The sequence below is a fragment of the Spodoptera frugiperda genome, chromosome 22 (assembly GCF_023101765.2).
Source record: "Spodoptera frugiperda isolate SF20-4 chromosome 22, AGI-APGP_CSIRO_Sfru_2.0, whole genome shotgun sequence".
Taxonomy (NCBI): domain Eukaryota; kingdom Metazoa; phylum Arthropoda; class Insecta; order Lepidoptera; family Noctuidae; genus Spodoptera; species Spodoptera frugiperda.
This window is the reverse complement of record NC_064233.1, coordinates 6273773-6325457: the sequence shown is the minus strand read 5'-3', so window position 1 is coordinate 6325457 and position 51685 is coordinate 6273773. Positions and strand designations below refer to the sequence as shown.

At 36.6% G+C, this 51685-nt stretch overlaps 2 protein-coding genes across 6 annotated transcripts; one reads left to right on the top strand and one right to left on the bottom strand.

Moving 5' to 3' along the window:
- Window positions 1-546: 546 nt before the first annotated feature.
- Window positions 547-36901, bottom strand: LOC118279530 (cyclin-T-like). 3 transcript variants are annotated; one of them, XM_050702326.1, is made up of 10 exons: window positions 36765-36901; window positions 36131-36627; window positions 25436-25553; window positions 23374-23481; window positions 21021-21129; window positions 18504-18640; window positions 17542-17692; window positions 16474-16590; window positions 14622-16165; window positions 547-7763 (listed from the first exon to the last, which is right to left on the bottom strand). In XM_050702326.1, the coding sequence occupies exons 2-10, from the start codon at window positions 36277-36279 to the stop codon at window positions 7722-7724; spliced, it is 2475 nt and encodes an 824-aa protein (XP_050558283.1). In that variant the 5' UTR covers window positions 36280-36627; window positions 36765-36901; the 3' UTR covers window positions 547-7721. The 3 variants fall into 3 exon arrangements, with proteins under 3 accessions (XP_050558283.1, XP_035455058.2, XP_050558284.1); XM_035599165.2 differs by lacking the exon at window positions 547-7763 and having other exon boundaries at window positions 13232-16165; XM_050702327.1 differs by lacking the exons at window positions 547-7763; window positions 25436-25553; window positions 36131-36627; window positions 36765-36901 and having other exon boundaries at window positions 13232-16165; window positions 20321-21129; window positions 23374-23413.
- Window positions 36497-51382, top strand: LOC118279798 (KAT8 regulatory NSL complex subunit 2). Of its 3 annotated transcripts, none has more exons than XM_035599578.2 (11): window positions 36497-36642; window positions 38151-38341; window positions 39074-39282; window positions 40680-40793; window positions 41838-41938; window positions 43494-43671; window positions 45152-45315; window positions 46152-46297; window positions 47358-47498; window positions 48620-48751; window positions 49509-51382. In XM_035599578.2, exons 2-11 carry the CDS (start codon window positions 38171-38173, stop codon window positions 49662-49664), a joined length of 1512 nt encoding a protein of 503 aa, XP_035455471.1. In that variant the 5' UTR covers window positions 36497-36642; window positions 38151-38170; the 3' UTR covers window positions 49665-51382. The 3 variants fall into 3 exon arrangements, 2 of the variants coding, with proteins under 2 accessions (XP_035455471.1, XP_035455470.1); XM_035599577.2 differs by lacking the exon at window positions 36497-36642 and adding an exon at window positions 37029-37233; XR_007706706.1 differs by lacking the exons at window positions 36497-36642; window positions 49509-51382 and adding an exon at window positions 37029-37233 and having other exon boundaries at window positions 47358-47607.
- The last annotated feature ends 303 nt before the right edge of the window (window positions 51383-51685 follow it).

The following is a 51685-nucleotide window of genomic DNA, read 5'->3' as shown; positions in this document are numbered from 1 at the left end:
TAAGTATTGTTTTCTTATACAAAATAAAAAATACGAAATCCAGTATCTTCTACCTATATCTTCCCCTCATTGTATTTGCTTCATGGTGAGATTACAATTGTCACCACCCTAGTCTTCTGGGCATCGTAATAGCATTCTAAAGGACATTTAACAGAGACCGGGCAGCAGCACTCTCTGATAAACCTGAACCTTTTAAACTGTGATCTTCCAACCTGCTTGCCACGCTTGTAAATTATGTCAAACCCTCTTATGTAGAGAAGATAGTCCAGCAGTAGTCTTTTTTACAGCTGATGGTTCGACGTTTGGTCGCTATCTCGCCTGATGGTAAGTGATGGAGCACGTCTGCCCATAAGCAACTTATTCACTCGGACTTTGAAGATACCTAGATTATACCCATCAGGAAACACAGACTCCGGCAAAGAGTTCCACTCCCTAGCAGTTCGCACAAGGAAGCTTGAAGCGAAGCGCTTCGTGCGAGTGGGTGGGATATCTACCATGAAGAGTGTCAAGGGGAACTTCGCACACACATAAATAAAACCAAAAAAATACAGAAAGAATGCTTTTATTTTCCATTAAAACTATATATACAACATCATGTACAGCACTCCTCCCTGCATTTTACTAAAAAAATAATCCAGAGCTTACATCTTTGGACGAAGAAACTAAACATTGATTAATAAAAATCATGGTTTAAATAATAAAAAAAAAAACACCACGGTCGAATGGACACACCGTTACATTTAAAAAAGAACTACGGACATCAGATTGTCTGATACCAAGGAAATATACTGCATCAAAGTCTCCGATATAATAGAATTATTAATCTCCAGTAGATACACATTTTACTAAATTTAATGCGAGTACAACTCTCGTAGCGTTTTTATTGCCAATTTTCTTATAAAGTTTCACTTAAAAACAGCTTAAGTTTAGCTTATTTTTATACGCAACAATTAAATATTATACGAATATCTATGAAAACAGTTAACTTCATACTAAGCGGCATTTTGACTGCACCCTTAGTACGAGTTTGCTTTACGTAAACGAAACGAGAGCGCGGTCGGCGCTCTGATTGGTTGGTTTATTAGAGCCGGCCAATCAGAGCGCCGAACGAAAGTACTAAGGATACTCTTAGTCAAATGCTAGCGTGATAAATATTGGGCAGTTGCATTTTAAATATGACGTAGTAACGATAAAAATGGTAATTAACAAGTGTATTGGTACAAAAACCACTCAAAACGTACCTTTGACATAAGGATTTGAGTAAATAATAAAGAAATAACGCGAATTTATGTATAATGACGGGTGAATAGAAGGCCAAAATTTAAATGGGACCCATCAATGATTATTTTTACATAATAGATATAATCACTACAGCGTGTATTATAATAAAAAGTTTTTGAGGTTTCAGAGCGTTAAAAATTTCGTTAAAGTTTTTTTGTTGCCGACGTATTCGCGCGCTTTTCGCTGACAGTGACAGTTAACTGTCAATGTCAAAAAAAACGCGGTCCATTACGAGGTAAGACATTTTTTTTTTTCTATTTTGAAATTAATCTGGGACATTTCGGAACATGCGTTAAATCAATTTATTTTTCAAAATATACTCTTGAACTAAATAGTCCGATAGGAAAACTAAGATAAAATACTAAAATCGATTCTAATGGAAGGTATGAAAGATAAAAAAGTCGATATTACACGACAGTCTAGTTTTAAAAAGGAAAAAGTAATCCGCTTGTGTGCCTATAAAAAGCAAATTAATTCATTAGTTACTTTACTTACATATTTAAAATATTATAAATACTAATTTCCCCGTAACTTTCAACGATTAATTTTATGCCTATCTACTTAAAATGCTTATTTTTATATTTATAGACAATTCGCTATTTTATGAGGATTGTAAAAATAATTTAAAATGGAGTAATTACCGTGTCAACGGTGGCATATATTTTGCAAAAACTGTTTTTTTTTTCTACAAAAACTAAAACACTAGCGACATTATTAATTTATCTATTTCTTTATTGATTATTGTGTATATTCATGTTATTTGCTATCTAATTTGTAGAATTATATCAGTATTATCCATAAGTACTTAGTGTTTCTGATAACTAGCTTCTACTAGGTATTGCAATGCGCAATAGTAAGGTAGATAAGTATCTAAATGCACTTAGGTATTTATTTCTCTCATATACTGCAAATAGGCACTATGTACAGCAGTTTTAGTATTTAACCCTGCGTGATTTGATTCCCCTATCTGATCGATGAAGAAAAAAAAGAAACTGAATTGGCGCCAATTTTGACGTTTGAGTAAAAAAAAAGATGGCCGATCGTAATGTAATAATATTGTGCATTTTTTTCGGTGAATATAAAATTGGTGTTAAAAACTCAAAAATTGGAGTCCAATAAAGAGAAATAAGTGTGTCTGAATAAATAAGTTATCAAAATTTAATGGTATGTGTTGCTCCTTACCTACACGAGGTTATTTTTTGTCACTTTTGTATGGTACAATTTTTGCTAACTACAACTAGTATAATTTATTAATTCACTATGTATTTAGTCTGAAATGGAAGCCTAGGATTATAATAGGTTTATTAAGGTACATTTCTCAGCTATTTACATTTTGTTTTTTATATAAAAAATACTGAAAGTTACGGGGAAAATGTAGTATTTTCGTACACTAACATTAGGAGGCAAATCTTAACTGTTTATTTATATTTATATCGGTTCATAAGGTGTATATGAGTTCCATCTTTTATTAGTAAAGGACTTTGGAAAGTGTGAATTATGTCAGTTGAAAAGTAATCAGCTATTTTACCAGAAATCGTCATTAACCCATCATGTGGCAAAACGTGGCTCCACGCGAGACACTGTGTATTTTCTATCATGTGACAAAATATTTAATCAAATTATTTGTTTGTGAATTGACTTTTGGATTATACAAAAAGCTATTGCTAGAATTTGGAATTAAAAGTTAATGAATAACGCAATTAATGTAAGTATAATATAAAAATTGATCGCCAAATGTGTTCGTTAATTCTTTTTCGTTCTGTTTAACATTGTTAGGTTCTTTATATAAAAAATTACAAATATGCGCAGACGAAACAAAGTCTGCGAGGCTCGCTAAATTATTTTGTTTCTATATCGACATACTTTTCATTCACACAATCCTAGTTTCTTTACTAAAAAAGTAGACACTCATATTTTAGAATATTACGTTTGATATTACCTATACGAAGAAAATAAAATCAGTAAGTATATATATAGATATATTTACAAAAACTGCTATTTAGAACTTGGGTGAACTCATTTCTACCATATCATAAAACTATGGCAGTTTCGACTCAAAATGGGGGGTGTAGGGAAGGCATTTAATAAGGTAGACACAAAACTTTGACGCGATACACTTTTATTTCAAATTAAATAGCATTCGCGTATATTTAGAAGACATATTTATTATCACATTTACAATACCATTCTTGACAAAATCCTTTCTTCTTTCACGTATTTTAACTTCTTGAGCCAATGTTCACAAGATACAAAGGGACGCTTTTATTAACATTTTTATTTTTATTCACACTTGAATTTCTTCGAAAACATGTTTATAATTATTTCTTCCTTCATAAATTCAAACTTTTAATTTAAAACAATCACTAAATATGTTGCATTATTATACTGAAACTTGTTTTTTGAGCTGAAAGATTTGGATAGAAATTCATTAGAAAAAAATACAAAAATCTAATTAAATTCAGACGTAAAAAAAATATTGTAATTCTCTATTAATTTCAGTTGTACGACTAACAAAAAGTATACAATTAAATTACTAGACCTGGTGTCAACATGGTTGCGCAACTTGTTGCCGGCGACCAAGTCGACCGACTTAATGAAACGGGGCTTTTATTCCAAGCCACGATCACGCACTGAAGGTATGATAAACATATTTAGTGATTATTTCAGAAGTGATTTTACATACAAGCTAAGTTCTGACGGCTTTTTAACAATGTATTATTATAATACATATTTTAATGTCCATGAGTTCACCCAAAATCCTTTACTAATCAACAACTGGTCGGTTTGAATCCAAACTCTTCTTGTCACGGCAAACCGTTGAGTATTGCATATTATATTATTTTGTATAAACACTATAGTGTAAGCTTGTACTGTAGTTTTTGTGAAATTAACCTTTTTATAACAAAATGTATTATATTAATTATTATGTTATCGACTTACTCACGTAACTGTTTGACGAGGAACTCGACTAGTTTCAAGCCGAGCTAGAGGCTCATATTCATGAGCAGCATTCCGTTAACTAGTCGAGTTCCTCGTCAAACAGTTACGTGAGTAAGTCGATAACATAATAATTAATTTAATATGTCTCACGAAAGTTATAATAAAATGTATTGGGTAGTTTCCGAGTAGTCAAAATCAATATTTAAAGTATTTTTAAATGAAAATATGAGTTATATCTGGCGTCATATTTTGTAGGGTAACTAGCATATTTGTTTTACTAGAAAAGATACGAAAATGAAAAATATTTTCAAGTCAATTTATGTAAAATCATTTGGACATATTTTTGACCAAGGAAACTCTCCAACTACATACGCGCGATATGAAAAATATTGGCCCTAGCTCGCCCTTTAGTTTTTCACACTGATATAATGTAAAATTTGAATACTATCTACATTGAATTAGTTTATGCTATAAGGTTTGGTCTTTTAACTGAAAATGAACATTATAACCCAGTATTTAAGGTTAATTTCACAAAAACTACAGAATTTAATGAACTATATTGTAGAAAGCTTGTCCTACCACAACGTTTCGTTTATGTTTTGATTTTAATCTGTTTTTAGTCCAGTTTATGAATCAATTTAATATGATTTTAATATGAAAAAAGGTTTATAAATTAATGTTAGATAAATATTGATAGAAAAGGCACTTTTGAACATCAAAACAACTTATTTTTGATCTTGTCTGTCGGGTAAAAACGATGAAAGGTGATGTAATACTTTGTCAAACGCTAGAATCAAGACAAAGATTTAGTTTTTCACTATTATATTCTTGATGGTATGATTGCTTAAATATTTTGTTGTCAAACTACATGTGGAAGTCATCGTGCAAGCTGCAGACGATTATGAATCCCTATCGTGTCTTGAAACTAAACGAGCATCCTTCTCGAAAAGCTTCGTGAGTAACCATTTTAGTTATTTTGTCGAAAAAACTGGACTAAAAACAGTTTAAATGAAAGGGTACCGTTATAAAATGAACTTACGTATAGATATATGTTTACAACCATTATATACCTGAATGAAAACATTTATATCACATTTTTCGCATAATTATATTAAGAAACTTGGCCGATCTTTTGCTATAATGTATTGTTATTATTAATTTTTTTTAACCATTTTATATATATTTATACAAAAATTACTTTTCCTTGTGTTTCCATAAATACAATTTGACTAAATTGGAGCGTGTTCAGACTGTGGGATTGTGGCGCGACTGTTGGGCAACTAATCGCCCAACTTTTACTAAGTATGTACTGAATTTGAAATTAAATCAGTACACAGAATATACGAACGCAGGTTACTTATAATTTACCACCCACTGAAGGTTAAAAAATCATTTAAAGACCCGTGATTAGATATAATTGTCTAGTTTACCCGTTTTATGAGTGGGAAAGAATGCGTAAATACGTTTTGCGAAGCTTAAAATAGTGGTAAAATAAAGCTTACCCATATAATCACTATATGGTCGATATAGGAGTCAAAAATCCCAGTTTTTCAAAATCTGAACACGCTCTTTGTTCGAACGGGCGGTACGTTATTTTGTGGTGTCACAACGTTCCAGGTGCGAAGGCTCTAGTCAACCTAGACACATCAAAATAATACGTTTTATTTACACTTACAAGACCTAGCCTTACGGGGAAAATAATAACAATTATTTCTCTATAACAAATCGCTAAACACTAAACATTAAAATAAAAAAGACGGGCTGTTGCCGTGTCGGGCGACTTTTTCGGCGATTTGTCGCGCGATTTTAAGGTTTGGTTACATGTTAGTACAATGGCAATGCAGTATATGTAAACGCTACGTTCTCTAACAAAACACACTTTAAATAAATGTTTAAATATAACTCGTTTATAGGTCTTAAATATCAGCCCAAAACTCGAAGCTCAAAGGCTTCAGTTACGAAAAATAAAGACAAAATTTTTAAATAGAAAAACCCAAACTAATTTCCTAATTAATCATTAAGCTCTGTTATAATAACGTCTTAAAATTACAATTAAAAGGGAACCAATTATAACTATGATATTTATTTTTTAATATTACTTGTACAAAATATTCTTACACTTTCTCAATTTTTACACTAAATGCGACACAACACAAACTTACTGACTATTCGTTGAATTTACAGTATTAGAAGGACGAGTCGCACGAAAAAGTCGCGGCCTTAGTCGCCGGTGTGCAACAACCCTAAAATGATACTAAATTAATTAAAATTTCACAATTGTCTACCTAACAAAATCTTAAGCTAATCTTTCTGATATCCTATACATCGCTTTTGCTTTTAATTTATTATTTTATTTCTCAATTCATTCTCCCAATCACACGTCGCTACGTCATCATGTTTTTGTTTTGTATTTTTCTTTTTTAATTTATATTTTTTTAACACCTAATCAGAATTATTCATAAGAATCGTCATATACATAAAGTAAGCATTCTATCGTAGAGTATCGACATATATAGTATAATAAATTTATCGATACTGCAACAATGTGGATCTTAGTGAAACCGGCATGTCAAGATGTCAAATTTTCGATTCGGGTATGATCGGTTTTTACGAACTTTGCCGATGTCACTGAGCCCGCATCGCACGATAAGTATGGGCCAGCCAGAAATAGGAAAAAAAATACTATAAGTGTCTAGACAGGCCCCAATTACCTACAAAATATACACTTACATATAAATTATTTAAAAAAAAATCTCACCATTTTACAAACAACAGTCAGTATCGACAGTCAACCGGAAAATTTACGTTTTTTTTTTGTCAGTTTTGTTTCCGATTTTTTTAGTTCGGCAATTTTCGGTTGGCTGTCGATTTTACGTCGAAAAGGGGAGTATATTAGTGTCAGATTAGGCGTGTGAAGTGTTAAATAGCACTTGAACTAGAAAAGTGGACTTTATCTCTCCAACATAAAGTCTAAATTAGAAGTCAGTGTTATTTAAGGTATGATTATTCTTTATTACATTGTTTTCGGTGACTGTATCTGCTAAACTGACACTCATACACGTTTAATATCAAGCCCATTCAATCCCAGTATGGTGGGAACGGCGTCAAAAGCCGTTTTATTAGTGTAGCTAGCAACCCCGCACCTAAATCCCGCCACGAACATCACGGTTTTGGCTCTAAAAAATCAGTCTATTACAAAACTACGACACAACCGCGCAGGTTTTATTTACAACGTTACCACGACGAACAAAACTACACACTGGCATCAAACACAGCTGTGACGTGTGACGAGGCGCCCGTGATTTGAATTTTATAAAAGGAATCACAAGCAGAGCCAAAACCGTGCGTCTAGAAACAAGAAGAGTAGAAAAAAAAAATAGTTAAACAGTGAAAAATAAAAACGTTAACCGTAGTTACACTACACTATTGAGGTCCGATAGTTGATGCTTGAGAAACGTCGACACACGAAGCTACCGTGGGCTTGGCTCTGTACTGTGACGTCACTTGCCCACGTGACCGTTGCCCAACGCCGGCTCGACGACCTGGAAACCGTACGACGAGTTGAGCGCACAGCCGTGTGTCGTCGTTCCTAATGAGGCTGCAAGGTTTACGCACAGCGATGGGCCGTTAAACTAAAAACTCAGTACAAAACTTGGTACTAATTAAGAGAAAAAAAACTACGGAAAATAGTGAAAAAATAAAACGTTTGAATCCCACCGCTGTGTGTTTTGTGTACACATCCACAGCTCAGTTTGTTATAGCAACGGGCGACAGACATCTGTAACATACTCTTAGAACGAACGAACCCATATATGCGAGTAAATTGTACTGAAGGACAATATTCGAAAAATGCGATTAAAGTACGATTTCAATGAGAGATGGTTAGTACCGACTTTTCTCGCAGTTCCGATATTGTCACAGTAAAATACTCATGTACATGGAACATAAATCTGAGAGTATGCACAGAGTCCGTGGCGTTGGTTCTAACAAATCCGAATTGTCATGTGCCTCCCGCCACCAGGGTATTTAGAAAGCGAGGGTACCCAGCAAATAATGTGCGTTTGCAACCCAACGTAGACTTTTTCAAAGTGTGCGTTAATTTTTTGAAAAAGTCCCGAGCCCCAGGAGGTCACGATATACACAGCTGCGCGCAAGCTATCATTTAGCTGTTACATTTAAACATCAAATCAGTTTCAAGCGTATTCGTTAAGTCGAAAAAAAAATGCACGAACAACTCGAGTGTCGCGCAACAGTTGCGCGACTGTTGCGCAACAATCGCGCAATCGGCAAACATTGACAGAAAGTTAATTAATGTTCACAAATACGCTAAAACTGTACAAAAAATGCCGTCAGACATTTGTCAAGTGTTGTTCAAGTCTTTCGGCTGAAAAAAAAGTCGACAACAAGTTAACATTGTCGGTAACAAAAAAAAAATAGAAAAAAAATACACAGAAAATACGTCAAAAAACATTTCCTATACACGACAGAGATGTATGTATACAAAAAAATATGAAAGTCTCCATTTCCGTACAATAGAAAAAAATAAATGTAAAAAAAATCAACAAATCAATGATAAAATGACTAATCACTGTCACATGACTAATCATTTTATCAATAAAAAGCGAAAATTAAACAGAAATCAGAGACAACTAGAAAAGAAAAACAAAAAAAATAAATAAAAAATAACAGTCAGCTAGAAAAAAAATATAACAGCTAAATAATAGTTTGAAAAAAAAGGTGCCATTTGACAGACCAGGTGTAATGATAAAAAACGTCAAAGCATATTCATGCATTAAAAACTAAATTATTACATTATTTTCGATTACAAAACTATTTAAAATTGGGTAGTTTCCTTAGTCAAAAACAAATTATATCGACTTTTAAATCATACTTTCATTAATCGATTCGATTTTAGATTTACTCTAATTTAAAAATAAAATGTACACCATAAGTGGGTATTTTAAAGAAAAAGACATTATAAAAGTATCTTTGTTGAGATTTCGATAAAATTATTGAATTTGACTAGTAGGAAACTACTTATCACAAAGCCACTCAAATAGTGTCAAAATTTCGAGAAAATAGTGTTAAAATTAATCTAGATTTAAATTTAACACTAGATACATTAATTCTTTCGAAAATTACTACTTTTTTATTAGTAGTTATTAGTAGCACTTATGTATTTTCATCATTTTAAATTATGATTTTTAATTTTAATTATTTTGACACAAGTTGAGTGGGTTATGCGATATTTTATCTAAGGCTTCTTGTATGCCTTTTTAATTATTATTTTTCCATTGAAATTGTAATGTAAAGGAGGTTTTGCAAGGCAGTGTGTATTTCTTTATGTAAATTTTTAAAATTTTTAAGATCTTTAATTATTTTCAATATTTTCTTAGACATAGAAAACAAATTAACTGTATTTTCTAAGCAAATTAGGTTAAATTAAATTTAAAACCTGCCTTTTTCGTAGCATATATTAGTGTTCTGGTTCATTTAAATTCAAATAAAATGCAAAACTCTTCAAATTACGAAATCATACCTTTTAATTAAATAAAAAATCGTTTTGAAAACAATAAATTCGATAGATTCAACTTACATTTATATGTATTTATTAATTATTAATTACTAATTTACAAACAATAACTATTTATGAAATTCTTTATGGTAATCTCAGTTTTTGTCAAGACATATATCGACACAACCATTTTAGAAAAATATATAACAAAAAAATAAAAATTGTTTTAATTTTTTATTCAAATGTCAACTTTACAGAGTATAACTAAATTATGTCAATATTTATTCTGTAAACCACAGTTTTTATATACATATAAACTTTAGCTTATATATATTATGTTTAATGATATTTAAGTACTTTTAAAGTGTCAAATAAGTGTCGATTTACGGCTTTAAACTTAAAGAAACTAAACTATGAACTTTACAAACACCATGTCACATTTTTGTCGACAAAACATTAAATATTCTTTCAAAAACTGATTTATTATTTTATAAATCAAAAACAATTTATACTATGTACTTAGAGTCTTACACACATAATTATTAAAGATTTCGAAAACGATTTTTGGAAGAAATTCACTGATTTATAATCAATAATGGAAAATATTATCTATTTGAGTCCATTATAATCATAATTATTTATAAAAAAATATAAAAAATGCTACTACTAAAGATAATTTTAGCCTCTAAGATCTTAAAATAACTATAAAAAATGAATGAGGTGATTTTGTTTCAAATTATAGAAATTATACATCTATACAATCACTGTATAATTTTCAGTGATTAGAACTATCATTATACTATTATCTTATATAATTATACAACATACTAAACTATACAACAAACTATATAACATACAAGTCTTGTCATTTATATAAATGAACAAGTTTTAAGTACTTCGCGTGGAAAATATATCAAAAATATAAGTTTTTTTTATTATATTTTATATAATTATTATAATAAAATTAACTCTACTATAGTAAAAAAAAATGGTAACAGCAATGGCACCATAATCAGATGTTTTCTTCATTTTTTATTTACAAAATTCACAATAATTATATAATAAAAAAAAATATGTACAACTGTTTTCGTAGATAGTTGTTGAAATAATAAAAAGTTTGAAAAAACCTGTGTCTTAGAATTAATTTGGAATTTTAAAGAATTTAAATACATTATTAGAAAAAAAAATTAATAGATATATATTTAATTTAAGTATATATATTTATATAAATCTATTGCTGTTCGTTAGTCTCGCTAAAAGTCAAGAACGGCTGGACCGGTTTGGCAAATTTTGGTCTTGAATTATTTGTGAAAGCCCTGGGAAGGTTTAAAAGGTGAGAAAAGGGCTCCGGCTCGAAAAGCAAGAATAGGAATGAGTTGGTTTTTTGTCAGTAAGACTTTAAGACCCCCTCTCGCCTCGTCCAATGCAGCCTTAATAAAAACCATTAACAACATAGTGTTAGAACACGGTGAAAATCTAAGTTTATATTATTTCTTTTCCATCTACGAAAACAATTGTAACAAAAATAACAACAATTCCGTAATACTTGCTTCAAACTAAAAGCTCAAGATTAAGGAACACTAAATATAAAACCCTGTCATAGTAGTTTTTTTTTAGTTTTTTGATCATGTTATGAGCAAGCGATTCTATGTACATTTTCTTCTAGCACTAAATAAGTTTTAGGAGTAACATGTCAACTAACTAAATAATTAAATTAAAGCTGAAATGGTATGTTTTCAGATATTATTCTAAAAATAATCAATAGTATGAAACAGGAGCTCTATTAGTTTATAATAAATAAAATAAAATTTTGCTATAATAAACTTTACTGTATAGGAAAACCTCTTATGATTTAATTTAAACCACATATTTGTTATCATCTTGGCTGACGTTATACACAATGCTCTTTTTGACTTAAGTACTGGGCCTATTTCGCTCATTTTTCGTATATTGTCAGCCAAGATGATAACAAATATGTGGTTTAAATTAAGTTATAAGAGGTTTCCCCATACGGTATAAATATAAAAACTATATAAACATTTCAATATGTCAATGGAATATATATTATAAGTCTGTTATGGAATGTTATATTATAGAAAATAACTATGTATAAATGTCATATAAATTACTGCTAGTCAACATTTATAAATATCACATACAATTGTGATTTAGAAAAATGTGTAAATATATTTTATATATTTTGTGATAAATATATAACAAACACTAGCTGTAAAGCGATTTGGAAATAGCAAAAAGCTATAAACTATTTATAGTAAACTTTTATTTACAAAATAGAAATATAATATACTTTAGCAAACGTGAATACTCTTTAACACTTGATAAATATATTTTTTATAATTTTACTATCTATTATACTTGTAAGTATAAAGCCTTGTCCCCAATAGGCACATTTGTCAAGCGACATGTGTCACCAAAGACATCGGACGACATCGCCGCAACATTGTTGACTGTACGACAAACAGTTTCAATAATGTCGCGGCAATTTCAACAATGTGGGTACACATGTCGCTCAACAAATGTTCCTAATAGGGACGAGGCTTTAAGAGATCTGATATTATATAGTTTATATAATATAAAAATGTATAACATATATAAAATACGCGTATATATCGGCCCTGTAAATATGTTGTGTAGTCCTTTACTTTTTGTACGTGAGTTATATTCAGAAGCTCTAATTATAATTATACGATGATTTTAAGCACGTTTTTGTAAGAATTTCGAAGCGCTCCATTTATTTCTATTAAGTACTGATTGGATTATAATATTTGTGATCATGAAAATCCTTTACCACTTTTGGTTACTACGGTCGTATTAAGGTCTTTCATAACACAAAACAAGCTGCCAGTGTGCTTACGGCGCGCCGACCGCGAGCCGCAAGCGCGCGACACATCAAATTTCACTTGCACACACACAAATTTAAATGATAAGTTAATTGCTGGGTTGGAGCGGTGCTAGTTAAGTGTGGTCTATCTGTTAAACAAGTTGAGACAGAACGAATAGAAAAAGCATATGAAAACGTAAAGGATTAAGAAATATTATTGATATAGAATAAGTATTTGACTATAGGACCCATCATCAGAAAATAAACTAAAGAAAATTATTAAACTACTTTTACGAACAATTCTGACCTTAAATTATTAATGTGCAAGCGAAATTCAACCTTAGTGGTAAAGTAATTTCACGATCAATCTATTATTTTTAACGATTACATACATAATATACAATAAAGACTATATTTCTGTGATAAAAATCTGTGTAAATAGTTGCCTATGATATTTTAGTAAAGCTAATTTGGCAACTTAGTTTATTTGTCGGTTTGGTTGCCATGGTTACAGTTGGTTCAGAAAATATATTGAAAAAAGAGATAGAAAACTATCTAAAAGGAGTGAATATTTGTATTATAGACAGAAAATATGAGATTTCTTGAGAGAAACTAGAACATAAGTCGTTCTCTATAATATATGAAAGGATTGAGACGGTAACAACTAACAATTTGTTTTGTGAAATATGCAACAATTTTAATGAGTCATCAATAATATGTATGCAATCCCCGAAGGGGTAGGCAGAGGTGCACATTACGGCACGTTATGCCGCTATACAATGTACACCCACTTTTCACCATTTGTGTTTTAAGTCCCATGTAATAGGGGGTGAGCCTATTGCCATATACTGGGCACGATTCCAGCCTCCGTGCTACTACTGAGAAATTTAACTGACTTACTTAATCCAATCCAATAGCAATTGTTTTCGAAACAAAATCGTTACTAAGAAATAGTATAAGTAATCATTAAAATAAATGTCTCTGATTGCGACAGTCAATCACAAAAACCTATAGAATTGTTCTAAAGATTATATAAAAAACAGGATTACTCCAACTATAACCACAACACTTTCACCTAAGTCTCATCGATAGCACGCATTGAACACAAATAATCAACATCTTCAATTAAATTCAATATCTAAATATTTACAAATCAACTTACTATAAAGAATAAGTCTTTATTTTGACACAAAATTTTCTATACCTAACCAATTCCCATATAAAAATTGCATGTCTCATAGCATTTCAGTTGTATTAAAACTTGATTGGTTTAAAGCTGTAGCCTTAGAACGAGTTTGCTTTACGTACGAAAACGAAACGATCTGATTGGTTGGTTCATTCGCGTCGGCCAATCAGAGTTCCGAACGCGCTATTTGTTTTCGTTCAACGTAAAGCAAACTCGTACTAAGGGTACTGGTCATTTTTACGCTAACGCGACCAACACGTTACCCCGTTTAGCTTTGTGATTGGATGGTAAACTTGGAGTAGCCAGTCAGAGCGCTGAACGTTATATATGCGTTGATCGCGTTAACGTAAAACAAACTCGCATTAGGCACTCGGATTTGTGATTGAGAAAAGCTTGTATAATCAGCTGAAAAGTTCACCGTCAGATAAGTTCAGTCTTTTATTTTTTTTAATTCGTTTATAAGAAAAGGTAATGTTTAAATGCAGATCAAAATTGCTAGGGTATTTTGGGTCGATATAGTGTTTACAAAACATAATTAGTCACACCTGACGATAAACAAAACAGCTTAAAAAGAGACAACAAAATGAACTAGCGATTAAAACTACTTATATCTAGTTTGTGAGTTTGTGACACTACTCTGGAGGGGGAGGGGGTACGGGGGGCGGTGGCATCGCGGGTAAGGGGGGCTGTGGAGGCTGCGGGGGCGCGGCGCGGGGCGGGGGCGCGGAGTACATGCCGTAGTAGTAGCTGTCGAGCGGCATGCCGTAGTAGAGCGGCGGCGGCGGCTGCACCATGTAGTATGGCAGCGGCGGCCGGAACGCGCCTGTGGGGACACGGACATTCCACGAGGGGCCTACCTTGTGCGGCGCTCCGTTGTGGCGAGCCATCTTGTGCGGCGGCCCGGCCGGGGGCCCGGCGACCGGCGGGGGGCCCCGCTTGCGGGACGCGTCCAGCACGTCGCGCGAGATCTTGATCTTGAGGCTCGACGACTGCGCCGGCGGCGGGGGCGGCGCCGCCAGCCGCTCCTTCGGGATCTTGATCTTGAGCCCCGGGCTCGTCGACAACTTCTCCTTGGGTATAGTTATCCTCAGCGCTCCGTCCTGCTGCGTCTCCGCCGGCGGCGGCGGCGGACTCTCTTTCCGCTTATCCTTATCCTTTTTATGTTTCTTCCTCTCCTCTTTAGATTTGTCCCGGTCTTTGTGTTTGTGTTTGTCCTTTTTCTTTTTCTCTTTCTTATGTCTGTGTTCCGGGAGTTCTTCTGCGGGTTGAGGGGGAGGTTCTATGACGACAGGCGGTGGGGGCGCGGGGGCCGGGGCGGGGGCAGGTGGCGGCTCAGGCGGGGGCTCGCGCTTCACTTCTGGGGACTTGCGCTCCGTCGCCACTGTGATGGGCGCAGGCTTGGCAAGGCTTTCCTTCAGTAAGTTGGACACTAGCGTGGGATCAGTTTCGATACCGTTCACTGGCCTGCCCGGCACCTCGGGTTTACGCTCTGGAGCCCTATTTTTGACCGCCGAGATGGCCGTCCCTCTCTGCGAGTCCCGTATAACATTCTCATACCCGGGCGTCTCGTCAATTTTCTTAACGACTGGCACGAGCTCTGGCTCCGAAGAGCTAGACTGTTGTCTTTGCCTCGGCTGCTTAGGTGGCTCTTTAGAGGGGGGTGAGGAGAAGGGTGAGAGTATAGCAGGGGGCTGCATTTCTCTGATAGCTGTGGTAGGGTCTGGCCTTTTCCTATGCGGGGAGGGCGGCCTCTGTTCTTGTGTTTGCATGGGGGGTTGAGGGACGGGGGGTGCAGGAGGTGGCGTAGGCCGCACTTCGGGTTTGGGTCGATGTGCAGGCGGTGCCTGGGGTTGGGGTTGAGGTTGTGGCTGGGGCCGACGCGGGGCAGCCGCGGCAGCCGCGGTGGGAGTGGTCGCATTCTCAGGTGAGAATAATGAAGGAGGACGCGTTCTTTGAGGGACCACTTCTGGTTGTGAGGGGGGAGGGTGTGAGGACGCCGTAGTGGCTGTGGCAGTGACTGTGGAAGTAGAAGGCCCTGGTATAGGAGGCCGATGGTGCCTGGTGTGGTCGTGAGTAGGTTTCTGATGATGAGGTTTGTGGGGGGGCCAGGGATGATGTTGTTTATGATGGTGTTGGCTGGACGGTCGGTGGTGGGGAGGGGGTTGTTGAGCATTGGGTCTGGGCTGTGGCGCTCCAGGCCTGGCCTGTTGTTGTTGTTGCTGTTGTTGCAAGGCTTGTTGCCTTCTCTCTCTTTCCTCCCGCCTCTCCCGCTCTTCCCTCTCCCTCTTCTCCCTGTACAGGTTATAGTCTATTCTCTGTGGTTGTGGCTGTGGTGGCGCTGCTGTTGTTGCAGGTACGTAGCCACCGGGGACCGGTTGACGTCTTCTTTCTCTTTCATATTCTGTTGACAAAAGTTTTTATGAAACACCCAACCAAATATAGCCTCGAAAGTGAGTGTAAAAACCTATAGTAATTAAAGAAAGACATTTATGGACCAGAAGGAGTTAATAGTAGTTATTAGTATCAACAAATAGACAGCATAAAATGAGTCTTTTAGTAAATTCTCTCACTTTTAAGTGTAGTTTCCTATGAAGAAGAACGAGCATCTCCAAAATTCCTTTATAATAACCCATTTTGAGATCTACACAGAAACCAAACAAAAACAACTCTTAACTACAACAGAATAAAGTTGAAATCACCAAAACGTACCTTTGTCAAAGGATTTATCAATATCATCGGCGCCGGACGGATGCTTCTTGTCAAACGGTGAATTCGCTACGCCCGAGCCGGACGCGTTTGGCAACGAGTGAGGCGAACTGCCGTCTGCTGTAAAATATTAAGAATATAGTTATTATTATTACATTACTAGCTCTGCCAGCGCGGTTTCACCCGCTCTGCTCGACTCCTTTTGGTCATAGCGTGATGTTTTATAGCCTACGGCCTTCCTTGCTAAATGCACTGTCCAACACAAAAAGAATTATTCAATTCGGACCAGTAATTCTGGAGATTAGCGCGTTCAAACAAACAAACAATCAAACAAACAAACTCTTTAGCTTTATAATATTAGTATAGATTACTAGCTCTGCCAGCGGTTTCCTCCCCGTTTCTGTGAGATAAAAGTATCCTATCACCTTCATACCCCGTCTCTATATAAATTTGTGGTTATTGAAGGTTTGGAAGATACGGTCTTTATGGAAGGTACAGAAGCGTAGTACCGTACCGAAGTTACACATTTAATAGGAAAGTAACGCTATCTGATAAACCTGAAAATTTAAACAAGACTGCCAAGCTCTCTAAATAAACAACAATCACACATTATTGAAATTTTCGTATAACTCTCAGTATTACCACAGAATGTAGAATTATGTCCTGTATAATATGGCAAATGACACATTATATGTGGGATGGGACTCCCAACATAACTGGTGAAAAATGGGTGTACACACAGCTTAACATCAAACTATGCAAAACCAGTATAAACATAAAATGACCTTCGAATGTGCGTTTTTTTTTTGAGTGGGGAAAATCATCCAATGACATCTCCCGCCTTGGACGTGGCGAGAGGGAGTGTCAGACTCTTACTGACTAAAAACCACCCCGTTCCATCTCCTGCTTTGAGCCGGAGCCCCGGTAACAAACTGGAATGTACAACCAGTATAAACTGACCGTCAAATGTGCGGAAAGATCATACAAACCGAGACTATGATAAACAGGTTTTGTATAGCTCCATGTTTGGTACTATGTACAAATAAAAAAGACATCTTTTAAACTACTTACCAGCCTTAACATTCATCATCTTCCTCTTAAGTCTCGATGGACATTTCTCGAAGATAAGTAGGAACTCAGCAGTCAGTTTCTCCAAGAGGTCCGTGGTCACTGACCGGTCTACGTAGGAGAACCAGTGGCGACCCTCGTTTGACTGTGGTATCTGTTCGTACCGGGTATATTTAGAATATAAAGACCATAAAATTTTCTTTTTATAGGGACAAACTAACTGTAGGATTACCGACCAATGGGGGGGATCACCTTCACCTAATGAATGAAGAGGGACGGATATATACAACCTACATAGCTCCGTCCCTCTCGCACTGCTCAGTGATCGACCTTTCTGACACAATTGTAATAGCAGACTAAGGCCCCTGATGGTAAGCAATTGTTGCCGCATGAACATTGTCAATATAGGGTGACTGGTAATTAGTGAACGATATTCAAACACGTGTTTGTACTCATGATTACAAACAATTTTCCCAAAGAAACAATTTTTGTATACTCATTAGTTTTCTTTTTATCACTGAGATTTAATATCACTCTGTGTACTGGGTAAAGTCCGCCACAACCTCCCAAAAAGGTTTAAACTCCTGTAAGCCAGGATCTACAGTAGATACAACTGTGAAAACACCGGAACACTGAAGTCCGGCTCCTCCCGGAGACATAATAGTTGTCTTAGATTCCGCAACCCCATAAAAAACAGGGCTTAGTACGAGTTTATTTTACGTTGAACGCAATCGAAATCGTTCAACACTGTGATTGGTTGGTTCATACCGGTCAATCAGAGCACCGAACGCGCTTTAGTTTCGTTTTCGTTCAATTTAAACGCAAACTCGCACTAAGGGTACTGAAGCTTCTTTGACTAACTCTATATATAGTACTAACTAACATTCAGACAATAAATTCTGATTTACATTTAATACGCAAAACTGAAAACAAAAAAAAAAACTTAATAAAAATAAGGAACTCACCGCCCAATTGCTCCATTTAGATGCTAAATGTATACAAAAACACGCGACGACTGTCGGTTTGTACTGTAGGCACATTGTAGTCAAATGCAGACTGTTTGACGCCATAAAGTATGATGTCTGCGCTAGATCCTTCGGCGCTGTGGATGAAGATACGAGGTAATGAATAATTATGGTCAATTTCTGATGTGAGATGCGAATTTGAACGTTATTTCTTGTTGGTTTTAGGTTTAAATTGTGGTAACTACAAAAATCGTCGTAGAACGAACTTGAAATATGCATTAAATACTTTCTACTTTGATAGTGTTATACCCAAAACCAACAGAAAATACCTGTATAAGAATTTTTTTTTTATATAATGTACAATTATTTTGATGGAATAAGCAAAATATTTTAACAAGCACACATATGGTCTAAAACTAGGTATAGTTTTATTTTCAGTCAATGAAAATAATTTCAATAGGCAATGTACAGTCGACAAGTGTGATTTATGACCGTGTGAGCGCGTTCGGCGCTGTGATTGGTTACTTCATTGGAGCCCTCCAATCACAGCGCCGAACCCGGTCTCGTTTCGATTACTTCAAACGTAAAACAAACGCGTATTAAGGGACGAAGGTACTCAAGATAAGCATAGCAACTTCTAGATAATTATATACCCGGTAATGCCCTTAATAATAAATAATAGTAACTAATCTCACTTGTAGCTTGTACAGTTGTCAATTCACTAAAAATAAGAACAGCATTAATGTTTCGAGGTATGTATATAAAGTTTTTTTATGACTGTGAGTGTTTCTTCTAAGCTTTGGAAAGCGGAGGAAATAGCTTTACTAGAAGAGTGACTGACAGACATATATTTTTTTATACTATAATATTTGCTTTAATGTCCAAAGTATCTTCCCAGTCTATATGAAACAAATAATTTTGACTTTGACCAAAAAGTATGATTTAAGTTCAACGTTCTGTCTGTCTCACAAATTCTAGTAGTGATAGATAATAATACTGTTCTTATTATGTCAATTTATTACAATTTCTTACTAAGCATCGTCACTCATTTGTCATATAACTAACACTACAGCACTGAAGTATATTAATATTCAATTGGTTATGTTACATATCTATACCTATTACTTAACTATTACCTAGCGTTATTAGAGATAATAAAACAGTTGTTTTTGTGTATGAGAGCTTTTCTTTTTTATTTTTATTCACAAAATGGCGCTGTAGTCTTAGCAACTATTATTCTAATCAACATAGCTATTGCAAATTAAAGGACTAAAAACTTGATGTTAACAAATATTCTATTGGTGAATAGACCTTGAAGAAACAACGCATCTAGTGACGCTTACATGTTCATACCAAAATAACCAATAATCTGTATACATAAAACTAAACTGACTGACTGACAGACAACGCACAGCCAAAACTACTGGACCTAGAAAGCTGAAACTTGGTACTCATAGTAAATTTAACCATATTTGATCAAAGCCCTACGACACGTCATCTGACGAATGCATGCAACCTACAAATGACGATAGGCGAGTGATGCAACGACGCCGCTTCGTGGACAGTTTTTGTTCTTTCTAATCAAGATGCAAGTATTTCGTCATTTGTAACTTGCATTCATTCGTCAATTGACGATTCGTAGACAATAAGCTTAAGGCTGGGGCTAAACTGACAAATGAGTGTCGACCATATTTCTTAAGCACTAAAACACAGGAAAGTGAAATTTAAGACTAGGGTGATGCGTGATTATACTATATATTATGGATGTGATTAGGAGGATGGCACACAAACAAACAACTCCTAGCTTATTCACATACCTGTGGAACATTTTCTATGTGTGTGTGTATAAATTGTCTTGGTACGCGGCATATTTTTTTGCCTCCGCACACGTTCGGGGCGGCTAACGGATACCGAGTCGGTTTCGTCTCAATTTTAGAAGAACGTGTGGCTTCCATAGTTTGTATGGGAGAAACTTTGTGCTTTTAAGCATGAGAAAAAGAAAATATGAGAAAGTGAACCCTTAATTCATAGGGTAATATTTTTGAGAATATGACCATGTCTTGGTCAAAGGATATTTTCTAAAAACAAGGAGTAAAATTCAATAATTATAGTAACTTATCTTTGAAACAAATATTTTTATTTTCACTAAAAAACAATTTACAATTCATTTCTTCTTTGTCATAGAAAAAAAAAACAACAAAAAATGGAAGTCAAACGTTTGATTGATATCACAAAATAAATCAGAACAATTACACCACATGTAACGAATGAAGTCTCCAAAAAAAATCCGAACCCTACCTAGACAAGAGAAATTTCGCCGATAGTACTTTTAGCAAAAAAACACATGTATAGTGGCATAATTGGTTAACCTCAAAAAATTAATACACGAACCGGCTCGCACCGTACATATAGCCGCTTAAAATGCCCGAACGAGTGGACACGTATAAAATCGCGCAAGCCGCCAATACCGCCGCGTGACGTCATCAGGACACATTATCGTTAGGACGCTTGCCTCACCTTTTACAAGGTGACACGTCCGTACAACGTGCGTGTGCGGGTGGTCGATGGCCACATCGAAACCTAAGGTCTGTAGGAGTACATTCTCGTTGAATACCAGGTCCTGCGCCTGAAACAATTAACAAAATATGCTTTAAAACCAGAAAAAAAAATGCTAGGAAAGTACAATCGGATAACTTAAATGGTATAAAGCTAGAACAATAAAGATTGATTCAGTACAGATAGAGACAATTCACAACAAGCGAGCACCAAAGATGGGGCCAAGAACGGCTGATACCCGATTCGAAGCCGCGGAAGATCTGGCTCGAAGAGCAAGACTAGGAACGGGGCTTTTTAATCCATATGAGTCTTACTGTGTCAGACTCTTACTGAGGCAAGAGTTGGTCTTCTCGCCTCGCCCAAGGCGGGAGAAACATTGGAAAATTTGCCCCTTGATGAGTTAAGCTGGACTTAGAACTTCCTCTACATAAGAGTTTTTAGCTATAATATTAAAGCTTGACTAAAAGACTTATCGCCGCACTCAGAGACATTTAATGGTTACTAAATTCAGTCCAAAGCAATCGTTTTCAATACAAAATCGTTATTAAGGAATAGTTTAAGTAATTATTAAATATCTCTGAGCTCAGCGGTTAGTTAGTTAGTTTAGACGACTTTAGCGAGTTTGATAAGTGTTACACTTATCAAACTCGGTCTCAGGAAATACAAGTTACATTAAAACAATTTAGTAATATTCCATATAAAATGGTGAATATCTAGACTCCGAACAGTAGGCATTAATATAGGCAACAGTCAAAAGCGATAAAATAATTCGCATTATTTTGCCTGCCTAAGATAAGTTATCCGACAATTGTGATAAATATTATTATAAAAATGGTGTGACCGATGTTTCCTTGTATTATAAAATACTATAAATAGAGTAAGGTTACTGGAGGCCCAGTTACGCCCTTCCCAATCTTCCCAATCCCCGAGTCTCCCTTAGTGAATATGTAATCAGGGGCCACAATGGTAACATTTAGTATAGAACGCAATAACTGAATTTAAAGTTGTATCTAGACTTAAAATAAATAAAATTGGTGTCTATTTGTAATATTGATATAACCGCTTTTTACTACAACCATATGAATATACATACACTTTTTATAATTATTGTCTGTCTGTCTATTTGTTACGGGACTTTTATTGGTAGGTAGCTGATGTACAAAGGGGTAACTATGGCTTATAACATAATTAGTAAAGGGGTATTAGATTGTCTAGAGTATGTCAACACGTTCAGAGATTGAGGGGCGTGACAAATGACCCAAATAATATAACTTAAGCAATAACCTTTTTTTAGGGGGAAAAATCATCCAATGACTTCTCCCGCCTTGGGTGAGGCGGGAGGTAGTGTCAGACTCTTACTGACTAAAAACCACCCCGTTCCTACTCCTGCTTTGAGCCGAAGCCCCGGTAACCTTTTACGTTGTCCGCAGCTCCGGTTAAGCAATAACCTATCAGATCGAAATAGGATCAAATGACGTCACAGCCATGCGTGCTAATCCACAGTAAAGCGAGCAACGCAACGGACGATTACCAGCCAAACACGAGGCGACACGCGAGGTATTGAATAACACAGGCGTGCCATATGACTAGAACATATTTTTTATATCTCTTATAATCTGAGAGTCACGCCATTCGATTTTAAATCGTTCAACACGAGGATTTTCTCCTGTGTCGTGGGTGAGTTTGGGAACAATTGCTGTTCTTGGCCCAAGTGTCAAATAAAGAATTGTTCCATGTACATTGCACAACCATTGACGCCATCAAAGGATTATCAGCAACAGATTTTGTAAGGTTAAACGAGCAGACATATCACCTGATGGTAAGTAATCGAGGCTTCTCATTGACACGAATGGTCGTGCCATGACAGCCGTATCATATTTGGAGTGTGTTTTAGGTGTGGTCCCGGGTATAATTCCAGAGTCTAATGAGGTGAGAAAATCATCAAATCACTTCTTCCGCCTTGGATGAAGCGAGAGGGGGAGAGTCAGACTCTGACTGACTAAAAGAAAATCATGCTGTTTCTACTCTTGCTAAGAGCCATTTCAGCACATTTCTGAGGCGCACGGTTTATCTATTTCTAAGAACACCGGCTGATTAGGGATCACGTGGGCTTCATAACAAGACTTGTGAACACCCATTCTATCATTAATGCCCGAATACTCAAACGCTACTCAATTTTAAGACGCTCTCAAATGTAGTTTTGTCACTATCAATTCTTTATAAAATGACAGAGATAGCACGATATTTAAGTACAACTTAAAATTGAGTAGCATTTGAGTATTCGGGCGTAAAAGTAGTAAAGTTTTAACATTACCTGTTCTTGATACTGTTCAGGCGTCAGGGCCGTGAGGCTCTCACCTCGGTGGAGGCATACGTGTGCCACCTTTATAACATATTCTAGTTTTCTTGGCTGTTCCTCCACCTGGAAATAAAATACACAAATTAATTACATATCTTTATATATATAATTCTTCTGTAAGTGTGTATGTCACTGAACTTCTCTTAAACGACTGGACCGATTTTGATGAAATTTTTTGTGTGTTCAAGGGGATCTGAGAATGGTTTAGATTCACAATTTTGTCCGCTGGACACTGTTTTTTTAATTAATTTTTAATTTATTAGTAGTTGTTGATTTTGGAATGTTTTACATTGGATCCGACAAATTTTCGAATTAAAGACGTGTAGACAGGACATCTGTCGGGTCCGCTAGATACATATAACTATATTATACTGTAATAAATTAAAACGTTAACAACTAAATAAACATGACGTAGTTTGTTAGTAATACCAGGTGCTTATTAACGGGTAAATGACCTGTTATAAGTATAAACTTTATTTAAGAACTGTCTTTAACTCGATAGCAGCGCCGCCTATGATGCGAATTCTGTCACATTTGGCAAAAATTACTACAATTTTCATGCAATTAATTAGCGTGAAATTTTATAGAACGCGGTCTGAAATGTTAATCGACCATAAAACACGGTAATGGACTTGCCTCCATAAAAGGTAATCCCGCCGTATTTTTTTTTCCAAGTTAAGTAATATCCCTAAAACCTTCCAAGTCATGAAATACTATGCTGAAAGCCGTATCAAATTCGGTTCAGCTAAACGCAAGATAATCGTGCACAAACATACATATAGTTCAAACTGAGAACCTGCTTATTTGAAGTTGATTAAAAAGCAAGGAAACCGTCTGTTTTTATGGAATAGGGGCAAATGAGCAGACGGGTCACCTGATGGTAAACGATCAGCAAGGTGCGTTGCCGACCTTTTAAAAATGCATACGCTCTTTACGTACGACAACTATACTTAAAAAAATCGTTACATTGACCTTGAATATCCACAAATATAATGTAAGTCTAGTTACCGTCTAGTAAATCAAGGTTGTCTGCGTCTATTTGATATATTCATAAACAATGTGGGCGTTTCGACTGTAGTATTTTTTATAATGATAATATAGTCGTAGTATAGTCGCCAGAGAGACAATCTTTCAAGTTTAAGTGCGGGAGAGCCATGCTTCGGCACGAATGGGCTGGCTCGACCGGAGTGATACCACGGCCTCACAGAAAAAAGACGTGAAACAACGCTTGCGTTGTGAGAGTGAGGTTACCGGAGGCCCAATTACCCCTTCCAAATGCCTGATTCCTCAAAACCCTTAAATTCCTAACCTCTAAAAAGCCGGAAACGCACTTGTTGTCCGGCGGCGATTGCTTACCACCAGGTGATCCGTCTGCTCGTTTACGGGCCTCCTGTAACCTCACTTATACAACGTAACACAACGCAAGCATTGTTTCCCGTCTGTTTTTTGTGAAGCCCTGACATCACTCCGGTCGTTTCGTTTTAAGACAAAACCAGCTATCAGAGGAAGTAAAAGAGACGTCTGTTTTAATACATTCGTGCCCTACATACAAAAGAATTCGTCTGAGAAAACCCCAAGCAAAAATTGGGACGCAGTATTAAAATAAATCGCAAAGATTTCCGGTGTCTAAACTAAGAATCTCATCAGCCCTGTATTAGGGCTCTCACATTATAATGCCGTCTTAAAAAAACTATAAAGAATATTATTTAGTTAAGAATAACTACCATAAGAAACTGCATCATTGACAAGCGCTGCTTTCGAGTCGGAATAGAGTCCGACCAGTGATCTTCGTGTTTTAAGTTGATCGAAAAAAATAATTTTTGAATTATCGAAATTCTCGTTACCTACTCCAACCACACTACATTCGTACAATATCAGCATCTCGGACCGAATTGAGGCGCCATTTTTAAGGTGTAGTGGATATTATAATGATAAATAATTAAAGATATCCGAAAATTAGTCCCATTTTGGGGGTGTTCTAGATAATAAAAGTAAAAAAATAAATAGTAAAACATACCTTTGCGGCGAGAAACAATGCGGCTGCAGCTATTGCGTTCCTGTGGAACTGTGTGAAGGAATGGAACGCATAGAAGCGATGCATATACACTATCGCCGTGTTGATACATAGTTGAGAGCTGTTGGGGGACTGGTTAAGGAACTATTTCTTTTGATAAAACACATTGAAATACACATTAAAAAACAGAGAGTCATGTGCTTCAGTGATATCGCGAATTTTGGTGAAAAAAATCTGCAAAAATAAGTGCATAAATGTGTGTAAGTGGTTTTCTTTTCGTCATTACAAATGCAATGCAGTTTTCAGGCTCGTTTTCTACCTTTTCCAAAAGCATACATCATCATCCAAAATGCTAAATCTAGTCTTAACTACAGACTTGTTCAGTCATCAATTCTTTCGTCCATTTTACGTTTTTAGTAGGTCATTTAGTTACTATCTTTCATACATTCTATTACACAATAAACCTTCACACAATTTGCAGTGTAGCATTTATTTTTAGTGCATTAAAAATCGAGTTAAGTGACTCATGTACGAACAGGAAACCAAAATGAGTCCAAATAAGACCTTTCTTAAACACTTAAGTTAAAATGCATTACGGACATACAGGAAAAAATTTCAAGAAACTGCCGCGACTTCGATTTCGCCAACCCATTAACGAATCCTTGGAATTTGGGCTCGTTAATCGTAAAAAGCCCGTAACACCTGGCCGGCTTGATTAAAGTTTCACGTACGATCGAATAAAAGGTTCCCATTGGTCAGAATTTATAGGGCTACATCACACGGCTATCAATCAACCAATGATATCGCATGTATTGATTGACGTGACACATTAGTTCCCATTTATACGGATAGATGTCGCTAGTAGTAGTACAATAGTTTATGTGACTTTAAAATCGTAGTTCTATTATTCTTGTATACGGAATGTTTGTAATTTAGCATTAAATTGAAGGTCGTCGATTGTTAATAACATTCGTGCTATTTCTTACTTCATTGATAACTGATAACCGCATAGTACACGATTGCTTACACATACCTTTTAACTTTTATTACTACGAAGTCGGAACGTGAAGGAAGGATTATTGTTAATTCGATTTGAATTGGAGGCCATTTTTGTTGAAACTTGGGTATACAATGGAAAATTAGGTAATTTTCGACAATAGAGTTTTTTAGCTATTAATTTACATGATTAGTGACCGGCATTTTCCTGGACATGGTACATACATAGTAACTCACTTAAGAGTTTGGTATATAAAGACAAAATAAAAATAACCAAATTGAAATAATCAGTTGGACTTTGGCAACAATAAAGTTACTAACTAGCGATTAATCAAAAAGTCAATAACATCCGTTAAACATAATTTAAGACTAGGTATTTTAAACAAGTTTATTGGGCACAAGAATGAATTATTTGCTCGTCAAACAATATTATCGAAGACTGCAGACTACGGAATCAATGTCAAGGCAGTGACGCCAACCTCTTTAGAATAAGACGATGACCTTATTTCCATATTCGAAAAAAAAAGGCGGGAAATGAATAAAAAATGGCGTTGAATATGCATAGTTTTTTGTGTAGATTTTTTACATAATGAATTCTTTTAGATTAATACCTAGTTGAGACAAATCCATTCTACATTTTTAAAGGATACTACAATTAAGCTCCGAACGAACTGAAGATAATGTAGCTGTACTTTTTAAGCTCCACGCACAATATCATGCGTTAAGTGAACGGATGCTTGCAAAAAAAGTCAGCCATCTTTTTTTTTCATATGACCCAGTTGTACCACCTTTTCGAGTAAGGTGGGGGTAAATCTTCGCTATAAATTGCTCACCGACATGAGAATCTGTGTTTTTGTTCAGAAAATCACTTTATAAATTATATTAGAGGTTATAAAGGTGTAAAAATGTATAGTTACAAGGTTCTAGAATGATTATTTAAACTAGAATATAAGGCCTTGACCCTGTCGAAACGGTAGCCTCTGTTACACCGTGTACGCACAAACCGGCGTCAACTGATGATTTAAAAATAACGAGATCTTTGCCCCGCGTCCCAACACGTGTGGTACCACGGAAATTGCCAGAATTCCTAAGCTAATTTCGGCAATAAAGGAAAATTTTGCCGTCAAAATTGTCACAGTTATCGAGTAAACTATCAAATTGGTTTACTTATTAGTAAGTAAGTGTTGTTTTAATGTCCTTATACCTACTGTGCCTCAACCATGAGTTTGAAGCAATAGTATTTGTCGATAATCGCTAGCGACGACGTAAAGTTTTTGTATGGCAAATTTTTGTTCCACAGGTGACCGGCAAAGGCGTTGTAAAATTTGACATGCATCGACAAATACTATTACTTCAAAACTCATGGTAAAGGTACTGAACATAGATAGCACGCGGATCTAAAATAAGTTTTTGTATTCCCTAAATCTTTTGGGGACTTCCCGCGCCAAATGCGCTCAAAGCGGGTAAATGCGCGCGTCCGCAAATGCGCGCTCAAGGAAGAATGACGTCAAGGCCATAAAACAATAAAAAAACGTACAAGGAACATTCTAGAACATATACAATTGTAAGTTTAACTGATGGAAGATAACTTTCACTTAGTGAAAGTTAGACCAAACTATGAACGGACTTTCTAAAATGGGGGCAACTGTTAGGCATTTTGTTATGGGGTGCCCGTCTACCTGTAGTTATAATTACCATTTAAATAACAAGCCTTTGAAAAACAATAAAGCAGTAATTTTTAAAATGGTTCATTTTTTGTGTTAGATGCGGTTGCCATTTTTATTCTGGTCTTTGCAATAGAAACTATTTGCAACTATCTTTAGTTCAATGAAAACCCTGCATTGTTGCAACCATAAACTACCCCAGCCTCATGGTATTTACCTGCGTATTTCATACCATTGGTTATAAAAAAAAAGCATCCCTCGGGCATTGAATACAAAAAACATATTTGTATTGAAAAATTACCTGTTCTACCAACTATAGTTCAGTTACTCATAACAATAACGTTTTGCAAAACGGTTGAGAGACGCCATTTATGATTCACGATTATAACCACCTGTATTTGCTCGCCCTCTATTACATTTTAGATACAAACGTCAGTTTTTCAATAGATTCAACCTTACGGTATTGTTATAGGGTCGACAATCTATTAAATGATTGGAGCAAGATGACTCGGTGGTACATAAAAGTGTCAACAGCAGGTCAACCTACTCTTTTTATTCCTTTATTAGAATTCCACCTTTATCAATTTGATTATAAAGTCGTAAATTCAATGAAAAGGTTTAGATACCAACTGTACTACGTACTTATTCGCATAGATACTTCGGTAAATACGAGTAACGGTTTTGTATGTAAGCGTACTCAAATAACCGATTCGTTTGTCTAGTGATCACATATACTATTCATAATTGTTTCTCAAGGACTGAAATAGGACCGACCATACAAAAAGCAACTGTATGGTGACAAGTGACAATAAAATACTCCTTCAGGAGCTATAGACAACGTAACAGGTTACCGGGACTCCGGCTCAAAGCAGGAGAAGGAACAGGGTGATTTTTAAGCATTCTGAACACTGAAAAGTCTGACACTTCCTCCTCAACATGACTTCTCGAGCCTTGGGCGAGATGAAATCCCTCTCGCCTCGCCAAAGGCGGTAGAGTCATTGCTAGAGTCAGCTTGTCAATTTGCCATAAAAAATCAGTACTAAAGAGCCCTATAAACATAATAAACGGCAATTAGTGCATCGGTTTACAATTTCCTAGAAAACCGAGAAGGAAAACCACTGTAGATATTATGTACTAACATAGTAAAGTCAACAATTATAATCTAACCAAGTTCTTTACCTTATGTATAAAATTAATATACATAAATATGGTATAAAACAAGGAAATCCTTGCAATGGCAGACATAATAATACATAGTCATTGCACAATATAGCTGCCTGAGCATAAAATGCACTCATATTGTATGACTCACTATATTTCTTTCTAAATGTTTGTCGCAAAATAATACATATAGTAGCATAAATACCTAAAACGAATTTATCTTGATGACTCGATGAATCATACATGTTTGTATGCAAAGTAGGACTTCATATTCGATTGTAAAAACATACAATTATTTACAGTTCATATTTTAATGTACAGTTTTACCGTTTTTGGTACTATTGAGGTGTACCTAGTAGATTTAAGGACATGTTTAGTGAATCGATTTAGTGTTAGGTAATGTATTATTGAGTTTTTGATAAGTAATAGCATGGAGTCTGAATGGTATTATGCTTATAGCATGGCAATAAGTATGGTAACTAGACATGCTCTCTGTAAAAGAGTCTCTTAAAGGCAAAAAGTGGTTTTTCCATTTAATTTACATACTACACTTCTGATGAAGAAGATGTGTTGGTGTTTTTTTATTTAAGTTTTATATATAATCATATATAAGGTGGACTTAATTGCTCAATGCCATTGCCAGTGGATGCAGGTGGCGGCTTGTCGTTCTACGTGGAGGACCAAGGGGAGGCCTTTGTTCAGCAGTGGACGTCTCTCGGCTGATGATGATGATGATGATGATTGCCCTCTACTGAAAGACCCCTATATTCTAAAAGTAACTAATAGATGTTTGTTTCTAAAACCTAATATGTAGTAGATAGTAACAAATAGGAACCCTATCTTGTGTTTATGTATTTAAGTCTCATGCACATACATGAGACGTCAGTCAATATACGAGACACAAGTCTGATAATATCAATACCAAACACAGTAAGTGCGTCAGTATTTTTGTTTGAAATAGTCGTTGATAAGATTACTTTTAGTATTAACAAGTTATAAATGATTAGCTATAATAGAGTAGCTATGTATTAAAAGTCTGACTATGTAGCAACTAGAAAGGTCAAATTTCAGTGTAAGTAGCACTATAAAATGATGAAGCTACATAAGGCTCTTTTCCTTTAATGTAGTGATATGTGTATGTATGTAGTTAAGGATGCTTTTCCACCAGAGATGTGCTATGTTACGTTGCTGTGGATGCGTTTGGCTTCCAATAATCATATTCATTGGTACACATAGCTTAGCACTGGTGGAAACAGACCCAAAGTCTTAAATCTAAGGATATTTGTTATCATTCTCATGAAACAAATTCAAATGACCCCAAAAAATACACTTATTTTAGACATAAGTACTGGTGCAAACTAAGTATTATTGAACAAAAGAAATACCTAAAACCTTGAGAACGAAACTCCGCACTTAGCAAAAACCCTCTTCACACAACTTAACAAAACTTTCACAATGATTAACAAAAATTGCGTAATAAGTGCGAAATTAATTTAACTCGGCTACCATAAATACTTGAGAATATTATTTGAAAAACGCTGCATTTTATGTAACTAGGTCTCGCCTCGGTTTCACATGTTTCGTTTTGAAGATTTATGGCACACAAATAAGCCTATAACCTTCATCAATAATATGTATACCTATTAATTTTATGGTTAAAACCTGTTTTCAAAATAACATCACAGCTCGAGGTAGCTTGGGTGTCCGTCCGTCTGTCTGTGAGAGAAGCTAGGAACTCGCCTAAATGTTGTCGTCGTATGATGTTGTAAACCGCCTACAACTCTAAAATCTCATGATAGAACTGTAAATTTTGAGAATATAGATGCCACGAGGAGAATCTCCGATAACTAGCGAGGATAGCGAGACCAATGATACAGAAACTCTGTTTTCATGGGATAGCAAACAGGTTCGCATGGACACGCGCAAAATCAAAGGAGTTACAAGTGCGTTGCCGACTTTTTTGTTACACTTGGTTTATTTAAATTAATTACCTATTTTGGTTTCAAAATTTAAATAAACTATTGTTTAGCTATCAGTCCACATGACCAGTTCAAGATAGGAGGGGTCAGGGGCAATTAGCATTCCAAAATAGTTGGAATTCCCGAAACGTTTAGCCGCAAACAATGTTTAGTTTAATAATAACTATTAAATCATCGTTAAAATAGCATTATCAAACCATTTGTTAATTTATTAAATAGATAAGTAATATTTTTAGTAAATTATCTACATCATTATTTTAAAATTTAAGTATTTTACCATAATCAGTTGGTAAATTAAGTCAAGGATCTTGAAATGGACAATAACTCAAAAATTCATCTACATAATTATGCTCTTAACCAGAGTAAATATGAAAATTAATACATACTAAGTAAATAGTATATTCATATATATAAATAAACAAATAATATTGAGTATGAAATGCGTCAATGACTGCTGTTATGTAAAATGCAATAGAACAGTCATAGGTCACTGACCTTTTAATATATTATCATGAGATGACAACAACTTGTAATCACATGTATTTTTTAAACAAACAAGTATTAAAGATGTTTGTTTAATTTTAGCAACACTCATGTTTCCATATTTGATATAAGTATTGTGAACTCTATTGATTCCCTTTTTATTTTATTCTAGCGACCCGCCCCACCTTCGCATGGGTGCAATGGTGATATATTATGCATGTATTATACATATAAACATTCCTCTTGAATAACTCTATCTATTAAAAAACCGTATCAAAATCCGTTGCGTAGTTTTAAAGATTTAAGCATACAAAGGGACATAGGGACAGAGAAAGCGACTTTGTTTTATACTATGTAGTCATAAATAATGGCAGACTTTTTAATGGAATAGGAGATATGAGCAGACAGATTGTCTGATAAAAAAAATCAGCTTCAAAGTCAAAATCATTAATTCAATTAGACCTGCGCTCTTACTCTTGAAACTTCTCAATGTCAATACAATTTCAATCCAATACAATCTCAATAATAATTCAATGTCAAAACTATACAACCCCAATTGTAACTGTTATAATAGCATTCTGAGTATGGAATATAAAGCCAAAATATGTGAAATTACAAATTATCTTTGTACCTATGACATAGTTGAAAAGGGTTATTAAATTTAAAAATTACAAGTACTAATCTATCAATTTATAACAGGAAAATATTGAATTTAATGCATTCAAGATATGCATTTTGGCTTTGGTAAATCATATTATTGTGTGTTGCACAACAATTGATATTCAATGCACTTAAAGACTATCTATCAAGCGAGATAAGAGGTTGTCTACAATAATAAATTGATTGTTTGTATGTCTGCTTGAATATGTTAATCTATTGAATGGTCAGTATCAAATACATTTGCGAGACTTGATTAGACGATTTTAATGTGGCAAAACTTAACCCTCCTTTTTGCCCCCACCTAAGTCAGGTAAAAGAGTATTGTAACAATGTTAAGCTCTTTAAAACCATCTCCTTTAACTCAAAAGTAACTTAGAAACAAATTAAAACTTTAGTCCACTGGTAATATGAGCCTTTCTCCATTAAAAAGTAAATCTCTGTAAAAATACCATAGAATGGCAAGACAGTCACAGACAGAAGGCCATAAAAAAAGGTAAACCTTCCCAGAAATGTGGTATTATTTTTGTCAAAGGGACATAACAATGGACTACAAAAGATTTTGAGTTAAGGAAACCCACTGACCATTTTAGCATGGTGATTTTTTATATGTTAAAGCACATGTTTGCTTATGGGCAATAAAATGCAAAATCTTTGGACAGAGGTAGATTTTTAGTTATGAATGGCATTATTGGGATCAGTTTCAATAATAATTCAATGTAACATTACATTTGAGCCTGGTTGTTTCATGGAAACTTAATGATATGATTACATTTATAAAAGAACAGAGACATTAAATTTATAAGTATGAGATGAGATCTGACAAGGGAGATTAGAAGAAGGCATACAATGCTGACTTTGAGTAATTTGATATAATTATACCTTGGATCAGAGTAAAGAATAAAATAAAAAATATGTGTGCCATACTTTGTCAAAAATACCATTGTCAAACACAAAAATTTGGCAAACAGGTGTAAATATAATCATATCATTATAACTACCTAAATAAATTAAAATATTGATAATCTTTAAAATTAAATAAATATCAACACATTCTGCTGATCATTACAAACTTTGTTGTGTTGAAATCAACATTTTATCAAACTAGATCATCTTTTAGATAAAATACAGTGGAGGCTATTTCATTGGAGGGAATTTATCTTTCTACATTTTAATCTAGAATATTCTAAACCTAAATGAATCACTGTCTAAGTTTTCAATGACTTTTTAAATGGGTGAAGGGCTAATCAAGGATAATACTAGTTTCATATCGACAGATCCTACATTATACAAATTGCTAATCACAAAATTTCATGTATAGGTCATTTTGCGAGTTACATTAGTATACATAGGACCTGTAGATATGATCAGAGCATGCCATAATCTCTATACTTGACTGGCAAGTTGAAGATTGTAGTTTAAAAGGTATCGTTTATCAAACTGCTGCCTTGCTTCTGCCAAATGTGTCTCATATGAGGCTATAAGAGTCAGTTTATGTCAAAAGTCCAGTATTCTACTATATTATTTCATAAATAAAAATTGAAGCTTTGGTTTGTCAGTAAACCCTTATCTCTGTAACTACTAGTCAGATTATGAGGAAAATTTTTGGTATTTGTTTAGTCTTTTTTTAAGTACGTTAGTTACATAACAACAACATTTAGATACTTTCAGACAGCCACAATAATGTATCTGTCAGATGTAACTGAAGGGAGATAGAATTGTCACATTTCGTATGGAGTTATTGTCAAAAATGTGTTTTGAATTGAATTTAGTCAATAGATCGATTATAGACACTCCATACTAGAGTGGAAAAGCAGAAATATTCAATTATGTACTTGTAATTCATCAATATATTTGAAAATTATAAGCAAATAGAGATGAATATAACACAATCTTCATCAAAAAGTGGTCCCACAAGCCCTTATCATTGGGAAATCCAGTACAAAATCAAATAAAAACCTTAAAATTTCATTGTATAATGGAGAAGGTCGGTTATTTAAGCAGTGGAGGTCAAGGATTCCACCTTGGCATTCACAATGCAAGGTTGAAATTACAAAATGTACCGTTAATAACGTGATTTTGTAACAAAACTAGTATTTCATTGAAAGTATGAATGCTTCAGTTCAAATATTGTTAAAATAGTTTTTAATTATATCTATATATATGTATAAAAATCTATTCCGGTTCGTTAGGCTTGCTAAAACTCTGAAAAGGCTGGATGGATTTCCCTAATTTTGGTTTTGAATTATTTCTAAAAGTCTAGGAAAGGTTTAAAAGGTGAGAAAAGGCTGTATGAAGCATCGGTATGAAGTTTGCAGAGTCAGCTAGTTACTAATAGAAAATAAAAGTGGGTATGTTCATCAATCATTTAAAGTTTCAAAAATAAACATGTTTAGAGCTATAATTGACTAATGATGGCTTTTAATGAGTTTTCATAAACTAACAACTATATGGCCTGTGTCATGTTTCCTTCGAGGGGCACACAGAAGTGTATTTAGTACATTTAGTACAAGGAAAAGAAACATACTATATTTTACTCATCCACAAAATAAATGTTATTGAATAATATGGACATTTGAATTAGTTTGAGAGTAATTTAGACCTTAACTACATTTGAATTGATAACAAAATAGATTGTTTACTACAAAAATCCTATGCCGCCTTCATTTTTATACTGAGATAAGTATAAATTATTACAATGAACAATACAGAGACCGATTTTCATGGAAATATGTTATCTACCCTTCATACCGAGGAGGCTAGCATATTCCTGGTAAGACCTTTGATAAGGGAACACTACAGCGGATTGAATATAATGCTAAAGTTACCGAGTAGTCCTATTAATACTGATTTACCTCTAATCATGTCCATCTACACATAAAATAGATTTATTATACTAAATAGTATTGTTGTTTAGACAAATAACAGTAAAACAGATACATTTTACAGTGGACTTTGTTGTAACAGGAAAAATAACAAAATAACCTCACTACATATTTGTTTGCGACATATTATTGTAAAATTACATTTATACAGCCGATTTTCCTCAAGAAACGCTGTTGAAATGCATTGTATTAGCGAATTGAGCTACAAATTGGCGCCTACGACGTACATAACTGTATTTTGATCTGAAGATAGTACACGCGTCGATTTTAAGTCTGTACGTTAGAAAATTTGCACGTTATCTGTGTTTATGACTTTCATGTACCAGGAAAATATGATAAGGTGAAGATCACGAACGAATTACGTAGAAATACACGCCACGCGCGTGTACAATGTAAAAATCGTTTGTATCGAGTAAATTTAGCTCGGCAGGTCGATCACTCGCGGGCCCTACGTCACCCGCGCAAGCGTCCCGTCGACTCAGCTGTAAGAGCAGTGACCTCGAGGAAAAACCACGCTATCATGCGTGACCCTAACCTAAATACAAACATTTCACACTTTTCAGACCCTTTCATACATACTATAGCTTACTTACCTGTAGAAAACGAGCCGTTACTCACTGTCACGCGGGAAATCCCACACTACAAAGCGAAAGTGGCCACAGTGACGCCGCGGGCCACAATCGAAGTTTCATCATCTTTTTCCACTGTATTTCACCGACACAACACACTTTATACACTTATTTGGCTAATGAAACGCGTGCTAACTCCAATTACACTAGGAAAAACACTTTTAGTTAGCATGTTTTACGCACTTTAAGCACATGACTCGACAAAAACATTGAGCTGAAAACACCACACTTTGAAAAAGGATACACTTGAAGCCTCTGGCCCATGTCCTGTATTAAATTCGCGGCCTGCTGCCGATATGCCAATTCTTTATCTGCATCTAAACCGCATTTTCTGCTTGGAGAACTCAGTAATTGTTCTTTGTTGAAATACCATTTTTCCTGCCCACCAGCCATTGAGCGGATATTCCGACTGCTTGCGAGAAAGCACGACGGAGAGCAGAGCTCCGTCTAAGTGCGTGAGTGGGAAAGGGATAGCGCTATGACAGCGGCGACCGGACGTAGACCACGTTAACATTTGAGAGATTTAAAACTTGTAATTTAACATTTTGAATGTACAACACTGTTATTAATCACTAATTAACAACTAAAAATAAACTTGGTTTTTTTAAAAGTCCAAATCAATTATATAACTCTTGAAAAAAAAATCGTCACAACACAAATTCTTGATAGGTATTCTTAAACGGACGCCATTGTAAAACTTGGTGGTTAACGCAGTAAGGTCTCCGGTGACAGAATGCGGATCTGCAACAATCACAGGTACGTTTCACGTTATCACTATGCTTTATTCTATTGTTTAAACATTTCTCTTTCTTTTGTGTATATTTTTGAGACTATTCATTAAGTTTTGAATGATAATTTTCAAGTTTAATTTTACGGACCTAAATTCTCTGTCACACCGTGCAAATGGCCGACCCACCACTGTTTACAATACACTGCTTTATTTCTTTAGTGAAAATCATATCTTTATAAGTGAGATAATAACTAATGATGGCATAATTAATTAAATATTTTTTTAGTAATTGTAGTGATTATAGATTTCTTAAAATAAGTGTTATTAATTAATGAGAATGAATATTGACAATGTACCATTGACTCGATGAGTGAAATTTTGCGCGGCTACGTGGATTATAAACGATAGCGACGAAAACAGAAAAATAGTATTTTCTAGTACCCATATTACGTAATAATTTAGTAATTTTACCTTCTTAGAAACATTGTTACATGTTTCGGTGTTGATTTTAGTTATTTAAATTTGTGTTATTGTTGTTAATTATCTTAAAAAAATGTATTCGTTTAGAAGTGAAAATTCTAACCAGCTGAACGCTCATAACATTAGGATTACTGAACGTAAGTCCAAATTAATGTTTTTATTTAATTTTAAACCAAATTAGGTTATAAAAACATGTTAACTAATAGTTAGTAATTACTAATTATCGTTAAGTAGTTATTATTAATTTAGTATATGTATTAAAATTTCTAAAAGTTCATATTCAACTCTAAATGCGTAGGAAGGAAGGAACGTATGTACCTAATACCTACTTCTTTGGGTATTATAATTCAAGGTTACTCACAAATGTGATGTTTACGCCAGTTACTGAACGTAATAAACGCATTAAATAAACAATTATTGACTACACACTATTAAACTTTACACCAAAAACTAAACTATTAGGTATTATCATTCAAAACAAAAAAGTTAATTAGCAAGAGAAATGTTAACCATACTTACATATTTAGAAATAGGAGTAAGTACTTACCCACAATTAAAATGTTGATGTTTATAAATAAAGCGAAGCCGAAGATTAACACCAGAATCGTATTTATATTCAAAAATTTTAACCGACACAAGTATGGTAGAGCTGCTTAGACACGAATGGGCCGGCGCGACCGTAATAATATCACGGCCCGGCTCGACCGGAATAATACCACGGCCTCACAAAAACCGACGTGAAACAACGCTTGCGTGGTATTTTGTTGCGTGAGTGAGGTTACCGAAGGCCCCTCACCCCCTTGCCAATCCCCGATTCCCCAATAACCCTATTCCTAACCCCCAAAAGACCGGCTATTACTTACTTTCTGCTGCTGTGATATATTATGCATGTATTGACATATAAACCTTTGTTTTAAAGTCCTTAGTTTTAAAGATTTCAGCGTACAGAGGGACATAGGGACAGAGAAAGCGACTTTGTTTTATACCATGTGTAGTGATACTTATTAGGTACCTAGTAAGACCTAACTAACGAACATTTTCTCACCATTTCCAGTTAATCCGTCGACTTCAGCCATGTCACAGCCTCAGACACCAGGAAAAGTGATCCACCTTCCAAAAGTCAGGATGCTCAGTCGTGGTGGCAGGGTGGCGTCGTCTGGAGTGCGCATCACCAACGTGAAGTCTATCAAACCACCAGACCCTGAGGTGGTGAAGAAACAGGAGGAGGAGAAGCTTAGAGCTCAGGTATTATGGTTTTTAAGTCTTTGACTGCCAATAGAAAACTGTTGAAGGCAAATCCTCCGCTAACGTCGGTCACCGGTGATCCCCGTGGCGTTTAAAGTGTTAATTAGTGTTTTAGAAAGAAGGTTAGTTGCTTTTTGTTTAAGAGGAAAATCATCTAATGACCATCTCCTTCGATGCGAGAGGGAATGTCAAACTCTTACTGACTTAGAACTAGCTCGTTCCTACTCTCAATAGATTTTTTTGCATTAATTTGTTGAATTGGTGTTTCTGTAAAAACCAAGGTCGATCCAGAGATTTAGAGTTTCGATGCTTTTAGCTAGAGCCACGGTAACCTGCATAGTCATCTTCAAGAAAACGATTTTACAGAACCGCCCAGTGTCTCAAGCCTCAAAGAGAGGACTTACCAATGCTGTAACAGAACCCATATTTAGGTTACCCTTACGACGTCGTTAAGTTACCTAAAGTTGTTGCCAACTTTTGAACGCATGTTTTACGCGAAAAAAGAAGGAATTGATTTTTTGGACTTATGTAATTTCTGAAATGGAATAAAAAATTGGAAATTTTTATTTTTTGCATACCTATACACGTTGGGCGCCCCGTGTAATTGATACGACAGATACGGCGCTAGCTACGCCCTTGGACTAACCCACTGTGCTGTGGAAACGACTACCAAAAGTTCCACTACCTTCTAGAATACTTTAAAACAGCACCACCCATTTTCTTTATTTCCAGCTCCAAAAAGAGATCGTCTCCCGTTCCCGACTATGTGCCAACAAAAGCTACGAATGTCTCCTGCCAGTGGTGACCGGACGGCAGTACTGCTACAGGCATATCTTGAGAGACCCCACCGCGCCGTACAGGCAATGTAACCATACCTTCGGCAATGGGGAGCGGTGTAACATGCCCGCTCCTATAGACTCCAGGGATCATCGGGATCCAGGGTGAGTCAAAAACTTTAATAAACTTCATAATTTTATACTAGACATAGGATTAAGGGTGTTTTTCCTCCGGAGCTGCGGATAACGTAGCAGATTACCGGAGCTCCAGCTCAAAGCAGGAGAAGGAACGGGGGTGGTTTTTAGTCAGTAAAAGTCTGATATTGATCATTGGACCATTTTCCTTTAAAAACCTGCTTTTTCCACCAGATATGTGTTATGCTACGTTGTTGTGGATGCGTTTGGCTTCCACCAATCATATTCATTGGAACACAAAACGTTTTTAAAAAAGAAAGATAGGTATATTTGATCTGTGTCGGGCTTTTGGAAATTCTATAACATCTCGTGAACACGAATCGCGTTATTTTTGTAATAACTATCGTGAGACATACTAAATTAACCAAAAATCACGATGTAGTCCTAGAAAAGTAGGCTGTGCGACGTCGCCGCGTCTGCGCATGCTGCTCATGATGAAGAGTCCCTCTGTGATCCGAAACTAGTAGAGCTTTTCTCCTCTATATTACCGTGATTTTTAGTTAATGAATAGCGTTTTTTACAGTTCTCTTTTAAATATCCTACATTTAAGAATTCATTTGCGCTTTCTACGCTTTATAAATATTCTCAAAATATTAATAATATACCACGTCCAAGAAGGCTCGTCTTTAAAAATACCACGTTCTAGTTAAAAATCTACCATTAGCCATTAAAATACAGTAGAAAATGGACACTTTCAAATGTGTTAATTTAAGATCTTAACGTATAGTATTGGGATTACAAAACCTAATTACTTAATTCTTTAAAATTAGTTTATCACGTGTTTAGGTGAGTAGTAAATTTAAAAGGCTTTTAAGATATGCAGCGTAATGTTTCGACAATAAGTACATACATTCATAGCTAGTTTTAGTCGGAATAAATACCACAATACATACTTTTAACATATTGGACAATATAGTAGATGCCTAACTTTCATTTTAATGTCTATCTTGTAGATTATTTTTAAATATTAGACAAGTATTTTTTTTTCTTACGAAAACAAATACTTTCGAAGATATATTGATTTGAAATTGCGTGATGTCACTTCTAGGTACGTTTTATACGTAGAAATGACGTAGTTACTCCTAAACTTCATTAATTTTATCTAATTATTGTTTTGTTATACATATGATGGAATAAAAAAAATCGTGTGTACTGTCTAGTATTTTTTCATTACCTAACTGTCCTACCAACCTAAAAATCTATTTAGTCCGTACTAAATAGATTTTTAAGTTTTATAATCCCTATAAATAAAAAAGGTAGGTACATATTAGGTAATTTATTATTTTAATTTGTGTCATTACTACCTAATACTTCAAGGGATATGCCATGATATTAAAATAATACATATTTCTTAATATAATTCCCAGGTTATGTTTCGAGCACGCCCGCGCAGCGTTGTACGCGCGGCAACGCAGCGCGGCCGCCCCGCCGCCCGTCGTTACCACCGAGACTCTTCTCAACCAGCTACAGCATTATGTTAAGTATGTATCGATAGAATACTTCTTATTTATATTACAACCGGAAGACGCAACGTAGGCAGACCTCCCACTAGGTGGACCGACGACATCGTCAGAGTGGCGGGGAGCCAGTGGATGCAGGTGGCGGCTTGTCGTTCTACGTGGAGGACTAAGGGGGAGGCCTTTGTTCAGCAGTGGACGTCTCTCGGCTGATGATGATGATGATGATGATATTACAACGATTGTGTAATAAAGATATAGCGATATTTTGTACTACCTACATTTAGAAGCAAAGAAACGGAGCATTTTACCTTTTTAATTTCTTTATAAATATTTTCTGATACAAGTATTTTATTTATTGGTAACTTATGTCGTATAAAAGGTCATTTAATTACCTTTATACTGAGAGTATTTTCTTGTAAAACGTTTAGACGACTTTGTTTAAAGTTTAGACGGTTCTTAAAAATATTATACTGGCTCCGTTTTTTTTTTTTGCTCCCAAGTGTATTTATCTGTTTTATAAATTGGTTGGTCTTGGTTGAAATCTGTTTGTAAATACAACCACGACAAAGGAGAAATAAGCATATCGCCATTGATTCCTAGAATGTGATGCGCCCAGATTTGATCCTCGATTTGGGCAAATTATGACTGTGAACTTCTTAATGATAAAAACATAGAAAATGGACAAGAAACTCGTCTATAAGCGATTGAAATAGGTTTTAGTTGAAACAATAACATAACTGGCGATATGTCGCATGTATAATTAGTTAGCTTCTGCCAGCGGCTTTGCCCACATTCCGATGGGATAAACGTTCCATATATGTTATTGCAGACCATAAGCTACCTCTGTTCCAACTTTCATTCCGACGTCTTCAGCCGTTTTGACGTGATTAAGTTACAAACATACACACAAACACACATTTGTCTTTTATAATATTGGTAAGATTAACTTAGATGATAATGTTTTATTTTAAGCCTATTTTCTCTATCTCTTCGCTTGAGCTCGAAATTGTACAGTCGACCTCGTAACTTGTAGGAACCCATACTAATATGCTGACAATCTTTCAGGCCGGAACGTCCGCGCACGACATCCTGTGCATCATCAGTGTCTGTTGTCAGCGATCCGGCTGAACAGGAACAAGCTGAACCGCAGGTCGTTGATCCATTCAGTGAGTACCTTTTGCATTTCTATTCACATATATCCTTTTATATCCGTGGTGCTTGGCGACTGGGCTTCTCCCAGTTGTGCAGTCTCTTTTGTGCCTTAAGGCTTAAGTCATCCTGTCTCCTGCATTAAATTCACCGAGGGAAGTGGAAACTATCGTTTTATTTTCTTCTCCTCTAATAACATCTTCTGATTTGTTTCGTTGCGGGATCCAAGACAGTCATTCATTTCCCTGGGACGCGCCGGACTTCAGTGTTCCGGTGTTTTCATGTTTGTATCTACTGTAGATCCTGGCTTACAGGAGTTGCAGAGGTATGGGAGGTTGTCCCATTAAAAAAAATATCCGTTTATACGTCCGGGAGTCCGGCGGGTTTGTCCCATAAAAAATAAATATATCCTATTAGCTACTCCCACGCAATTTCATCCGTTGCTCGGTTCCATTTGATTGCAGCGTGATGTTAGTTGTAGCCGTGTGAGGAAGATGCGCAGCTATGCGATGTATCGATAGTAGGGAAGCCATCCATAGCACACATCCGTAGCTTGTATCCATAGCACGCATATGCTATGCTATATGAAAGAAAAGAAAAGAACCAATGAATATGATTGGTGGAAACAAACGCATTCATAGCTCCGTACTCACATTCGGTATTACTCGATAGTTTTACTCGAAGTCAAGTAAAATCAACGTGTAGACCGCAAAACTCATTGCTATGAGACTACTCGAAGCACCGTCATCCTTTGGCGAATACTGAACCGGTGGACCTCATTCGATAGATCAATGCTGAATGTGTGGACAAAAGCTCAATCCATGGGCTTTAAGCACTTGTCTCACCGGCAACGATTAACGAGTAACGAGTTAAGCTAGAACTAGAAACGAGTTAGCGAGTTAGGGAGCGAGTGCGTAGTTCCGATATTTAATATTTATTTCCGATGTTTAACTAGTGAAGCGAGTGCTCGCCGGCGTATGAACAGTCAGCGATCAACTGTTTGTATATGCATCTCTTTTGTTCACACGGAAACTATATCTATTGTACGTTTCTTGAGCGAGAAAATAGCCGATAGTTAGTCGTTTTCTCGCCGTTGGTAGGACAACTGCCTTACTCGACAGCTTAGCTTCATCGAGTAATACTGTGCTTACGAGTAACTATTTAACCCGCCACTGGTGACGTGTATTTGTCTTACATAGTCAGTGACCGTGGTCTCCTGCACCGTGATTTTGTGGTTTATGTATTATTTTTTTATTATTATTAGATTTTTTAGATAGATATTTTGAATTAGAAACGATATAAAATAGGACATTAACATTGGAAGGACACAAAATGACATAAATATACAAATAGATAATAAAAGAGATAAAATGGCATAGAAAGGACATAAAAATAAAACGCCCGTATTGCTGTTGCGGGGTGGACTAATGGTAGAGGGCGTGCAATAAGGCAACTACTCGAAATCGCAACGTAGGTAATTCGATAAACAGTGTAAAAAATATTCGTAGTTTTTAAATTACCCGGTCTCATAGACATATAGGATACCAATGGCGGGTTAATTTAATATTGCAGAGCAACTAGACGCGACATCGATAAACGCGGCGCACGCGACGTCGATGATGGAGTGCGCGAGCTGCAGCGACAGCGACGGCGAGAGCGTGGCGCTCGGCCCCGCCGGGGACTGCCGCGCCGGGGACCACGAGGACCTCTCCGACACGGAGGACGCGCCCTGCGAGGAACTGCCTCTCTGGTAACTGTCAACAGCCTAGAAGCTCATTTGCAGGATCCTAAACTGTCCAATACTGTATTGTAATAATAATCAACAGCTTATAAACCTATTTACAGGATCCTATACTGTCCAATACTGTATTGTAATAATAATCAACAGCCTATAAGCCCATTTGAAGGATCCTATACTGTCCAATACTGTATTGTAATAATAATCAACAGCCTATAAGCCCATTTGAAGGATCCTATACTGTCCAATACTGTATTGTAATAATAATCAACAGCCTATAAGCCCATTTGAAGGATCCTATACTGTCCAATACTGTATTGTAATAATAATCAACAGCCTATAAGCCCATTTGAAGGATCCTATACTGTCCAATACTGTATTGTAATAATAATCAACAGCCTAGAAGCTCATTTGCAGGATCCTAAACTGTCCAATACTGTATTGTAATAATAATCAACAGCTTATAAACCTATTTACAGGATCCTATACTGTCCAATACAGTGTAGTTATTCATGTACCTAGGACTCACCGGTCTTCAATGTTTCGATATTTTTATGGTTGTATCTTCTGTAGATCCTGGTGCACAGGAGAGTAATATCCTATATCTATATCCCATGTGTTATTCCAGACCATAATATACCCCTTTTTTTGTGGGGGAAAATCATCCAATGCCTTCTCCCGCCTTGGGCGAGGCGAGAGGGAGTGTCAGACTCTTACTGACTAAAAACCACCCCGTTCCTTCTCCTGCTTTTCGAGCCGGAGCCCTGGTAAACCAGCTAGGTAGTCCACAGCTCCGGATCAGGCTAACTATTTTTAGCTAGTATTTTACTGGGCTTCTCCCAGTTGTACGGTCTCTTTTGTGACTTTAGGCTTAAGTCATTCTGTCTCCTGCTTTAAATTCACCGAGGGAAGTGTAAACTATCGTTTTCTTTTTCTTCTCCTCTAATAACATCTTCTGATTTGTTTCGTTGCGGGATCCAAGACAGTCATTCATTTCCCTGGGACGCGCCGGACTTCAGTGTTCCAGTGTTTTCATGTTTGTATCTACTGTAGATCCTGGCTTACAGGAGTTGCAGCGGTATGGGAGGTTGTGGCGGGATTGTCCCTTTAAAAAAAAAGTGTTATTTCAGACTATAACCTACCTGTGGTCCAAATTTCATCTCGATCCCTTTAGCTATTTTGACGAGATTGAGTAACCACCATACACACAACAAACATTCGAATTTATAATACTTTTTTATGGGTGTTGGGAAATCGGGGATTGAGAAAGGGAACTCACATAACGATACACAACGCAAGCGTTGTTTCACGTCGGTTTTCTGCGAGGCCGTGGTATCACTCCGGTCGAGCCGGCCCATTAGTGCCGAAGCATGACTCTTCCACACTTTTAGGAAGATTGTAATTTTATAATTGTGCAAAACCTTTACCTATCAGAGATTAAAATTCTAACAATATAATTGTTTATTTCTATATATTACCTTTTTGATTCCAGGAAAGCCGGAGTGTACACGGCTGAGGAAGCGGTCTCCGTGGCCAAGACGTGCCTGAAGCTGCTACAGTCTGCCTATATAAAGCAAATGTCGAGGCTACGAGTGTTGTTGCAGAGCGCTCGACTCAATTATTTGAGGGATATGAAGGCAGAGAAGGAACAGTATTGTGAGTTACTTTATTATAATAAATAATAAAATAAAAACTGCCTCGCTGGTCGAGTGGTCGCAAGTGCGACTTCCGTAGAAGGGGTCTCGTGTTCGATTCCCGGGTCGGGCAAAGTATAACTGGGCTTTTTTCAAATTTTCGAAAATTTCTCTGTAGTAGCACGGAGTCTGGAATTGTGTCCAGTATATGGCAATAGGATCACCCCCTATTACATGGGACTTATAACAGAAATGGTGAAAAGTGGGTGTACATTGTATAGCGGCATTACTTGCTGTAATGTGCACCTCTGCCTACCCCTTCGAGGATAAAAGGCGTGACGTTGTGTGTGTGTGTGTGTGTGTGTGTGTGTGTGTGTGTGTGTGTGTGTGTGTGTGTGTGTGTGTGTGTGTGTGTGTGTGTGTGTGTGTAATAAAATAAAATCATTTATTAAAAACAAAAACTTAAACAAAAACAAAAACTTCCAAGGGGATGAGAGGGATCACCTGCTGGTAAGCAATCGCTGATGCCTATGGGCACTCTAAACACGCTGGCCTTGTGTGAGTTGGGTTACCGGAGGCCCAATTACCCCTCTTCCCTATCTTCCTAATCCCCGATTCCCCAATAACCCTTAAATTCCTAATCCCCAAAATGCCGGCAACGCACTTGTAACGCCTCTGGTGTTTCGGGTGTCCATGGGCGGCGACGATTGCTTACCATCAGGTGAACCGTCAGCTCGTTTACCAACTTATTCTATAAAAATATGTTGAAATTAATAAACCGATACCTACCGATATATCTTTAAACTTTATATATCATTTAATACATAATAATACACTAACAATTTAGATAATTCACAGGTAGTATAAACTCCCAATCCCGTAGCGGTCCGCTGACGGTCCGCGAGCGGCGACAGCTGCGCAAGTTGAAGGCGTTCGCCAGTTACCACAGAAAGCACGGACAGGACGCCGTGCTAGCTAGGAAGCTGCATCGGAAGAGAGATAAGGTAAGACACATCTTCATTATCAAACAGCCCGTGACAGTTTATTATTGGACTATAGGTCTAGTTTGCGCCTTTGGGGCCCGGTAGGGCTGATGCTTGATCCGGAGCTGCGGACAACGTCAAAGGTTACCGGGGCTCCGGCTCAAAGCAGGAGAAGGAACGGGGTGGTTTTTAGTCAGTAAGAGTCTGACACTCTGAGAAGTCATTGGATGATTTTCTCCCTCAAAAAAAAAAAAAAAAAGGTGCTTTTCCACCAGAGATATGCTATGCTACGTTGCTGTGAATGCGTTTGGCTTCCACCAATCATTGGTACACATAGCTTAGCACTGGTGGAAATGGTCTCAGCTATCTTTTTTATATGGAAATGGACGCGTGCTTTGTATGTGTGCTACGAATGGCTTCCCTACTATCGATATATCGCGTACTCGAGCTGCCCATTTTCTTCACAGCTACATTGCACATTTTTGGTGGAAAAGCACCCTAAATATCCATGTTTAGAGATCACAGTTTCAAAGGTTCAGGTTGATAAGAGAAAACCGGTGTCTAATTAATCTGAATATGTAGTCCCTTAGAGATTTTTAATTGAAATCGGCAAATTTTGGCCGTTGGAGCAAATGTAATGTGATTACTTATACATTTTCTTGTTAATCATTTTTTTTATACAGGGTTATTTGTAAAACACCGGTAACCTCTCAGGACTACGTTACTAACATCATAATCAACAACTTTCGTTCTATGACTTTTAAAAATTCATCATATTTTAATTCATCAGATTAACACACAAAAATAAAAATATTTAAATTCAACCCTCTAAATGTTACGAAGTCTATGCGAAGCAAAAGAAGACAATAGCGAGGGGAGCGGGGTAAGGGCGGCAGGGGCGCATGAACTGTATGTAGGTACAGCAAAATACAGAGTTGAAATGTGTTAGATAGGACAACGAAATATTGAAGAACAAAAGTTGCTGTCTATGATGCCAGTAATATAGTCCTGAGAGGCCACCGGTGTTTTACAAATAGCCATGTATATACAAACACTACTCTAACACCTTGTTTCCTTGCAGCTGAGCAGTGCGTGGACAGCGCCGCGTCCGCTGCCGTCGCAGGCGCGCTGCACGTTCTCCGAGGGCGGCGTGCGCTGCCCCGCGCCCGGACTGCCCGCGGCACGGCACTGTCTGCGGCACATACTGCATGACTCGCAGCAGGTATATATCTCTCTGTAGTCTTATGTCCGAGGGCGGCGTGCGCTGCCCCGCGCCCGGACTGCCCGCGGCACGGCACTGTCTGCGGCACATACTGCATGACTCGCAGCAGGTATATATCTCTCTGTAGTCTTATGTCCGAGGGCGGCGTGCGCTGCCCCGCGCCCGGACTGCCCGCGGCACGGCACTGTCTGCGGCACATACTGCATGACTCGCAGCAGGTATATATCTCTCTGTAGTCATAAGTTCAAAGTCAAAATCATAATCATTTATTTCAAATAGACCAGGAAGGCACTTTTGAACGTCAAAGCAAATACAATAATATTAATAACGTCTGTCTGTCGGTCAGTCCTCTAGTGAAGCTATTTGCTCGTTCCAAAGTGTAGATTCCTATGGAGAAGAACGAGCAAGAAACTCCATAGTAGACTCTTTTTCAATAAGATTCACAATACAATTCTTGGTTATTAAAGTTCATCCTTTAGCCCCTGTTTTAAGGGAACAGGTGGAATTCATGGTGTTGCGTCTGCCTCGCGTAAACGTTATGCACATTAGAATGAACGAGATTAATTTCAATTAACTAACCCCTCTCCAATCTTCCCAATCCCCGATTCTCCAAAAACCCTTAAATTCCTAACCGACAAAAGGCCGGAAAAACACTTGTGACGCCTTTTGTGTTTCGGGTGTCCGGGCGGCACCGATTACCGTCAGGTGATCTGTCTGCTCGTTTACTGACTTGTACCATAAAAAAATATCAGTCACAAGACGCTTTGTCTCACATAGGGCTTTCTCAATGACTTCTAGATCGGTTATCCGGCGGTTCTTCTTTTCCATCCATCCATCCGTCTATCTGTTATCTATACTAATACTATACTAATATTATAAAGCTGAAGAGTTTGTTTGTTTGTTTGAACGCGCTAATCTCCGAAACTACTGGTCCGATTTGAATAATTCTTTTTGTGTTGCATAGTGCATTTATCGGGGAAGGCTATAGGTTATAAAACATCACGCTATGACCAATAGGAGCCGAGCAGAGCGAGTGAAATCGCGCGGAAGTAGTTGTTAGATAATTTAACACACAGATTTTTTTTTTGAAGAAAATTAAGAAACAATTTATCTAATTCCAGGTACTATTCGCGCCCTGCGGCGACACACGAGGAGTAGCGTCGTGTCGGGAGCCCGTCGCGAAGCTCCCTCTGCCATCGTCAGCTTGTCGCTACCACACCGACCCGCCTGTCTACACTGTTTTCAATTTGAAGGTAAGATCTTTTATTTTGAGCTGCGGACTACCTAGCGGGTTTACTGGGGCTCCGGCTCGAAAAGCAGGAGTAGGAACGGGGTGGTTTTTAGTCAGTAAGAGTCTGACACTCCCTCTCGCCTCGCCCAAGGCGGGAGAAGTCATTGGATGATTTTCCCCTATCAAAAAAAAAGATCATTTATTTACGATATGAATAATTTTGACCTCGTGAATTAGCCATATTACTGTTGAAACATGCCACATTAATCTTGGTTTTTTTATTCATGTTATAAGTCGGTAAACGAACAGGCGCATCACCCGATGGTAAGTAATCGCCGCCGCCCATGGGCACCCGAAACGCCAGAGGCGTAAGAGTGCGTTGCCGACCTTTAGGGGTTAGGAATTTAAGGGTTGTTGGGTAATCGGTGATTGGAAATATTGGGAAAGGGTGTAATTAGGCCTCTGTTAACCTCACATAACGCAAGCATTGTTTCACGTCGGTTTTCTATATAGAATTAGTTGAAAATAAATACGACTGTACGGTTGGCGTTGTGACTAGGCAACTGGCTGCCGTGCAATGAGTAGCGGGTTCGATTCCCGTACTGAGCAACTCTTTGTGTGATCCACAAATTGTTTCGGGTCTGGTTATGTGAAATTGTATATTTGTAAACGCACCCGCGACACAGGAGAAAATCCTAGTGTGGGGCAACGTATAAAAAAGAAAGTACCGCAAGTTTTAATTATCAACAAACATTAAACACAATCTTTTCACTCCACAGAAAGACGGATCCGACACAGAATCGGAGCCCCAGTCAACATCAGACGAATCTCATGTGGAAGAAGCTGATGCTTCAACGGACGACCGGGTGGGAGTCCAGGAGCTTGAAGAAGTGGAGATGACTTCCTTCATACCGCAGGAACTAACGGACGAATGACGAATAGCTGAACTGGTCTACCAAATGTACGAAGACTTTGGACAGTGATAACTAGTCTACCAAATGTACGAAGACTTTGGACAGTGATAACTAGTGTTTATAATATTATAAACTTTCGTGAGACATGCTAAATTAATTATTATGTTATCGGCTTACTCACGTAATGATAAATGTGTGGCGACACATTGACAAGTAACAAGTGACAGATGACAGAAGTCGCACATAGACTATCGACGAGCAAATCAACGGATGACGTCACAAATATCCTGCATCGCACATATGAAGTTTACATGCGAAATAACACGGATAGAAAATCCCAACGAACAACAGTTGGGCAGAAAGCCCGCCAGGCATGTTCACCTCGCCTGGTCGGAGGATCCTCCTTTTCTTAGGGAACTTTACTCGCTGTTCCCTAAAAATGATATTTATTTCTGTAAATAGGTTATAAAATAACACTTCAATATTTCAAATAGCTAGATGAGGAATGTAATTTCTGACTGATTCGTTGGTCTAATGCTAGCAAGCGCGACTACTGGACAAGAGGTTTTGATACCCGGGTCGGCAAAGTATTACTTGGCTTTATTCGAAAATTTCTCAGTGGTAACACGGAGTCCGGAATTGTGCCCGGTATATGGCAATAGGCTCACCCCCTATTACATGGGACTTGTAACACAAATGGTGAAAAGTGGGTGTACATTGTATAGCGATATTACATGCCGTAATGTGCATCTCTGCTTACTCTTTCAGGGATAAAAGTCGTGACGTTGTGTGAACTCGATTAGATAGGCTCATGTTCATGAGCCTATCTAATCTGTGCGACATACGACGCGGCGACTGTCTCATTTATACTCTGTCTGAAACTATTAGAGTTCCTTGTCAAATAATTACGTGAGTAAACCGGAAAATATAGTAATTAAATTAGTGATACCAAGTGTTTAAGCCTTTAACTGCCATCAGAAAACTGTTGAAGACAAATCCTCCACTAACGTGGCAGTTAATGTGTTAAATAAAAGGATATTTGGTTCCTAATAAGTGGGACTCTCATGGAACCTAATAAGTGGTGATAAGTGACTCTTACATTGCGTATAAGCAACTCTGTTTACGCCTTTAGAAGTGAAAGAAACCATATAAGTGTGTGTGTGTTTTAAAACTATAATGAAGGATGTATTCCAAAGAATTTCAATGAAAAGTGATTTGTGCTATGTATAATGTATGTGACTTTTGGACGTAAAAAATTGTTATAGTTGTTGGGCTATGATTACAAATGTGTGAACTGTCATAAGTAATTTTTATCAGTACCCTTAGTATGAGTTTGTTTTACGTTGAACGAAAATGAAACGAGAGCGCGTTCAGCGCTTTGATTGGCCGGTAAGAATGAACCAACCAATCAGAGCGTCGAACGCCCTTTCGTTTCGATTACTTTAAACGTAAAGCAAACTCATAATAAGGGTGCAGAGGGCTTAGTATGAGTCTGTTTACGTTTAACGAGCTGGCTCGATAAACCAACCAATCAGAGGACTGAACGCGCTCTCGTTTCGATCTTGTTAAACATAAAACAAAGTCGTACTAAGCCTATTATACTTATGCCAGTTCTTGTGATCTGTTTATAATACTTTAGGTTACAATGGGACTGATATATGCTATGCGTAAAAGCCCATTTATATAAATTAAGTTGTAAAAAAAAACCTTATGCCATTTATACGGGATAGTCACATTCGGTTGACTACCAACTAACGTATAAGAATGTGATTAACGCCCGAATACTCAATGTTAAGTTGTACTTAAATATTAAAATAAAATTATCTCTGTCATTTTATAAAGAATTGGTAGAGAGAGAACTACATTTGAGAGTATCTTAAAATTGAGTAGCGTTTGAATATTCGGGCGTAAATAAATAGAAAACTATTAGGCAAATCCTCTGATTTGCCTAATAGTGAAAATTTAATCTAAAGTACTGTAGTGATTCATAGCCAAAGCTTAAAGTTATCTCACTAATATTATAAATGCGAATGTTTGTGAGT

Coding starts and splice junctions, on each gene's coding strand:
- LOC118279798 (XM_035599577.2), top strand. CDS start 37,170: ATGTATTCGTTTAGAAGTGAAAATTCTAACCAGCTGAACGCTCATAAC. Junction 39,283..40,679: donor AGGGATCATCGGGATCCAGG/GTGAGTCAAAAA, acceptor TATAATTCCCAG/GTTATGTTTCGAGCACGCCC. Junction 45,316..46,151: donor GGCAGAGAAGGAACAGTATT/GTGAGTTACTTT, acceptor GATAATTCACAG/GTAGTATAAACTCCCAATCC.
- LOC118279530 (XM_035599165.2), bottom strand. CDS start 36,279: ATGGCTGGTGGGCAGGAAAAATGGTATTTCAACAAAGAACAATTACTG. Junction 18,641..21,020: donor GACGTGTCACCTTGTAAAAG/GTGAGGCAAGCG, acceptor CTTCATCCACAG/CGCCGAAGGATCTAGCGCAG. Junction 16,591..17,541: donor GATGATGAATGTTAAGGCTG/GTAAGTAGTTTA, acceptor AATATTTTACAG/CAGACGGCAGTTCGCCTCAC.